Source organism: Pyrus communis, chromosome 12, assembly GCF_963583255.1.
Source record: "Pyrus communis chromosome 12, drPyrComm1.1, whole genome shotgun sequence".
Classification (NCBI taxonomy): Eukaryota; Viridiplantae; Streptophyta; class Magnoliopsida; order Rosales; family Rosaceae; genus Pyrus; species Pyrus communis.
Window position 1 is genome coordinate 2,473,123 of NC_084814.1, and position 70,078 is coordinate 2,543,200.

The 70,078-nt window shown below is 35.8% G+C and overlaps 7 protein-coding genes across 10 annotated transcripts; 3 read left to right on the forward strand and 4 right to left on the reverse strand.

Moving 5' to 3' along the window:
- Positions 1-5,032: 5,032 nt before the first annotated feature.
- On the reverse strand, positions 5,033-8,042 carry LOC137711295 (uncharacterized). The gene is made up of 4 exons (XM_068450522.1): positions 7,959-8,042; positions 7,698-7,912; positions 7,517-7,613; positions 5,033-5,113 (listed from the first exon to the last, which is right to left on the reverse strand). Exons 1-4 carry the CDS (start codon positions 8,040-8,042, stop codon positions 5,033-5,035), a joined length of 477 nt encoding a protein of 158 aa, XP_068306623.1.
- Positions 8,043-9,997: 1,955 nt separating this feature from the next.
- Positions 9,998-15,040, forward strand: LOC137710907 (probable transcription factor KAN2). 2 transcript variants are annotated; one of them, XM_068450066.1, is made up of 6 exons: positions 9,998-10,839; positions 10,972-11,048; positions 12,308-12,353; positions 12,460-12,634; positions 13,649-13,724; positions 14,612-15,040. In XM_068450066.1, exons 1-6 carry the CDS (start codon positions 10,158-10,160, stop codon positions 14,759-14,761), a joined length of 1,206 nt encoding a protein of 401 aa, XP_068306167.1. In that variant the 5' UTR covers positions 9,998-10,157; the 3' UTR covers positions 14,762-15,040. The 2 variants fall into 2 exon arrangements, with proteins under 2 accessions (XP_068306167.1, XP_068306166.1); XM_068450065.1 differs by having other exon boundaries at positions 10,019-10,839; positions 13,652-13,724.
- A 5,390-nt stretch (positions 15,041-20,430) lies between these two features.
- On the reverse strand, positions 20,431-24,959 carry LOC137711177 (uncharacterized). The gene is made up of 6 exons (XM_068450386.1): positions 24,789-24,959; positions 24,400-24,501; positions 23,988-24,097; positions 22,042-22,655; positions 21,163-21,271; positions 20,431-20,695 (listed from the first exon to the last, which is right to left on the reverse strand). The coding sequence occupies exons 2-6, from the start codon at positions 24,475-24,477 to the stop codon at positions 20,653-20,655; spliced, it is 954 nt and encodes a 317-aa protein (XP_068306487.1). The 5' UTR covers positions 24,478-24,501; positions 24,789-24,959; the 3' UTR covers positions 20,431-20,652.
- Positions 24,960-25,592: 633 nt separating this feature from the next.
- On the reverse strand, positions 25,593-31,384 carry LOC137711146 (probable inactive shikimate kinase like 2, chloroplastic). Its single transcript, XM_068450354.1, has 8 exons — positions 31,113-31,384; positions 30,837-31,027; positions 29,960-30,154; positions 29,690-29,751; positions 28,928-28,994; positions 28,695-28,813; positions 26,869-27,045; positions 25,593-26,240 (listed from the first exon to the last, which is right to left on the reverse strand). Exons 1-8 carry the CDS (start codon positions 31,338-31,340, stop codon positions 26,131-26,133), a joined length of 1,149 nt encoding a protein of 382 aa, XP_068306455.1. The 5' UTR covers positions 31,341-31,384; the 3' UTR covers positions 25,593-26,130.
- A 1,494-nt stretch (positions 31,385-32,878) lies between these two features.
- LOC137711194 (uncharacterized) lies at positions 32,879-37,847 on the forward strand. The gene is made up of 7 exons (XM_068450402.1): positions 32,879-33,037; positions 33,236-33,306; positions 33,547-33,668; positions 34,795-34,943; positions 35,819-35,966; positions 36,042-36,201; positions 37,436-37,847. The coding sequence occupies exons 2-7, from the start codon at positions 33,294-33,296 to the stop codon at positions 37,525-37,527; spliced, it is 684 nt and encodes a 227-aa protein (XP_068306503.1). The 5' UTR covers positions 32,879-33,037; positions 33,236-33,293; the 3' UTR covers positions 37,528-37,847.
- A 1,154-nt stretch (positions 37,848-39,001) lies between these two features.
- Positions 39,002-51,009, reverse strand: LOC137710986 (glycerol-3-phosphate acyltransferase, chloroplastic-like). Of its 2 annotated transcripts, none has more exons than XM_068450173.1 (13): positions 50,643-51,009; positions 47,861-47,958; positions 46,524-46,610; positions 46,272-46,369; positions 45,534-45,591; positions 44,914-45,015; positions 44,738-44,799; positions 44,521-44,631; positions 42,012-42,090; positions 41,214-41,333; positions 41,030-41,143; positions 40,166-40,345; positions 39,002-39,398 (listed from the first exon to the last, which is right to left on the reverse strand). In XM_068450173.1, the coding sequence occupies exons 1-12, from the start codon at positions 50,941-50,943 to the stop codon at positions 40,211-40,213; spliced, it is 1,365 nt and encodes a 454-aa protein (XP_068306274.1). In that variant the 5' UTR covers positions 50,944-51,009; the 3' UTR covers positions 39,002-39,398; positions 40,166-40,210. The 2 variants fall into 2 exon arrangements, with proteins under 2 accessions (XP_068306274.1, XP_068306275.1); XM_068450174.1 differs by having other exon boundaries at positions 39,002-39,417.
- Positions 51,010-61,570: 10,561 nt separating this feature from the next.
- Positions 61,571-68,955, forward strand: LOC137710942 (bZIP transcription factor 16-like). 2 transcript variants are annotated; one of them, XM_068450111.1, is made up of 13 exons: positions 61,571-61,798; positions 62,751-62,922; positions 63,023-63,079; positions 63,168-63,242; positions 63,921-64,010; positions 64,114-64,173; positions 64,263-64,432; positions 64,862-64,916; positions 65,208-65,250; positions 65,327-65,607; positions 67,559-67,636; positions 67,729-67,854; positions 68,466-68,955. In XM_068450111.1, the coding sequence occupies exons 2-13, from the start codon at positions 62,848-62,850 to the stop codon at positions 68,577-68,579; spliced, it is 1,224 nt and encodes a 407-aa protein (XP_068306212.1). In that variant the 5' UTR covers positions 61,571-61,798; positions 62,751-62,847; the 3' UTR covers positions 68,580-68,955. The 2 variants fall into 2 exon arrangements, with proteins under 2 accessions (XP_068306212.1, XP_068306213.1); XM_068450112.1 differs by having other exon boundaries at positions 62,777-62,922.
- Positions 68,956-70,078: the final 1,123 nt, after the last annotated feature.

Consider the following 70,078-nt stretch of genomic DNA (forward strand, 5'->3'; position numbering starts at 1 on the left):
TCATCTCTTAGGCTTGACCAAATCCACTTAGTCTTTCAAATTTCAGAAGAGATCGAATCTTACTAAATTTGTTTTTGTCCTTGAAAACATATTAATTTGGTAATTAACTCGTTGCCAAATCCAACCTGTATTAGTGGAAAGAGATGAGATAGAGACATAATCCTGGAGCTAGATGCTTGCAGCTAAAATATTCAATCATATTATGCAGTAAATACCTAATTATTCATGAACAGATTCCTTCCTATACTAAAATGAATACGATATCTGATGCCAATCTGCTGAAAAAAGTTTAATATAAATATATATATTTTTGGTATATTTGTCAACAAATCGCTTGTCGTCTTTAAGAAAAAATGGAAAACATATGCTGATGCTTACTAGTTGAAAAGATATAAAGTTGGGTATAATGTTCTAACATTTAACATGATATGTTAGTAGAATATTAGTCTAGATATCACAAAATTTAACAAAAAGAAAATTCTGATTAGAACACACATTGTAAAGTAATATGATGAGAAGGTGTCATGACATGAAAATATTTCTCACTTGAAACTTGAAAAAGATTTGAGAAAGAAAAAGGGTATTTATAAAGGGTATGTTTGGGCGAGATACTTTTAAGTTTCAAGAAATTTAGGCCAAGTGATGAAGAAATACGCTACAAAACATTAGAACAGGGGAATTAATTATTTACAAAGGTATGTAGGATGAATTCGATAATGACTCCTTTCAAATAGTTATTTGCAATTCCCTTCTACATACTTTTGTAATGATCATGAAGTGCATTTCTACTCTCTCATATCAACATTTGATCTGTGATTCAATCTTTATCAACTTGAAATCAATCCTTTGGAATTTAGAATTCCCTCACTGCACATAGCCTAAAGTTTATGTCCGAACATGAGATTGACAAGGACAAACGGAGCTTGGGATGGAACATAGCAGACAAGCACTTAATTTGAGGCTGAAGGTGAATCATCATCTGATGGTGTAAGATGACTTTCGCATGATTGGTGCAAACAAACTTTATGTCCCAATCGAGTTCTACCTAAAAGCCTTCGGGTAATCTGATATAAGAGTTAAAGAACTCAGACTACGTACTTCAACAGTTTATATAAGGAACTACGTATGATAGGGGTACATTAACAACTTGCGTTGCGCACATGAAACACATAAGGACCAGACGTTCGTAATAGGACACTTCTTGGAAACAAATACTTTCATTTGAACTTATTTCTCGTAAATAATAAAGAATTAATGAGTATGTAATATAACTATTTTGAAGTGTCAATAATAATTTTTAATTATGTATATGCTTTAACATTACTTATAATTAAAACCTAATATATATATATATATATATAATCTTGTTCTTGTTACTTTTTTGAAACTATTTGATTTATGTGCCTTCGTAATATTGTTGTGGTAAAAAAATAGTTCAATAAGAGAAAGCCGTAAAACCACAATCATAGACGTAAATTTTGTGTGATTCACTCGAATTGAGTGTCGGCCTATTGCTTGTTTTCATTTCAAGCTATATATGGGGATTACAATTTTTCGTAGGCTTGGTAGCCCAGAGGAAATGTAAAAGTGTAACCGAGAGAAATACCGTAAAATGTAAGTGAAGGGTCATTTTTGCTCAAAAACCATGGTATAAACAAACAAATGTACCAAAATATCCCTCTCAAAATTCAAACAAACACATGTGCAAGAAATCCCTATCTATATCACTTCTAGGAGAGATACTTTCATGCAACCAAATACGTCACACAGCGAGCTATTACTAGACAAAGAATTTACTTTTTGAACACCTGGTTAATAATGATTAAACAAGTCACACCATTGAGATTGTGTATTGATTGCAAGAGAGGATCTCTCCAATCACAAATAAGGTGTTGTTATTTTGTCTAAACTCTAAACTCATTTGTTGAATTCTATTTCTACTGCTTTTAACATTACAATAATGAGGGTTAATTTCAACCAAATAGAACAACTTTTAAGGCGCTAAAATTGATATTGACTTAGGTTTTCCATTGTGGCGTACTCTTAGAATGGTAAAACGCTCTAATACTATGAAGAAATTTGGATTTCATTATAAAATTAATTGGTAATATGGAGAGTATCCAACTTCTTATAAGCTTATCTAAGGATATTTTCTATCAATATGAAATTTATTCTCAATAATTAAGTAATTAAAGGTGGTTAGCAAACACTCCAAATTTTAACTCAGATTGAGAAATGTTAAGATTCCAAAGAAAACCATATATTGAGTGAGCCAAATTTGTCCATGATTAAGTCAATCATTGAATGAAAAGTCGCAAACATCACAATCAATTCACACTCTGTGCATATATAATTATTTTTATCACGTGATCGCAACTCTCCTCAAGTCAAAATTTTGTGGATCCAGGATGCTCTTTGTCCCTTTTTCTTAACATACAAATTTTTGAAGAGTTTTATTTTATTAGAGCTATGTTCATAGTCTACAGACCAAAAGAGAACTCCTGTGGGAAATTCCTCGTCAAAATCTTTACAGACCTTAAGATTTTGATCATCCTTTTATTTTTTTTTGGTGGTAGCATTTGAAAGCAGATGTTATTTTTATGTGCAATATTCCTTGCATACAAGAAAAAGAGATCAGTTCCATCAAACTCCTTTACAATATTAAAGTTTAATTCATCACTAAATAACTTTTAAACTAATATTTTCTACTTGGATTGAGCAAGAGCGAATTGGGGCTTACCTCTATCCTTAGGGCTGATTTGTAGCTTGGTGTTCCTTTCCTTTAATTTGTTTAAGCTCCAGTTGGACTTGTAGGTGTGTACACCATTTTTTCTTGACTAAATTTTTATCCTTCGAGAGTTTTTATGGCAAAGTATTAACGAGGCTATCCTTGAATATTTGTTCCTGATACAATCATATAAGAAAGCTTATCTAGCAGCAATAGGTAAGGAAATATCCCAGTATCTTAAAGGGAGTGTCTTAAGCTTGTAATATTATTATCAAGACAATTTCTCTCTCGATGGACATGCGCTTCTGAAATTTTGAGAAAGAAGATCCCTCCCTTTATGTAATTTGTCCTCTGAATGAAATTCAATTTCTTGATTAAATATAAGATATTACTATTTTGGGGACAATCTCCTTGGTGTATATTGTGCACTGTGTCGAGTTCTATAGTAGAATCTATGTGGGGTTGATCTCTCAGTAATGAACAAATGGAGAAGAAAAAACAAAACAAGAGAGTTAAAAAATATAAGAAATTAATTAATTAAAAATAAAAAACAATGCATGCAAAGCTTGCCGTAAGTGTGCTCGATCGAGGTTGTCCGACTGAGCTCCTCAATAAAAGGTAATAAAAATATTATTACATTTTTCTGGAGAATATAATAATATTGAGGAAACAAAGCACTATGATGAAATCAGCAGACCTAGCTTACTAAAATAATAATGACTTAATTAAAGATTAAAAACCATTAGGTTTAATGAGAAGGTATTAATGTAAGATTCCTCCTTGACCTCTTTGAAATGGCCAAAAGTCTAGGAAACATGAAACAAAGACTAGTACTAAAACTCTCGGTATTGATAGAAAAGATGCTTCTACAAATACAAATATACCTAAAAAATTCCTCAAAAACATGTTTGTACAAAACCCTATTTTCAATTTCCGAGAAATGGTTGACATTGATCGATCCAAAATCGATAATCTTAATTTATTAAACTAATAATCATTTTACTTAATGAAAATATCATCAACTTCATCGATTACCAGCAGAGAACAAATTGTCAGTCTTCTATGCCGTTCCGTGTTGGTCGCCGCAAAATTATTCGTAATTTTTTATAAGAAATTAGTTAATAATTAATACCAATTAAACAAGTTATAGTGTGATTAATTATTTAAATGTTTAGAACATTACTTCCAATACTGTCTCTCAGGAACCCTAGAAAAAAACAAATTGTTCTTCTATCCAATGCCACTGCATATGCTACCACTCGATTACAAATTTTGGAAGGCTCAAGTTTGGAGTCTCTTTGTTTGACTTGGAAAGTAGAGATAATGATCGAAAGATGGCCATACATTTTTTCTTTTTGGAACAAGCTAAAATTACAGCGAGGGATCGAAATGTTTACAGACATGTAATACTAGTACATATATCTTGTATAATGGAACGAGGAAAGTGTGAACATCGATTATAATTATAATAATTAATACCAATTAACAAGTTCAACTGTTATGTTGGCTTCATGAAAGACATATTTGTGAAAATCTGTCCTAAAATGAATGATGTCTTTAATAATTGACTTAATTCTCCAAGAAAGTCGCGTCTTGCCATTGATAATGTTGATGAGGAACTATGAATCTCCTCCACCTGAATAAGACATACAGCTTCTGCTCGCATAACTGAAGCAAAACCTAAAGGAGTTGCTCTTGCAACTACAGTCTGACCTGCATATTTCTTATAAAATGTTCAAAAAGAGAGCAACAGTTTTTCCTAGGAGCTCTCTGTTTAGTGCATTTCTAAAGATATTAGGCCATTTCCAATGGAGAGGGCTAAAGGTCCAAAAGCCAAAAAATGACTTGATTTGTCAAAATACTCATCTTCAATTACCCAAGGCTGGGCTATAATTTTATAGAGCGCACCAGACCATTATTTGGCCAAGGGGACATCACGTTGGCCAAATGTAGCCTCCCTCTAAGCCCATTTTTTGGGGCTCAGCTCATCAGTTGCAATAATTTTTTTCAAATTCAACGACTATATTTGAAATTAAACATCTAAAGGTGATTCAATTGAATTAACCAATAAAGTTAAATTATAAACTTAAAACTAATAAATTATTGAGAGGACAATGTTTAGCGCATTCGGTTAGAGATGTTATATGACTATGGCCTGATATTGTTCATTTAAAAATAAAATATTTTGCAGGACTATAATTCTGAATGTGCTATGTTTAGTCATTTCGGTTAGAGATGACCTTATTAATTGATACCAAGGCCATGGACCCCGAGTCCCTTCTAGTTCTTATTGGGTTTTATGGGTCATGGCTCGTCAAGGTCCCAAGTTGTTGGTTGGTTTGAGAGTTTTGACAGTCTCTTGGTGAAAGAGGAGGTACTTGCCCACTGAAAAGATAAGAAAGAAAAGAAGTAAAAAAAAGGATTTTAGTGAAAAGGGTAGGGTCCCAAATTTGTCTACGGGGAGGCACAGATGGGTGACTGAACCAGAAACAAAGGTAACACATACCGAATACCGATGTTTATTGGCAGTGGTTAAAGGTATTAAAAGCCTTTGCATCATCTTTCAATATGCCCAAGATAATTGATTCTACTTTTTTCATCAAAAGGGGAAAAAGAAAAGGAAGAAAAAAATTATACCTTTGCTTCTCACAATGGAACTATGTCTTTGCTAACAAGTTTTCAACTTTTTGTGCAACAACCAGTCCTTTTGTCTAAGAATATAGTTCCTCTCAATAGACTAACTAAATTTCTTACAATATGTTTGTGTAATTTTGGCCTTAAAAGAAAACTTTTAACCACATTTTATCAACAAAAAAAAAAAGTTAAAAATCTTTTACCACATAAAATACAATTCGTTTATTTGTATAGATTTTATAACAAAAGATATTTCTACTCTAAATACTAAACTAAGGGGAGGGAAGAGCGTTTAGACTTGAAATGCGGTGGGTTAAAAAGGAAGACCTATCCACCAAAGCAATCTACCACTTGCGACCAAATACGGTTCATTTGATAGAACATTTCCTACTTTCTCATCTAGAAAAGTAAGAATTAGAGTAAAAGAGGAGAACAAGAAAAAGAATGGAAAACAGAAAATATTAAACTAAGAAGAGGCGGGAGAACTGAGTTTCTAAGATCTATTAATTACAAGTGCAGAAGAATATAATTAGATCCTAGTATTATATGAAAAAAATACTATATTTTTAGTTGAGTTACTAGCTGAAAAGTCATACTATTTAATAGTTGAAAGGATAAAAATGTCCGTCCCAACAAATATTTACAATCCTAAAAGAAATAAATTAGGTTTCCGGACATGTAATTGAGATTAACTAATTCCAATAATTAATTACGTAGTGTAAATAAATAAATAAGAATGATATAATCTCATTTACATATATGGTTTGTTGTAAATCGATAACCAAACAAAAACAATAGGCGAATGAATTATACTTACAAGAAATTTTAGCCTTGCAATACCGCTTTGTAGGATTATCCTTGAGTTTGTATTCACCTTCTTCAAGAATAGGACAATGTTCTTGAACTCCACTAATGTTGAGCCTCTAGGAGTATTCAAACTAATACACCAACGACGAATGGTGTAGTGAGTAATTTGATATCGAAGTATACGTGATATAGTCATAATAAATTCTCGAACCTTAATTGCAACGTTTCTTACAAGATTTATGTGTTTTGAATGATGTCAAATCACATGTGAATATCTTAAATCACCATGATGCATCTCATATTTAAGCGGTTCCTACAAAATATAACTTGATAAAGAATTACTCTGCTCAAAGATTCTAGAGTTGGTTTTGACAAAAAATAAAAAAATTTCTAGAGATGGATCTTCAAGTGGCAATGCTGGAAATTGCTGCTCACCATTTGAATTTCTGGCCCCATAGGCCAATGTCGCTAGGAATTGTCACGGACCATCGTCATTGGTGCTAGAAAAATTGTCACCGAAATTTTTTTTTTTTTTTTTTTTGGCAGCCGTCGGAATTTTCTTTTCAAATCGCCAGACATTTGTACTTTAGAAGCACATTGTCCTATTTAATATACATTGGTAGCCCATCCATTCAGCAATTTACCACAAGATCCCTAATTTGTGCAACATTCTTTTAATCAAGATTTCATTCAATTTCTAGTGAAATATATCTTTGGAAGTCAAGTTTCAATTCATATCCCCTAGATTTTGTCTCTAATTGTAATTGGTAGAAAAGATAACCGTTGGCACATTGTGGTAATTAAACTTTGTACGCCAGACATGCCCTGTTGTATGGTGTCACAGGACAAATCGCAAGGTGTGGTATATGTTCTTGTAAAAAAATTGACCATTGTTCTTCAACCCAGCCTAACATTTTCTGTTTGCTACACGTGGTTGGTGACCAGAGTGCAAGGCAGTTTTTAGTACCTGAAAAGACATGATTACCCCTATTACATGCCATTGTTCTTACATTATGTAGATGTAGGTCTCGTTTGGTTTTGCTTTTTTCACAAAAAAAAATTACTTTACTTAAAGTTAAACAATAAAAAGTGTTTGGTAAAAATAAAATATTATACTTATTTTTAAAGCAATGGTCTTCCGACATCAACTTTTAAATACAACATGCATGTTACTTTTAAAAGCTCCTTATTATAAAATTATAAAAAGCAGAGTTGAGTCTTTTAATGAATATTTTTAATTTATGAAATACCTTCATTAATTTTGAAAATAGCTTTATTTATCCTTCTACGTACATTTTACCCTTGGAAAATAAAGTGACCATCACAACTTATCATTATTAATCTTACATTATCACTACCATTACCACCACCATCGTTGCCATTAACACCACTGTCATGTTCGTCACCACCACCACTACCATCACTACCACCATCACTACCACCACTAAAACCAAATTGCCACCACTAGCACCACAACTGCCATTACCACCACCATGTTGTCATTACTGTCGCCATAACTATCACCGACATTGCCACCATCACACTCACCACCACTACCACCCCAACCACCATACCCTTACTATTGTTGCTGCCATCACCATCACCATCACTAGCCCCACTGCCGCCGCTACTGTTATTGCCATTGTCGTCGCTACTACCTACAACTACAACCACTAGCATTACACCATTATCGCCTACCACATCCAACAACGCTGCAACCACCACCCTACCGCTACCACCATGCTACATGTACACTCCAACTACCACACCATACTATTGGAACCATTACCACACCCCCACTATTGTCGCTGCCATCATCGCCATTTCCACCGCTCGTTGCCACCACCCCCACTACTATGTCTATTTTTGTCATTATATACAATTATATCATTTTACATTGAAAATTTATCAAACGTTTTTACATTGCTTTTCATACTCACAACATTTTTAAAAATACATTTTATCAAACACTCAATTGCTTCATTTTACTGTTGATTATTTCTAAAGTACAATAGAAGCACTTTTTTTAAGAAAAAACACATCAACCCCTAACTAGCCCGTAGATTGGTAAATTTGACTTTCCCACTACCCTCTCACATTTGGAAGGACCATCCTTACAACTAACCGCCACAAGCATGGTACCTTCAATTAATTTCTCTCCACATTTTGGGGTCCATGTGAAAATTATTCTCTGGAAAGAACTTATTTAAAAGCATTTTTATATGACACGTCGAAATTTTTAATAAGAATGTTAGTTGTTCATAAGTGCTAAAAACGTTTCTTAATTAAAAGAAGTACATAGCTGATTTTTTTTTTTTTTTTTTTGAAAAACCCTTCGAGTTTTTTTTTAATCAAACAGAACTTTGAACATTTCTGTCAAACATTATCAGAAGTGCTTTTGGTGATTTAAAAGAAATTTTAGTTATTTTAAAAGCACTTTCAATTATACACATCATTTAAAAGAAAAACTGAAAGACATTTAAAAGAAGACTAAAAGACATATTCCTACATTTGTGTCAATCAAAGTCAACATGTGTATACAAAAATAATTCATAAAAAACAAAACAAAACAAATTATTGCACACATGTCAATCTATTATAAGCGAAGTCAGAATCCATTAGATCCTTACATCTAATTGTTAATTTTTTAGACTACTTTGTATCAAATTTTTCGGGCTACTCAGTGGTACTAAAACATACCATAGAAATTAATTGAAAAGTCCAGCTACAATGGTATTTACACTCAGTTTGTATGAGTTTTATGCAAGATTTAACTCTGCAAAGATACATTAAATCCTTATATGAAGATCGAACTCTAGAGTTTTATGACTGGTACCGACCATGAAAGAAAAATTATTAGAAGGTATAAAAGACATTAATTTCTAAAAAAAAAATTAGCTAAATATTATCCAATGTTGGGTTTAATCTTTATAGTTAAACAAAAAGAAGAATGATGTCGTTTGTGGAAATTAATTAAAGTTCATCATCATGATGGTGATGATCATGACTCTTTGGTGATTGAAAAAACAAACAAAGACTCAAGGTGGAGAAAATTAGAGACAATTATTCTAAACCCTAGACCGTGGAAATTAGTGTTCAATCATAAACAAACCAAGGGGTTTGTTGGTCTTAGGGTTTATAAAAAGGAGCACAAACAAACCAAAGGTTTCTGTTCAAAGACTCTGTTTACGTGTGGGGGGTAGAAAAAGTTTTACAAACATGTGTTGTTGAAGTCTTGAAGAGGGGCATACGCACACGTTAAAGTTCATTTACACTCAAATTTTCTTTTTTGGCTTTCTTTTTCCTTTCTCCTCTAAAGAAAAGGCATCACAGTACTTTTATATATAGTTATACAAAATACCACAAATCCGTGTAAAATTTAATTGAACAAATATTAAATAAATATTACTACTTAATTACCCTTTTTTTTTCTTCAAAAATAAAGAAGGAATCAAGTGATTAGAAAGAAAAAATGTGTCATACTTTATTTACTGTTCATCTTTATATTGCTTTCTTACCCTAGCTAGTAGTGGTACCCTACCCCCACGTCCACAAAAGAAACAAACACCTTCCCTTGTTTCTCTCTCTTAATTTCTCTTTCTATAGAGCCCCCCTCAAGTGTCATTTTCTCACATATACTTCACACAAACCATTCACTTCATACCTTGTCATTTCTCTCTCTCTCTCTCTCCCTCTCTCATCTCAATCTGAAAGCTCTCTGCAACTACCCCCACACACAAATTGATCAAACCCCATCTACACAAAATACCCAGAAATCTCTCCAACACCTGAAAATCTCTAACCCTAATCAGATCACCAAGGAAGCTATCTACCTAGCTCACACAATACATATATACAAACACACAGAGTTATTTCTCAGCACAAGGAAGAAGAAAGTGCTCATAAATATACAGGAGGGAATTGTAAAGTAGCTAGATATATCTGTATAGGGTTTAGGAGAAGGAGATTAAGAGAGGGAGGTGGGTTGATGGAGCTGTTCCCTGCACAACCGGACTTATCTCTACAAATTAGCCCTCCAAACAGCAAACCCTCGTCCTCCTCCTCATCAACTAGTTGGAGGAGAAGCAGTCATAAACGTCATCAGGAGGGGGTGGATTTGGGGTTTTGGAGGAGAGCCTTGGACTCCCGAAACTCCACCTCTGACGAGCTTTCGAATACCAATCATCGTCCTCAACACTACAATAATATTACAGCCGGTACTAGCTGTAATGGTGTTAATGGCAATCTTTTCCATCCCTTTCAGTTTCAGCAAAGCCACTACTTTCCCCAAGTTCCCCAAGCAGATGTGCAACAAGAATTACAGCAATCGGATGAGCTGCTTGGGTTTTTGAGACCCATCAGAGGAATTCCACTGTACCAAAACCCTCCTCCTCCTCCCCCTAATAATTTCTTCCCATTTTCTTCTTCACAAAAGCCAGTTAATTTCGACAATAATACCGCAACCTCCACCTCTACAATTACTAGTTCAACCCCACTATTTCAGGCAGCTGCTCATCATCATCATCAAGGTCATCATGGCGGTCTTCTAAGATCCCGGATTTTCTCTCGCTTTCCGGCCAAACGGAGCATAAGAGCCCCTCGGATGCGTTGGACTACTACTCTTCACGCCCGCTTTGTTCACGCCGTTGAGCTTTTGGGTGGCCATGAAAGTCAGTACTGAGCACTCACTCTCTCACTCACTTCTAATTCTTTTCATTTTCTTGCTTCTTTTGTTTTTGTGTTAAATTAATAATGTTCTGCTAATTTATTGATGAAGTTGGTTTTTATTTAATTATGATTAGGGGCTACACCAAAGTCAGTTCTTGAGCTTATGGATGTCAAAGATCTCACATTGGCACATGTTAAATCTCATTTACAGGTAACAACCTATCTTTAATTCTCTTTTTTATGCGTCTTCTTCTTCTTCTTCTTCTTCTACTTCTACTTATATTGGTAATTTTGTGCAATAGAGAGCTTAGGAACACCTTTGACTGCATTTGTGTATATAGCTAGCTAGCCATGCATGTTTGGCTTTTGTTCTAGCTTCCATCTTTAATTAATTTAGTTCTTGAAATTTTGTACTACGTTTAATTAACTTGAAGATTGCAGTTCTCTCTCTCTCTCTCTCTCTCTCCGAGTTTAAGATTTTTACAAACTTCATTAGTTAGTTAATATTATACATTAGGAAGGTGCTAGCTATGTGTTAATTATTATATATGTGTGTGTGACAAACTCCAATGGCGTTGTTTCTGTGCAGTGCCGAAGAGACTGTTTTTCTTTCTATTTGCGATAGATTTTATATAGATAGATTAGATCTGATGGCTCTGCTTCTTCTTCTTCTGTAAGCTCATAATGAACAGCTTTTTGCTTGGAAGAATGAACCATCCATCCCAAGTTAGTGAGATAAATAATCAATGCTCTCTCTCTCTCTCTTCTCTCTGGCCTCTCTCTCTCTCTTCTCTCTGGCCTCTCTCTCCTCTGTAGAGGTAGAAAGAGAGATGAAAAAAAAAAGGAAAGAGAGAGAGTATGCTACTGACAACTGAGATGTGAGATGCATGCATCGATTTCAGATATTGAGTAAGACAAAGCCCAAGGAATTCAAAAATAAGTCGTCGTAGCTTGTATAGTATAGCCAAGCCGATCCTGACAAGCTCAAAACACTCCATCCATCAATCTATCTTTTGTATTTATTTAGAAAATTATTATTAGTATTTTAAAAATTTTATTTTGTACTTCAAATTTTTTATAATTAAAATAAAAATACACTTATAAATAATGTGATTTTTAAAATTGCTAATAATAGTTTCTTTTATTTATATATATAATATATTTATTAAACAAATATATATAAAGAAAAAGAAACAAATAAACAAGTACACAAACATCATCATTTCTCAATGATATCTTCATCAGATCAGATCCATGGGTTCCATTCTAACCACACCTTGTCCTGCATCTCTAACCATAGTTATTTAACCGACATATTCATATGCATTATGCATACATTATTTCTGTATGTATTTGTACTGTTTTTTTCATTTGGTCAAATTACGTCCCAAATTATAAGTGTAATGATGTATTACCTATGCTAAACATAAATGATTATTTTTTTATTAATATTTATTCCAAATATTGCAGATGTACAGGACGGTGAAAACCACCGATAAAGCAGCGGCCTCTTCAGGTTAATAGTTAACGTCTCTACTTTTTCTAGAAAATAATATTGTGGTATATTTGTTTTATTTTAAGGGGTTCTTAATATTAATTAATTTTATCATTCTGTGGCACAGGACAAAGTGATGTATATGAAAATGCTTCATCTGGGGACACCACTGAAGACATAATGTATGAACTTCAGAACCCAAGAAGGTCTTGTGAGCAGCTACCATCAGCTCAGCATGGATCAAGATCGACTACTGTTCAAGATAATAAGGAGTACTACGGCCTCTGGAGCAATTCTTCAAGGTAACACACTAATTAAACGCTAATTAAATTGCATATTAGTATTGATTTTTTGCACAGAGACCAACAAAAGGGACTTGCATGTCGCTCTTCTCTATTTTTATTTACTTTACTATTTGGTTGTTGATGATGAATTCATTTCTAGCCTTTGGTTTGAGTCAGTGAAAGAAAAATTAAGGGATAAGACAAAAACATTGCAGCCAATATTTCAATGTATATATATGTTTGTTGTTGTCTAGGTTGCCTTGTGTAACTGTTTAAACATCAATTAAATATGCGTGCATGGCGCTCATACTTGCATGCAAGAAATCACAAAAAGAGTAAGTAATGATGATGATTTCATTTTTGTCAGTCTCAGTGCACCACAGAGACATCCTAGAAAATTGACAGAAACTCCATATCTAAGATCATGATAGGGTAATTATAACCTCTTTCATCAAGTGGGCTGTGGGTACATGGTGAAAAGAAAGTAAAAAGAAACGCACCCACACTCGAGTGATCTTGACCCAAAGAAACCTCTAGCTAATGTTCCAAATTTCTCCAAGATTTGGGACTCTCATTTGACTATCAAAAATCGATGGAGATATCTCTTTCCTTTGGATTTTGTGGGGCTTGAATATAGAGCTATGTATACGTATGTATATATATAGAGAGAGAGAGACGTACATATACATGCATATATGATCAAAAGGGGCCTAAACTTTAGAAAACTTAGGGCCAAAGTTAAACCCTAGCAGAAATCTTTGTGCCAAAGCTGTAAGCCCTTTGAAAGTTTCTTGTAGTCCGTGAATTGTTAGCTACATTCATTCATTTGAATAGTGAATGGATGTCACGTGGGAGTTCAACTTTATTTCAATCAGCACAAATGTAAAGATTAAAGTGCGAGCGGAGAGAGAGAAAGATGTATATAAATAAGACACAAGTAAAAGATTGCTTTCTTTTTTCTCAGTTTGCTTTTTCATCTGCATGCATGGCTTCCACTGAAAGATAATATTCTCTCAATCTGTTGGTTTGCAGCAGAGAAGCTTGGGTGCATGCAAACCCAAAAGATTCTGCACCTGCAAATATTATACCATCTCTCGATGATCAGGAGGTACCAATTCAATACTTTTTGAATTTATGTACATTATTTCCAAACTATGCACATTAAGATTTACCTTGCAATGTTTTACGCTTTTCATGTATATATCACTTATATATATGTATATAAATGTCATGTCATGGAATCAATGAACAAAATTAAAGGTAATTGTGTTTCCATCTTGTTTCCACCAAGTCGTGCACATTACACATTTAGAGGATAAAAGGGATAATATATACGCTTTTCAAAAGCTGGTTCCCTTAAAAATTGAAGGGTTAATTCTGTCATATTTCACATGTCCTTTGTGATATGCAAAACCTTGTTCATTATTCTCAGTATATATATTTTCCATGTAAATCTTCCACTAGTGAAAAAAGGGAAATATATAAATAAGTAAAAGGTGAAGCCTTTTTCTCCCATTTATTTAATATAAATTTACAGAAAACCCTCTCATTCATCGCAATATTTATAAACTCCTAGCCCTAGATCGAAAACCTAACCCATTTGACGCACAAGCCCCATAGGTTGACCATGCATGAAATTGGAGACTAGCTATTGTCACGAGATGAATTATATATATAGCAAAATACATGGTCAAAGGCTATCACATGAAGTTTCCAACAAATATATATATGATAATTGATGAAAATGTAAAGAGCTATATAGCTATAGAGAGAATAATGTTTTGGGAGTTGCTCAGTTTGTGCAGGCTTTCTACTTTCTACTGTACTCTTTCAAAGTTTCTCTTTCCTTTGATAAATTAGTGTTCAATTATTCCAAGTGGGAGCAGTCAAATGTCCTTTGATTCCCGCCTTCCCAGTTCACACATATCTTTTGTTTGGCTTTTTATTCTTTTTTTGTATATTTATTTATAATTTTGCATAAATATTTTGTTGCAGAGGGAGGACACGAACATGATAGATCCAAAAGGATTAAGTTATGAGAAAATATCAGATATAAGCAGCTCCTCAACAACCATTTCAGCTGGAGGGACAAGCCTAACCCCCACGAAACCCAATTTGGAGTTCACTTTGGGCAGGTCACATTGAAATTGAATAGGGATATAATTAAATTAAATTAAACCTAATTCAATTTCTATGTTTTTAAATTCAATTTCTATGTTGTTAACTTCAATATATATAAATATTAAGCCTCTGGTGTGTGGATGAATGGGGGCTGCCGTGGGAGAGATAAGAATCGGGTACCGCTCTCAGAAATCAGAGGAAAAGAAACAAAAGAAAAGGAAAAGTAAAAGGAGAGTTAAAGAAAGACAAGGAGACAAGAAAGACAGAAAAGAAAGCAACAAAAGGAGAAAGGGTGGAAAAAAAGCATGTCCTTCCTATCAATCTCTGAGATCCTATTCAATTATATTATTCGTACGTAAATATAATCAATGGAAAACTAATTGGTTTTTGTATGTTTATGCACTGATCAGAGAGAAAGAGAGCGCTTTAACCAAAAGTATCAGGTGATCCTTGGTAATTGCAATGGAGCATTTTACATTTAAAAGAGCAACCCCAAACTAATAAGTCTTTCTGTGTTGCAAGGTTCAGGAAAAGAATGTTTAGCGTACGCAACCATACTCTTGCTTTGCTAAGCGGTTATTTTCACGACTTGAACTCGTGACTTTTTGATCACAAATGAGCATTTTATAATAATGTATGAAATATATTTTTGTTTTTTAAATTTTACCAAAGCGTTGGGTTCGAATTGAGCAGCACTATCATTTACCAAAAAAGAACGAAAGAAAAAAAGCAGTACTATCACATGCTTTACACTTTACGGACAAAGGGAAACAAATAATGAGAATACAAAGTTATACAAAAATTTTCTTTTCGGTCAAAAACTTCATACTAAAATTTGTGAAGCAAAGATAAACATCTACTACATGTTGTAGAATTGTGTTCTTTATTAGCTTCAACTGGACCTAAAGGCAAGTCTCAATCAATGGACTTGCAACTTTCTTTACTCATTAACCTCATCATGTGTTCCTGTGAGTATGAGATGATGCCAAATTCTTCAACCTTCTTTGGTTGCTCTAGGCCAAGATTTATTCTCATGAGGGTTCCAGTTATTCCAGATTATCTGCTCCTTGTTTCGTATTTCAACTGAGGAAGATCTGCAACGGGTGCTAAAAGTGTAGTCTTGTTATTGTGGTAGCATTGGTTGATAAGGTCTCACCAGTTCGGGATGTCCCCTATAATATTAATTAGAACTATAATTGTCCACGACGAGTTTTCGTATTTTGAAAATGTAGCATTATAGTCAATACAAGCAAAAACATCTTTTTCAATCTAAGCAATTAAGCTATCACTCAATCACTGATCTCACATTTTGTTGTAGAGTTAGACTGACATGGTAGTTAGGGTATTCCTCTTCAACCCACTTTGTCTCAGATTCAAATCTCTTTCCAAGTGTAAATTAAGTAGTAGTATCGCTTGTGTGTGTATATATATAATCATGCGGAAAACTGACTTTTCCACTTTGCAGTTGAAATCGGGCAACCGGTAAAAGCAAAGTCAATGTAATAAGTAAATACACATGATTAAATGATAAATGCACCCATTTCTCCACCATCGTCTTCGCAACACTAATAATTTCATGCAATTGAAAAAAAATCATTGACCGAATATATGTCCCAAGTTGATCTACAAGTGCTTGATTTATGCGAAAAATTTGAGGAAAAATTTGAGAAAGACAATGTTTTTGTTTGTCAAAAGCTACTAACAAAAACATGCCAAACAAATAAGCAATTAAGTATTTAACTCATTAATCGATCATCTAATTTCCCAACTTGCTCATTGATGACATAAGCAAAGCCCTCCACACGATAATGATGATGGTATGTCTTTGTTGTAGCATTACGTCGTGACCTCCCTCCATTTATGTATGTCTCATCCATTTAAGAACCTCAATGTATATGATGTTTGAAATAAAAAGAAGATGCTTGATCAACCAAAATATCAAACCTTCCATTCCTCATATAGCATAGTTGTTGCTTATGCTTTGACTAAATTCATTGCCTCACACTCTCTTGATATTTCTTTTGTAATGTTTGTGCCAATTGCGACTCCTAAGACCAATCTCTCAAAAAATATGTAAAACACAAAATCAAAAAGTTTGTATTTGTAACAATAACGTGCTTCACTTATAGTATCGTTGTGGCAATCATCTGTAACCATTTCAATACATTCACAATAGATAAGAACTTGGAAATCAAACCAAGCATTCTGCCATAATGTGAGTTTTAACGTGTATCACTAGCACATTTGAGACTATTTTCATGATTTAAGCCTCATTCAATTGGTAGTAAATCATTTTCCAAATGTATCATGACTTATGCTTACGTGATACTCCAACAATATTAACTACATTATTAGTCAAAGAGGAAAAAGTGAAATTTCTGCATATTATCTTTGATACGACAACAAGATCTAGTCAAAGTTGATGTGCAAAATAATGAACAAAAAAAGACACAAGGTTGATCTCAAGCTAAACAATTAACCTGTCAGTAAGCCATTGATCTCTTATATTGTGTTGAGGCATGAGCCCTTAATAATATTCATGGCGAAAAATGTTTTCTCCATTAAATCAGTTGCAACTGGTAAATATTAAAGTCAATACAATAAGCAAATAAACACGATAAATTGATAGATGAACCCTTTCTCTCTCCACCATTGTCTTTGCAAGACTAATAATCCCATGCAATATTTGAGAATTTTTTTTTTTTTTGAAAAATAACTTGAACAAGACGAAGTAGCTTCTATTTGTCAAACACTACAAACGAATCATCTAGACTCAAACATGACAAACAAATAATCAACTTAGTATTTAACTCATCATAGCGATTATCTAATTCCGTAAGTTGCTCATCAATAACATAAACAAAGCGCTCCACTCGAAAATGATGATCGTTGGAGCATTACGCTGTGATCTCCCTTCAATTTGATATATCTCATCCATTTTAGGAACATCGATATGTCCTTTCAGGATTTGGGTTAGTATATGTCAAGTCTATGCAACTTATATAATCTGCAGTACACGTTTCATTTTCTTATTGGGTGAAAAATAATGTACCCCACAATATATGTACAAGTAATGAATAAAAGGCAATGCCTGATGAAGTATATGGGGAAGTCACTCCCAATGCCTTCACTTAAGGCGTACCTTTTGAGAGCAAGGCACAAGAAAATAGATAAGGAAGTTGTGGTTGAATTATTGTCTGTTGAGCAATGATTTTTTTTTTAATTTCTTTTAAAGAATTAATGTTTTTGTGTCAATGATTCTTGTTCTAAAATACGAGGGTCCTACACAAAAAGTACATAGTCTCTAGGGCGGCCATATATCATATCGTTTTTTTCTACAATAAAACGGAAGTTCTTCTAAAAATTCTAAGAAGATGCTCTTATATATGATCATTTTAGTGGATTTTCATAAACTCATACACAAAGTCAATATTTTAGTAAGAAATTTCTATATATATATAGTTCTCTACTATTGAAGGATCCTTCAGGGACAACTTGTGAGACTCACTCAACTATTCTCTACGATCTAAACTATCAAAATTTTAGTTCATTATTCATAGATCATCTTATGATAAATTAGACAAATTCAAAATCATTAAAACATCAAATTTTGGTAAAGAATATAGACTGATACAGTGCTTTAAAGAAACACTTGAATAACCACCTTTTAACTACCTGTCATAAGGTTTCTGATTTGGGTATTTTTTTTTTTGTAGAAAAAACTCTTTAAAGAAATACCTAAAAAGATAAACCGTTTGATCGTTAAATTTCAATATGATGATTGCCCTACAAGTGCGTTCTAGATCCCTCAACTGAAATTCATTTTTTGTGAGCGAGTGTATAGGGTTTAGGATAAGAATTGATGGTAGAAGTAGATTGTCACATGTATGGATATTACAAATCAAATTGAGACAAAAACAAAATAATCAAGAAAAAGGAAAATGAGAAGAAACTATCAAAAGAGAGAGAGAGGACCCCAAAACCCTTGCAAGTTTGCAACACTTGTGTAGGCCGAAATTCCCGCGGGAGCCAATAAGAAGGTATCATTCTTTTTTCTGGTCGGCAGAATATTATTTTATTTTTCTTCCACCTTTTTCTATTTATTTAGACGGACAACAAAAAGCACAAAATTATAAACGACCACAAATGCTTTTGGAAATCCTTCACACGTGCCCCCAAGGACGTGACGTGTCACGGGTTATCCGTGCATGATTACGAGCCAATCAGAGGGCAGAGGGGCGCGGATGTCGAGGCAAAAAATCATTTAGCAATCTATTGTTTTATGATTGACCCTCTCACTCTCCTGTTGCTCCTGCTGAACGGCCTGTCGTTTTGGCAGAATGCTGCAGCTTCGTCCTCTCACATGTTACGGGCAGATCGGGCAGATCGGGCAGGGAGGAGAGAGAGAGAGAGAATGAGAGAGAGCTGATGGCGACCTTACCTTCTTCTAGTCCTGCGCATTCATGGCAGTCCCGTCGTTGTCTGCCCGGCTATCAAGGCGGGGACTCCTCTCTCTCTCTCTCTAAATTCTAATCACTGATCAGAAGGAACAAATCTCTCTTCCCTCAACCCTCAACCAAAACTATTTAATACCAAAATGTGAAAGATTTTGGATAAGTTGGTTGAATTGCTAGGTAAACCAACTCATTGCATAAAAAGAATCACCAAAAACTTTAATCTGATTTATAAGTTTTAGATATTGTTGATACTGTAGCTCAGTTTGTTAAGAATATTATTCGGCTCTTGCATTTGAATATCAAATCCACTTTTCATTTGTCTTCCGTAATCACTTGTATCAAACAAGAAAAGAACATTTTTACCAAAATAAAAAAACAAGAAAAGAACATTGTCTAGGTCGATCGGATAATCTAGTATTGGCTACTACTTAGAAGAAAAAAACTATTATTTTACTAAACCTTTTCTTTTATAAATTTCACTGACTCTCTGTTAGACGAGAAAACTAAACTTAAAATTTGGACGAAAGTTCGAATTTATAAGTTGACATGCATAAATTTGTTTGAATTCATACACATACTTTGGGTACACATTTTTAAACCTTTCTAGTCACCACCATCACTGTTACCATCACGGTTACTGCTACAGCTACCACTCCCACTACCAACCGCAATACCATCACCAAAATCTTAGGAAAATTGATGAAAAAGATTTGAAAATTTTGAGTTTTAATGATAAGGACAAAATAAAAGGTAAAGTGAATAGTACCATGATTAATTTTTTAGTGTAAAAATGAACAGTACCGAGAGCTTTTCATTAAGGTTCCCCAAAATCTTCCCATGAACTTGATCACCATCGCCGCAACAATTCCACCACCATCTTTACCACCACAACATTTTCATGCCCTCATTGCCACTCACACCCGTGTTGTCGCCACCACCGGCCCACCGCCCCGAAGCCGCCACCACCAGCACCACTTGCGTATTTTTAAACAACCCCTTCATTATGAATTAATGACTCTGGGTACACAATAAATTTCATTGTACTTTTAAGTTAGTCAAACAATAATATTCACAAACGTATAAAAAATAAAATTTGATGATTTTGGAATTGATTGACACTCTTTAATTTCCTCATCCGAGGGTAAACATTAGTGCTTTCACTACGACACTACCATGTACATTTTGGAATTGCTTGACACTCTTTATGATTGAAGCAGAGCACCGCAGCGGTTAGGGAACGGAATGGAAGACAAGCCTCAATTTCCAAATGTCCCGTTAATACGGTTTTTTGTCAAAACGATGATACAATTAACGATTGAAGATCCATGTTGTACGTAGAATACACTTCTACGCAAACTATTTTTGTTTATGATTATAGTAGAACATACGTCGAATTTAACTCCAGGTCCTGTAGAAAACAAGAACTAGTTTACTTGTTCTCGATGTTGTGCGAGGATGTTAACCATGGCGCTTCTTTGCAACTGATTGCTCCATGAGATACCTACATTCATCAGAAAACTCAGTTACTTAGCAGGGCTTTCGTAAGACACTCAACAATCAAATGCATACATAGGTGATTTATAAGCAGGAAAGATTGACAGTGGTATTGCAGTTCAAGAGCAACATAACATTCCTGGCAATATGCATATGTCCAGTGAACATAACTCTCTGTTAGATGCAAAAACGGTAGTAAACACTAGTCCAGATAAAATTCAATATTTCCAAGTTCCGTTCTCAGTTCCCACTGAAATTCATGCATGATAGAAATAGAAACGTGATAAAGTCCAAAATATCACGTCAAAGATGCTATAGAAATCACGTAAAGCAATATATTTGGTAACCAAATCATACATAATAAGACGTTGGCAACAAAGTATTACAATGCGGAAAGTGAAGAACCATCCATCATATGAAGATGCAAAACTAATTTGAACTTAAATCATTTTAAGCAGGGAAGTGATAACATACTTGCCAGTATAGAAACCTGCAGAATACCATGCATTTAATACAGCGGTAAGATCTGTCTCTGAGCTAGTACTTTCGGCCACTTCCCCTTCCCTATTCTCATCCCTTTTATCTGTACCATATGTAAAGAAGTAAAATCAGATATGATAACCTTCCACTTGTCAAAAAAGGACATGAATATACAGCCATCGGGACATGAAATAACATACTTCAGTTTAACAAAGGTTCATTGTGTAGTGATTGTGAACTCATAGATCTTTTGTACGAGTCGACAATGGTAAGATTAAAATCAAATTCTAAAGCCACGGCCAATTAGTAAAACTGAACCCGTTTAATGCATAATCAACTGTCCTAGCAAAATCATTCAACAATAAAACTTCGATAACGTACAGAACTCAAATATGGTATATCCATATTGTAGAAGCATATTCACGTTTTGTGTGTCTCTGCGTGTGTTTAAAATGTAACATCAATGTCAACAACATAAAATTGATTCACAGAAGCACACAGAGAGAACAGACAAAACAGACGAAAGAAGAAGAAGAACAAACAGAAAAAACACATGTTGGTTTCTCACATTCTTCAAATGGTTCAAAAATAAAAAATTTCCATTCTTTAATTTAAGAAAGACAAGAAAAACAGCATTGTAACCCATAAAGAACAGATAAATATCTACACTAAGACTAGAAACTAATATTAGGTTTTAATGTTGGGCCTCTGGCCTTCAAAATAGTTGATTATAATCAAGGCAACCAAGTAAATAAAAAATTATTACGTCACTTGTATTAACGAATGAAAATTCTATTAGACTATTTCTTTCATGGCGACTTCTTTAGATGACCCATGTTCCAGAAGATATATCTATTACGAAGCCATGCTTACCTTCACTTATGTCAGAATCACCAGAAATTCTCGTTTTCATTGATGATAATGCTCTTTCTGCAGTCCCCATTGCTGTCTTGACCATTCTATCATCTTCAAGAGAAAATGATCTCCCAAAGCTTGTTTGTAAACAAGCATCAGTACAAGTTTTACCGGCACATGATCCCCCCTGTAAACTAGAAGGAACTGAAGTGCATGGAGTCATCAAGCACTGAGACAGGTATGGACAACATGAACAGACAACAGCTGGATTAGAAAGATGGCATGTAGGGACAGCATTCTGCTGAGAGCCAAAATCAGTATAGCCTTGTACGACGGAACCAGAACCTTCACCAGAATATTGGTAGTTCCAACCACCGAATTGTTGAAGCTGAACTAGAAGCTTCTGTCTTTTCTCCTCAACCTCATAATACTGATTGAGTAACTGGTTATAATCTTCTGTAACTTGTGAACATGAATAGTCATTTTGCACATCCTGTGCAGCTTGTAAATAGGGCTCTGGTACATGCAAATCTACACGATCATTTTCTTTCACTTCTGAATGATTAGTGGTCTCTCCAAGTTCTGCAGTAGTCTTTGATGTATCACTGCTATGGCCATCTGCATCCCCTTGTCTTCTTAAAGCACAAGAGATGGTAGAAAACTTATTTGTATATATTCAAAGAAAATAAATTGAACAGTTACTGCATCACCTGCTTAGTTAACTACTATCAGATACAAATTTATGGTTTTCGTACCATGCTAGAAATTATTATCAGGTAAGTTGAGCCATACATTGCTAATGACCTTCGTCTTATGAATTAACTATAGTTTTTCATGCTTAGTTAGTTCTTTGCATGATATTCTAGGAGTGATAATTAGTTGACTTCTAACATCTTCTGTTAATTTTGACCTCTTTTTTTTATGCACCATATTGATTAAATTACATGTGAGATAACCCCCAAAACAAATGCAAGAATATAAACAGCTCTTTTGAGTTAAGTTTACATGTATACAAAAACCAAAACATCAAAATGAAACACATTATAAAGATTGCCAATAACTTTCCTTGACCGGAAATCAGAAAATATAACATAAATTTGTATGCATAAAAAGAGAAGTGACTGCTATGGCATTCTTGAAAATTTAAACACTGCAAATATTTTTGAAGAAATGGTGAAATTAGGCCTTGGGATGGACTTGAACAAGGAAGATAGAGGTGAACAGAGGTGCTGCAAACTTTAGTCTAGGAGTACTGCAATGTTGGTTACGTAGATTTTACTTTTTTATTCATTATTCCATACTCATAAGTTGTAAGCATGTTTAATTCTAGTTTCTTAAGTTAGGTGTAGTTTGTTGAATAAATGTTGTTTTCTCTTCTACTCATGGTGGGTTAATTGTCCACTTTACTGTAAAGTTGCTGTTATTTCATAGTAGTCGTTTAATAAAATGTATATTTAGGCCCAAAGTTGATCAAATTTGGATTCGTAGGGCAAATAGAAAAGTAGCACAAACCAAATCAGACTACAACCCGTAAACCCCAATATCTCTGAATTCAACAGAACTGCCAGATTCGAAGTTCCAACAGCACTATCATTTGATTATGATACCAACTTCCATGCACAATCTTTCATAGTTATTATCTGAATTCAACAACTCAATCCTCTCGACAGGAAAAAAAGAAAAAAGAAAAGTCAAAATCTAAAAGAAAAGGTTCAAAACTATAATCAGTAAAACTACAATACTTATTCTTATTGTTTTTGATAAACAAACTATAAGGGAAGATAAAGGGAGCAGATGAAAGATACAGGAGAAATACTCAGCTTATCAAATACGAAAAAACAGGTAAGAGTTCATTAGTCTAAGAATAAGTACACCACTTTATAAAGCCATTATTCTTCTTCTTTCAATAACAATCAAAACTATAAAATTCATCAAAGAGAGGCTTTGCCAGGTCATAAACTCACCTCTTAGCCTTGTCATGTTCGTCAACCTTAGTAATGACTGGTTCTCCTGTGCTGATCTCAACCTTTTCTTCCTTGGTTGAACCCTCATTGGTTTTCTTGCTATGAATTTTCTGGAAATTACATAAAAGGTGATATATAATGTCAGGACACAAAAAAAGAAGAAGAGAAGAAAACCAAAAGCTAGACCATGATTCTCCATTTTGAGGTCTTTAACAACATATCAGTATCAAATTGAGCCGTGTTAAATAATAATGAAGAAAGCAAAAGTCAAAAAAATGAAAACAATCTGCAGTTGAAGCTAAAGTGATCTGCTCAAAATACCGAAGCCTTACACATTTAGCCAAATTTAAGTAAATACAGAAATGACATTGCGAGCGCGTGTAAAAGAGAGAGAGAGAGAGAGAGGTGAAACCTTGTAGCTGGACATGGCATCGTCAAAAGCATGGATAAGAGCGGAATCGTCCCACAAGTTACCATCCTGCTTCCCCATTGCTCAAAATTCGAAAGCTAGCAACTAAAACATGAGGTCATGTCAGATTGCAAAGTACAACTCAATCCTAATCCGCAATTGTTATTGATATCGTTTGAGGTTTAGGGTTTAGGGTTTAGGTTTTTAGGGTTCATCGCTTAATTTCAGAACATTATTACAATACCAGCTAGTAGCAGATACCCATTAGACAATCAAATGATTGGGGGAAAACAAAATATTAAGAAAATTAAGAGGTAAAAATCAAAGAAACAAAAAAGTATTGTGGCTCTTAGAAATCAAAGAAGTGAGAAGTGCAGAGGAGGGACATATACCTGGTTCTGAAGCTCCTAGAGAGTGGGCGTCAGTGAAAGAGAAGCGCAGAGGAGGGACGCATGCTGTAAATTACAAGTTCGTCTTCCGTTTTCCAAACATGAAATACAAGCGTAGGCTTATAGCTGCTTCCCGACTTCCTGTTGCTGTGATGTGAGTAGCCAAAGTTTTGGAGCCGAGGATGAAAAAACGCTTATTTTTAAAGGAAAATTAATGATAAAATTTGAAAATTTTGAGTTTTAACGATAAGGATAAGATAAGTGGTAAAGTAAATAGTACTAAGATTGATTTTTTAGTGTTAAAATGTAATTTTTCGTTAAAGTGAACAGTATTATAAGCTTTTCGTTAAAATTTCATATTTTTAACTACGCCTTTAAAATTTAATTTTAATTTCAGTTTATTTTTTAAAATTAAAAAATCGTCACTTAATGTTTTTAAAACTCAAAATTTAATCTATGTTTTTGTCTTTTAGTAAAAATAAACTGTTAAATATGTTGCGTGGGACTAGTAATGAAGCTGAAGTGGGGGCATTGGCTACCGCTGACCTCAATTGGTTTAAAATCTCCCTTTTAAAATTTTATTTGACCCTTATACTATACTAGGTAAGGCACATGGAATAAGGAGACTTTTAATCTAAAGATCTCACACTTCTTGTAGATGAACTTATAATTTATATTTTTAACATGCGTTTACATAGTGAATTTTCTAGATTGAAAGGAATCAGTAATCTTGCACAGAAGTTGGTGAAGGCAAAATGATAGACAGTGTCCCTTGATGTACTTGCTTGTCACATTTGCATTGATTATACCTGTTACAACTCCTTCCATTTAAGCGCCTTTCAGTAGTGAATATTATGAAGAGTCTTATCATAATAGGATACGAGATTAATAGTTGAATGATAACTTGGTTATATAAATTGAAATACATGTGTTACATTCTATTGATAACGACGTTGTGATACGACAAGGACACGTCATACCAGTAGGGTTCTAGTAGAGGCCTTCGGAAAATTCACCGCTGCTTCCACTTATGTTCACCAAATTGTTATCTTGAACAAACTGATGGACTAATATTAAGAACATGCAACAGTTTTGAAAGAGGGAATTTAGCATGTTGCGTGCTTAAAATAGCAGAACCGACATTGGATATCTGCGAACCTTGGCCATCTCCAATGACGATTTTGTCAAAACCATCATTTACTTTGATTACAAAGGTTCGAGTTTGACATCTCAGAAGTGACTTGGATGGAGGTTCCTCTGCTTGCAAGCCGACTATTTGGCATGGTGTTGGACTAGGTTGGAGCCGAATTGCCTTCCAATCTTACAGGCAGTGCAGCAATTATTGTTACAATCCATTGAGAGAAACATCATCTCCAGCTGACGGATCCCATCCAGGAGGCTTGATGTTTGGCCAGTCACCTCGGCATCCCAACCTTATGTAGAGGCTCTTCTTACCTTCAAAAGCAACCACGAACAAGGGGCTTGTAAGTAACAGGCATTATACCTCTACATTCTTTAGCATTGTTTCAAACGCAAAAGTAAGCAATACCAACTCTCAAAGTAGCCAACTTTTCGAGTTTTCACAATCTTTTATATGGTCGTCAACATAAATGATGCAGCACTACTACAGACTACAATGTTACACGCTCTTCAAAACAATAGGTTTTGTTAGAACAGAAATTGGTGGTTCAAGTTGAAGTATGTACTTTCCATGTCTCGGAATTTATTTACCATAAGGGGTCGAGGTGCCAAGCTACTGTTATTCTGTTACATTAGCATCTCCGTTCAAGATGTTGTACAAGAGGGATAGATTTAACTGTGGTTTGTTTTCTCGTTGAGAAAATGAAGCATGACAATGGTTTTTTGGTTTCGTTCAATTAACACTAGTCTTAGCATTTGTTAGCAGCAATTGCGTAAACTGCTTCAAGTTGGAGTGTTTACTTTCCAAGTCTTACGATTTAATCGACTTTTACCATATACCAACCGTCTGAAAAGAAGCAGAACAATAGAAGAGGAAGGATCACTCGCTATGCCATCTACAACAAGATTAAAGTCACAAGTATAAACATTATTACACACTTACTTGGAAGTTTCTTGTCCGATAGAATTAATTGTTTAAGGGCACTCAAGCATCCCTGAGCCACACTTTTAGCATGAACTGCATCCCAACCTTGTAGTTTGACAACAACATCGGCGTTTGAGTAAGCTAGTCTGCCATCTTTAATATGACTCCTAGCCTCTTCCTTTGCTGAATCTTCATCTGCATAGAGAAGAAACATGCAAATTAAGTATAATCACAAAATAATGATTTCAGAAGATATGGACTAACGATGCAGATATGACCAATGATAATACATCACTAGTTTACAATCTAGAACACGCAGACCTACATGGTGGGGGCAGGGCTCATCCTCCAAATGTCATATGTAGAACTCTAAAACAGAATCAATTACTTCTCATATATTACGTTGCTACAGGATGTTAAAAAGAAATTAAACACAATAATGACTATCTTGAATACCCAGCTCTATGAACAGTTGGAAATGTATCAAATAGTCCTAGAGAAATGCAAAGTAAATCAGAAACACTAGCTTGCAGAAACTATATAACTGGATGGATTGGTTATGGACATGGTAGCATAAGAGGATTTGACATAAGAAGAGCTAACATACACTATGGTCTTCTTGTACGAAAAAAAAAAAAAAAAAAAAAAAAAAAAGATGCATATTATACACTCACAACATTCAGAATGCCCATGTGATCCATAGGCACCTAAATTCATTGCAGCATCTTATCATTCCTTGTTAAAGATTGTTTCATGGTACCAACGGCTAGAGCTATCCATGGGAGAGAATGAATGCTTATTTATAGTGAAGTGGCTACATGTATGAATATGTAACCTCATCCTGATACACCCAGGCCAAGGTTTCTCATACATCAGTATCAGATCAGTAGTGGCTGTTTCTACAACTATCTGAATGGACCCAGCCTCTCCCAATCCCCTCCAGTCACCACCGACCCCCACCTCACCCCATATCTTTGTTCCCCAGCCATGACCCCCACACCCCCAACCCTACAAAAACAAACAAACCCCAACCCCACCCCCACCCCAATCACGTCATTGGTTTATACTTTATGAATACATGAGGGACGAAGTAATGAGTTGCCCCAGGACCATTTTTTATCAAAACCCAACCAAAAAATTTAAATTTTAAACATTAGAATGTAATACTTATTCAATTCTATAGTTTAGGCTCACACATCCTGACTAACAATCAATCTGCAATCTTGATTAAAAACCCTATGACATAGATCCAAGCTACTACAATTATCAAGTAAACATAAATAACTTGCAACGAGATAGAAAGATTTCTAAATCTAAATCAAAATGATAAAAATATAAAGATCCAAAGACTTGCAGTGAATTCTGCAACAAAAAGGTGCTTCAATTGTGCTCAACCATGACTTGAACTTCTTTCAAAAATGGCAAACTGCAAAACTTATTACCATAATATAGCAGATCCTGACTTCAAATTCATGCAACGATAACCTCCCAATTTTATGTAGTCTCGCATGTCAATGGGAAGGCTTACATATGAAATAGTTGTTGATCCACATTCTGTTGAACTGTGAATTTTGTTTTATCAGTTACAATCACTTGTGCTTTGGTTTTCAGTTCCAGCAGCACATACTTTTTATTTTATTTTCCGGTTGTAAGAATCTATTGGGAACAATGGTAAATAAACAATATCTATCAACTTTATTAACAATTCTAATCAGCCTACAGAGGTTCCTAATGATACTAGAGAACAACCTATAACCAATTGTATGAAGCATGATAGACACTGATCGTAGATGAGTATCTAGTCCAAAGAAAAGTAATGAAAGAAAGGATCAAAGACAAGTTACCTGTAGCTTCAGTTTGGGACACCCAGACAGTGAAACCCGCATAAAGATGACGCCATTTATCAGCCCTTCCTGCTGCTCCGTGCTGCCCTCCTAATGTTGCAACTACTGCCCGAACATGACTGTAAGACCACCAACAACGCCCATTAAAAGATACTCAATCTTTTCAACACCCTCCTGCCCCCATCATATCCCCAAAAGAAAACACAAAATAAAAAATCATTGACATATAGTACCTACTTAAACTTTGTAATACAGCACTTTCTGCTTCTGCTACAGAGTCAGATCCTTCAGCAAGCAACCCTGGAATTGATAAAATTATGAATATAGGGTAACTAATAGCAACTAGATCGGCTTTTAAGAAGATTTTTTAGGTAAGGAAATCAGCGATTCACAAATAAATGAAAGAAGTACGATCAAATGTGAAAAACACGTATGAAAAACTTAGAGAATATCGCAAACAAACACTAAAAGTGATTCAGTCATAATCCATTATTTTATTTTAACTTACACACAGAGTCAATTTTTAAGTATGGAAAGGAAAACAATCATAAAGCAGAAAAAGGATTAATCATTTACTTTTGGGAATAAGGAAACAAATTTGGTCGGCACTTTTTTTGGGGGTGAGGGGGAGTAAGGTGGTTGAAGGCCCTCAACCATCAGAGCTGCATGGCCCCACCACAAAAATTTTAAATCATAATAGTATAAGTTTTCAAATATTTTGTGCTATGTTAATGCTTGGTCAGCCCACTCCGTCATCATTCAATATAGCGTTGTTTCACATTTCCATCTAAGTTAATTCTATAATCTAAAACTTCATCGATTCACTTAGTGCACACTCCAAAAAGAAAGATGAGTATGTTGATAGTGACATTGATCATAATGAGTTCAAGTTTCAATAATGTGCACATCCTGACATTACAGATCAAGGGAAGAAGGCATAGCAAGTTGAGGCTCAAACTCAATGGACAATTACAAGGTTCGAGTGAAGTACTCACATGATTCAATGGTCTGCTTCGCAAATGATTCCATAAACTCCTTCGTACTGAGTGGTGTATATCTACAACCATATCAACCAAAGATAACGACTGAATGTAGGAAGACTCGGAAAATTAAAACACTGAAAATTTAAAAGCATTTGAGACATAGGCAGAGCTGTCAAACCATGCAACTGAATCTCAGTGCCCTTTATAAATAGCTATCTTTCATTACTAGCAGCTAGTTAATCGTAATGAACAAGCAACTACAAAATGGTAGTAAGGAAATACCCGAGACCAACTGCAAGTTCTTGAGCCACCTTTTGGTTGATTTCAGTTGAATCCCCAACAATGTAAATTGATGCTCCTTTCAAAAGTTGCATGGATCCCGCTGTCAGAGACTCCCAGGACTCCATAATATCAGGCCATTTCAATTCAGGATCGTGCTTTTTCAAGTTTACGACTAGCTGATCATCATCGATATACCTGCCCGTAACAAGAACAACCCATCTAAACATGACCCGAAAGACTAAAGTGTATATAAATTTGGCTTATTTTTAGCTATGACAATTGTACTCTTCACCAAACCTCACTTTATCTCCTACACTCCATACTATCTCACTTTACTACTTGCACTCTTTCTCTGTGTCTCACTTTACCCCTTACACTCTACACTGTCTCACTTAAACCCCAGCACTCGTCCTAAATATATCACTTTACCCTCTTCTGTCAAATGAGATAAAATAACTGTTTGTTTTGTTGATGTGGCATGGACAATTTAGGCTTTTCAATTATGTTGGTGGGTTAAAGCTTTGCAATTAATATGGAGAAATCACAACCTAATTGGAGTTTAACCCACATCTGTTTATCCATGGGTTCCACCAATAGGACATGTTATATGCCAAACAACCAACTTAGTTGAAAAGACTAGATTGCCTATACCATGTCAACAAAATTAACGAGTCTTTTAACTTATTTGATGGAAAAGGTTAAAGTGAGACATACAGAAGAGTGCAGGTGACTAAGTGTGACAGTATAAGAGTCTACAGGGGTAAAGTGAAACAACATATACAGTTTAAGGGGTAAAGCAGCGAGATTTGGTGAAGAGTACATGTGTCATAGCTAAAAACAAGCCTAAAAATTTAACATTGCTTTTAGTTTCACAAACCATATTGTTTCAGAAGGCTTTATTTTATCAAAGAGACGATTAGTTTCCACAAGTGTGATAAGAGACCCAGAATGCTGTACTTTTATTGTCAATGAGGTGCCGTCTGCATCCACAAATATATCTCTCGAGCTTTCGAAATTTCGGCCCCCGAGTTGTAATCTCAGCTCCACCTCAGAAGAAGCATCAACAAACTGCATTAAATTCGAATTAGGCAAAACAAAATCCAACCCACACAGGCAGTGACAGAGAAGAGAAGCACAGGAAGGGAGAGAGCACCTCGTAGTCCTCGACGGCGGCGGGGACGGAGGAGGAGGAGGAGACGAGAGTGGAAGTCTGTAAAGGGCGCCGAGTTTTGGTCGGAGTTGGGAAGGAAAGGTGGGTGGGTGTGAGTGAGATAGGCCTCCTCCATTGTGGTTTGCAGAGGTTCCGGAAGTTGTTGAACGGGTTTTGGGAGAAACTGAAAGCCATGGTGGAATTCATGGCGGAAATTGCAGAGGCCACCATTTGGGTTTTTTGGTTAAAGGAAAACGGAGGGCCTTGCAGCCTTGGATAAGAAGGCCTCGGATGCCGTTGTTCTGTGATTCACCGTGCTACTGCTACTGCTACTGCTGAACGGCCTGTCGTTTCGGCAGAAGTGCTGCATCTTTGTCGTCTCGCATCTTACGGCCAGGATTACTTTAGAGCGCAAAATTAGACCTTAGATCGTAACTTATATGAAATGTTAAGGCTGCGAGAAAATGACGGTGTTATATTATAAAGTGTGTCAAGTAACTTAAATTGACAAAAAATTGGATAAAATAGCTTTGAATATAATAGTAGGGATGAAATTATATTTTTAATGAATTTAGGAACTTATTTTACCGAAAAAATAATGTAGGGACGTAATTTTTACTAAGGTAATAGTTCACAGACTAAATTGGTTACCCTTTTGAGGTTTTGGTCAATGTAGCTGATTATCCTGAATATTTATAATTAACCAATTTTCACCTTAGAGTTTAATTTTAGCTAAATACTTCTCTGAACTTTATAAGTAGCCAATTTCCATGCTAGATTTTACAAAAATTTATCCAAATTTTCATTCATTTTGATAACTAGACATGACAAATGTATGAGGCAAAAAAATTGAAAAATTTAAAATTTAACTCTGGAAAAAAAATGGGCTATTCATAAAATTAATATGGAGTAATCGGTTAAAATTAAAATTTAGAGAAAAAATAACTACTTATAAAAGTTAAGAAATAATCGGTTAAAATTAAGATTCATAAAAAAAAAAAGAAAAAAAAATATTATTAACTCCATACAAGTTCAAATGGCAAAACCGGCAAATTACCTTTTGGGGTTTTCAACGCCTCATTTCTCGTCAGAGCCCACCCTAAAACCCAAACGGAAAATAACCCAAGTTACGAACACGTGAGCCATCAACGTAAAAAAAAAAAAAAAAAAAAAAATCATCCAAGAAAGATGTTTTTAGTCAAGATGATTTTTGAAATTTTCATAACAAATAATTTTGGTCATTGAAATTTTAAATCAATAAAAGTGATTATGACCCAAGTTAACACGTGAGCCATCAACGCATAAAAAAAAAAGAAAAAAAAAAGGTGTTTTTAGCCAAGTTGATCTTTGGGGAAAATAACCCAAGTTACCATAAAAATAAAAATAAAAGGTTGTTTTTAGTCAAGTTGATTTTTGAGATTTTCATAATAAATAATTTTAGTCATTGAAATTTAAAATAAATAAAAATGATTAAGAAATTGTTCATCATTCATTATTTTGATTATTCAAACTCCGTTAAATTTTAGAGACTAAGGTTATATGTTATGCAAATCTCATGGACCAAAATGATGTGTTTTGCAAATCTCATGGACCAAAGTTATATGTTATACTCTCAGCTTAACGGAATTTTTTAATAAAATGATCAACATAATAGATGATGAACAGTTTCAAACCACTTATATTAATTTTAATTTTCATGAATTAAAGTTATGTGTTATACAAATCCGAAGTACCATTTTGAGTACAAAGCCAAAAAGATAACAATATAAAGGAAGGTGGAAAGACGGCCTCTGCTAAGTTGTGGTCGAGTTGGGCACAGTGACAGCCAGCCGAGAAGGAAGAATACTGGGAGAATTAGGGTTTCAGAGAAAGAGCCGCAGACTCTTCTCACCACCTGATCGATCAATCGCGCGTCTTCCATTGCTAAGGTAAGTCCCCCAATTTTCTAGATCGATTTTATCGAAACCCTAATTTTGTTTCTGGGTTTTCTCTTCCTAACCCAAAAAAAAAAATATTGACGGTTTCTGCAAAATCCCAACAACGGTTTCAGCTCACTTTTTGTTTTTAATTTACCAATTTTTTTTTTTTTTGTCTGATGATGGATGTTGGTGTGTCTTGATATGCAGGATTAATTCTTTGTTTCGTCGAAAAATCGGTAATTTGATACAAGAATCGCCAAATTAGATGGAGGACTGGGGTAATACTGCTTGCTTTAATTCCATCTTAAGTATTCCTGTAAAATTTTGTGAGATGTGTTTGCGGGGTTTTTTTTTGTGGGTAATTTTTATTTGTCTTGTTATATTCTCTTAATAATTGTTATGTTTAGTATTTACCACCTAAGCTCTCTTGCCTAAAGCTTTGAATAACAATTCATTTGCTATAATTAGTATAAGTGGAGTTATTTTGGTTACAAAGCTGGCTTTTTTCTCTGCTTCAGAAGAAGAGAAAGTTCCAGCTCTCCTTGCTAAGGACAAACCGATGCATAAATGGGATGACGAAGATGTTGATGAAAATGATATTACGGAGTCATGGGAGGATTTAGATGAACCTGCTCCTCTGGTAAGATCAATAACGCAGTTGTCATCTTATTATTTTGTTGAGTTTCTGAAAGCAATTTTTTTCCTGGCTCATCATTCGGAATCCCTGTCATAGGTTGATGGATGATTGTTCTTGCTTGAGTACTAGCTAATTGGCTGGGGAATGTTTCATGTATATTTATCTTTAAAATGACCACGAACAACATTGTTTTTTCATTTGATGTGAAAATCCAATTTTGTATCTGGCGGCAATATATGCATATAAACGGTGAAAGACACCAAGGAGACGACTTTTTAATATTATATGGGATGTCTTTGATTGGTCACACCATATATTGTCACTTTGTACTGCATTTGTCTATGTAGAATAGTAGTCATATCACAAATAGTTCATTGAGCGCTAGTTCTCTTCCTTGCCCTTAATTAAAAAAGTAAAATAGAGACTAGGTTTGAGAAAAAGGGTTCCACATTGTTGTCAAGTTTGACCTCCTTTTTGCAACAACTTTGATTGATTTCATTGATTGGATTGATTTCGGCTTTACTGTTGAAAGTGAGATTTACTAGTTTAGGCCATATCAAATGGTTTGTTATGACAATATTTTGCTAACTGGTAGTCATTTAGATGAATAGGTTCTGGATCATCATGTTATATGGTCGGGTTTAAATCTCAGTATTCCAATGAGTTATATACAAATGGTAAAAAAAAGTTGTGACTGGTTAAGACAATACAAAGGGGTTTTTGTTTATGTGTGTCGCCTTTGGGGTGGGAGCCCTAAAGCCGAACTGGTAAGTTCAGCCTGCAGTGCTACCCCTATGGTCGCCAAGGAAACCTCTGCAGGATAGTTTGTTCAAGTTGGATGAAGCAAAATACAACCGTTGTAACAGAACCAAACAAATCGGGATCCGTTAGAATTGGTTTTGTTCGGTTTCCATCTGGTTGCCACGGTTGTTGCTGTGTGTGTATTTTCAATTTGTCCACAAACCACAGCAAGTAGTTTTGCAGTCATTAACCTTGGAGGCTTTGTCCACAAACCGCATGCACCATATTGATGGCTGTTTTGTTTTCACACTTGTTCTACTGAAAAAATCTATTATTTATTTTATGATAATGATTAATCTTGATAATCTGTTATTTTTATGGTGGCCAGGAACCTGCAGCAAAGCCTGTTGCTGAGAAGGCACCTAAGAAACCTGCAACAAAACCTGCTGCAAAAGCTACAGAAAAGAAAGGAAAGATCGTTGAAGTAGAAAAGGAAGAGCCACTGGATCCTGTGGCTGAGAAACTTCGCCAACAAAGGTGAGAGTTAACATTTAGGCCTCATTTGGTATTTTGCACTGACTAATTTCCGTCGGATAGTAGTGATCTACGTCTTATAGTACTGACTGTTATAAAGAATTTAGTCAGGCATTTGGTGCTGCCCTCAATTAAGAAGCCGGACCAAATTTTATGTTAATTTAAATAAGGATCACAACATTTTACAAGTCAAAATGAATCATCAATAGAAACATCCAGTTTGAAAGCCAACCTCAACTTCATAGTTTTTAAAATGCTTTGGTGACTTACTCCAAGAGCCCAATTCAATTTAACCAACCAAACAATAAGATAAGTACCTTAGTCAATTAGTTTGTGGGAACTTTCATCTTCGCTATGTAGTTCATTGTGTCAGTTAACTGAAACCCTTGTTCTATTTTTTTTTTTAGGTACTATTATTCCCAAAATTGTACTTATTGGGATCCTTTGGTGGAAGTAGCAGCTATGTAATCTCTTCAGTACTTCGAGTTTTGCATACTGAAATTTGGAAGTAAAATTAAATAACCATGGCTTGATAAAAATTTCTCAAACAGATAGTTTATTCAACTTTGGTTTATAATGTGAATAGTTAGTGTTCTGTTGTAACCGTATTCTGAATGATGCTTCTCAGCCCAATCAGCACAACTTTAGGGTTTTTTTAATTATATTGTTTATTGGCGCAACTGTGGGGACTGGCCTTTATTCGGTTTTTATTTTTTATTTTTGTCTATGCCTATCCTTTGGATGATAGACCCAGTTGATTCAGAGTTAATCATTTTCCTTGAGAACATGGTTCGGTACATTTGACTAACAATTACATGTTGAATGCGTTAGCTTTTGGTCGCTAGTGGTTCTTACTAAAGCTTTTCTCTACTCCACAGGCTGGTGGAAGAAGCAGATTATAAGTCCACTAAAGAGTTGTTTTCCAGTGGAGGCAATGAAAAAAACATTGACAATTTCATTCCGAAATCCGAAAATGACTTCCTGGAATATGCAGAACTTATTTCGCATAAACTTCGTCCATTTGAGGTGTGTTAATTTTTCCTACCCGTTTAACAAACGTCGAGAATTTCAGGTACATAATTTTTTAAAATTTATTTGCAGAAAAGTTTCCATTATATTGGTCTACTCAAGGCAGTAATGAGACTGTCAATGACTTCGTTGAAAGGAGCAGATGCGAAAGAAGTTGCATCTTCCATTACGGCAATTGCAAATGAGAAGATAAAAGCAGAGAAGGAAGCAAATGCTGGCAAAAAGAAAACAGGTGCGTGTCTTTGCTTATTTCATTCTTTGCTAAGAGTAGAATGTCTCATGCTTCATTTTAGTTTTATTTATGATTTTTCATCCACTTGAAAACCAAATTAATGTCCTATATGTGAAGAAAGGAAAAGGAATAAGGAATTATATTGGGTTTGTGTTGAGAAGCATCAGCCGGAAGCTCTTAGTATTGTGGAACTGAGAAACTAACGTGTTTAAAAAAATGCCTTTGCGCGTCTGATTCAGAAAACTTGTTTATGGTATTGGTCAAAGCAACCCCTGTGCTTTCTGTAAGTGAAAGCAATGTGTTAAAAATGCCTTGCAAGTTTGATTCAGAAAACTTGTTTAGGGTATTGGTCAATGCAGCCCCTGTGCTTTCCGTTTCAGGTGTAGGTGTCATCACCAAGTGAAACTAACATGTTAAAAAATGCCTTGCACGTTTGGTTCAGAAGACTTGTTGAGGTTACTGGTCAAAGCAGGCCCTTTGCTTTCCAGTTTAGGTGTAGGTGCCCAAATAGCTATGGTTTATGTAATCAGAGTTGAAGGTATGACAATGCAATCCACTTTGGATCTTTGAGTCTCATACCAATCAATTCCTTTCTTTTCCCATTCTATTCTCAAAAAATATATTCAACTGAAAAAAGAAAATAAGAAATAGAGGAATTTTGTTAGTGCTATTTTCGACGCTTATGTAGAGCAACATAGTTATGGCCTTTATCTTTACCAAGTGGTATTCGTTTTAAGTCTGAAAAGTATCCTGCATCAGAGAGTTAAGGAACCTTGCGAGGGCTTATAAGTTGGATTACTCCCCCTATTGCCAATTGGCTTTGGGGTGGAACCCCAACTTCCTTTATGTTATTCAGAGCAGGTTTGTCCGCTTGTGAAGCCCAACAGACACATGCCACACATCACCCAATCAAAATTGTCCACGGGTTTGGAACAAAAATTTTCCACAGCTGTTAAAAGCAATCTGAAAACCTCATGTTAAAAATTGTCTGTGTTAAAAATTGACCACTTCACCCATTTTGAAGACTTGTAGTCGAGGGTTGCATCTGTGTTAGGCTTAAGTTCCTTAGTAGAGCCTCAATACTTGTTCACTACTCCCTGTTAGAATTATTTTAGTGCGAACCATGATCTCTTCATCGATAAACATTAAAAAACTTAATGTTAGAGAGGTGAACGAACATTTGTTGATGATATGGTTTCTCTCGGTGTTTGTTAATTGCTTTCCTTGTTTTCAGGTGCCAAGAAAAAGCAGCTAATAGTTGATAAGGCGGATGATGATATAGCTGTTGAGGGCTATGATCCACTCGATGATTATGATTTTATGTGAGTGTTTTGATGTAGCGAGTTTTTATCAAAAGGCACTAAAGGAACACGTATTTTCAACATTGAAGTAGGGAGAAAGATTCCGCGGGCGCCCCCTCAACAGAGATTGATTGGTACGAGTGTTATGTATTTTGTCGAATAAGAGTTTCAGATATCGTGTTTTTGTTTTCTTCATCCGATGGTCAATTTTGTCGGTTACGGATGCTACATGCTCTGCATTTTGCTGCGCATACTTGAGCTCGTGGGAGTCATTGGCTTGTCAAATTTATGGCTACAGTTGCAAAATATTTGCCCTTTATTCATCCTGTTCTCCCATTTGTTTCATTCACTTCTCTATATAAAATGCTGGATTTTTGTTTCTCGTGTAAAATTCCAAATTCAATGACCCCTCCTCTAACCTTGTGGTTCAAATGAAACCCTAAACTATGTCCGAGTTCCAAATAGGGCTATCGGTGAAGAAATTTTAGGCCAGCTGGAAGAATGAATCGCTCCCGAAAAGGAATTTATTGATTCTCCCAATTGGTTGGAGTGTAGGTGCTATGATTTACTTCACGGGCGAGGCCTCTGGTTCAAGTCCATGATGGCTCAGCTGCACCAAGGAAAATAATATAAGCATTTGACTCCTTTATGCACGTTCCGCTCGGTTGAGCTCTGCTCTTGCAAATGGGTCGTTATAGTTACTGGTTGGATGCCATTTTGAAACCCTACATCCCCAGCACCCAAATAATGCCCATTTACACTATGAGCTGCTGCTTATTCGACAAGGGAAACATTGCCCTTTCAAGTTCAGATGGTGATCCATCATAATATCTTGCCCACTTGAGACAGTTGTTTGTCGCCGTGATCTACTAAGCTATCATGCATTTATGGTGACTCTGTTATAGAGAAAGACTTGTACGGCACGAGTACCTGTCAATAGATCAGGTTCGATTCGAATCCAACCCATTAACTTGTCCAACGAGTACACTTCCAAGGTGGTGTCAGGTGCCAACAAAATAAAGACGTTTTTTTTTTAAATTTCATTGTTTCATTAGCGCAGAACGTCATGTGGCAATGTGTATTTGTTCCCTAAGAGTTGTTCTCTGTCAGACGGTTGGCCTTGCGTGATTATGCTAAAGCTACACCTGTCTTCGTTGTGGAAAGAGAGGACTAATCCCTCTTATGACAAAGAGGGGAATAATCTCTCATGGTTTGGGGATTATGGTGAAAAATAATGTGCGGGAGATTAATACTACAAGACGGGTGGCTGAAGGTCAATTTTGATGGAGGTTTCCACGATGTTAAAGGAGCATTTGGTGTGCTCATAAGACAATGCAATGGGGGTTCTCTTGCTGCTGCAACAGGCCCTGTCACACGAGTTGCTTCCCGAACTCGCAGCTTTGGCTGCTAGGAGAGGGGCAACCACAGCCTCTTCTTGAGGGTACTTCTTGGTGCAGATTAAGAGTTCCCAGATATCGATCCATGAAAATTTTAAACACTAGACGCAAAATTGCTTCCATGGCAGTCATCTTGGCTAGAAAGGTTTCTCCTTTAAAATGTAAGACTTCTCAGGTGTCGAAGAAGTAGTACAAAGAAATTGATTCAACATCTACTACTAGAAAGAAATTGAGGTTTGATTTACATGGCTAGTCAACAACTGGCTTCATCTGCACAGTATACACCTAAAACTGACCCTTGCGAGACAGCTCCATTTGAAGAAGAATTCAGCTCTTGCCGAAAAACCATATGCACAAAAAGAATCCATCGATTTCAGATGGTGGTGAACTTACACTCTGGTCGGTCATCAGCTTCAATTTGATCTTGTTGGCATAGTGGATTGTTGGTATACCAGTCAACTTTTGGTCAGGAGTTGCAAAATTAAGGTAAAGTCCTAACCTGCGAGATTCAATCAAATCTAGTTCACAAAAGACCATTAAATTCAATTGCCGCCCCAAGAGCGCAAATTTCATCTTCAGACGGTAACAAAAGCACTCTAGTCAACATAGGAATTCATATTACTGAGCTAATGACAGCAGAAACAAAACCCTGAAAGTGATAACTATTTCTGCATACAATTCTATGATTTTCAAGATTCTTTATTTGGGTTTTCACGCACACAATACTCTTGAACCCTGTAAAACATGGCTGCTAGTCAACATATTTTTTTTTTTCATTCAAGTACGAGCCACAATGTTTTACACAAACAGAATGAAAAGCTTTTTACATGCGTTTCAGTAGTCACACAACTGATAACTACCGATAATCAAAATAGATACGATGGTAGATACTACCCTTTCTAGAAAGAAAAACAAAATTCCGATCAATTTTACCAAACTGAACAGAAAAAATTAATAAATGCTACCCCTTGGCAGTTTTGGAGCGTAACAGAACTTTGAGAACTAAAATGGGGTTGGGATGGATTTACATTGGGACAGTCAGATTTTTGGGATGGATATACTTTGGGACAGTCAGATTCTCGTTGGTTCATTGAGGCTCCAGTTACCAATATCATGTCATCGATTATGTTGGACTGGGTTGCTGTGCTGAAGTGAGTTGTGTTAGTTCATTTTAATTCTTATTGATATGTTCTTTCTTGTAAGTTGAATGTGGAGTTATTCCCATGCTTCTGATTTGAACCGAAAATTTAGGATCTAAGAAAGTACCTGATTATGAAAGCAAAGTAGGAAGGCAATCTGCTTAAAGATGGACTAACTCCATGGTTGTGACAAAGAAACATTTGGAGTGGATGCGTTTAGTCCTTGTTCATAATGTATAGCAGCTTTCAGCACATTGTAATGTTCAGTAACAATACCATACAGAGCTTGTGAGTATACCTCCCTAGCCTGCAACATAGAACAGCCAGAATACTTAGAAACAAGATAAAAGAAAAATGATGAAGTTACCAAAAAAAAAAAAAAAAAAAAAAAAAAACATTTAGAGTAGATGTCAATTTTGCACGCTGAACTTTGACTAATGTGGCACTTTGGTCCCTCAACTTCAAAACGTTTGGTCCCCATAGTATGTGTCTCAGTTAAGCCCATTTCGAAAGTTTTGAAGCCAGCAATCAGAGTCAACAAAACTCAAAATTCAGGGAATAAAGGTGAAATTTACTCTTAACAATTAGAAATCAATGGAAATGACTTTCCCAGTCCTTGAACATTAGCTTTCAAGACTTTTTCTCGTATGAATGAACATTATATATATATATATATAGATTTCTATATAGTATACCCCTACACTAAACTACCTTTGCATACAGTTTCACATAATTGTTGACTAAGGAAACGACTGCATTAGTTAAATGCCAATGTTCATCACCACTGAATAGGCGGAACTAGTTCTTCCACATGATTCAGCAGTTTATCAAACGGTATCATGCCATGATTTAAAATGCAATGCTAAGTCTCAGATCCAGAACATAATTACACATGAGCTTTCGTTGCAGAATAATGTAAAGATCCGAAAGAATACAACAGGAACCGTCCAAATCAATCAGGAAGTTGAAAGACATTGTTTAGAGAACCAACCTCTTCAGAATTTTGACAGGAAGCAGTAATATCAGAGAAGGTGATTTCTGGTGCAACCGATAATCCAGTACCATGGAAGGCGATCATTCTCCTTTCTCCAATTTCTTTTTCTACCTGGAAAAGAATTGTGTCACTAATGTGGAAAAGTAGCACTACAGGAACCACCAAAACAGAGCTGACAAACCTGGGGTGGAGGGGGCATGATGTTGTGACACAACAATGCTAAGGGATATATATGCCCTGGTGCAGCAGAATGTTCACCAAGCCTTCTTAGATTGTCCAGTGAAGCAGCATCAAAAGGTGCCTGACCAACTTATATCAGTATGAAGTTTGAATTATGAAGACAACACTTACACTTATGTCTACGTGTTCGCATGTATGTTAGACTTGTTAGTATCAAGTCATTGCACCATCAACTCAAAATCCTTGTCAAGATAGGTGCATGCTTATCTATATTGGTAAATTCTTGGTTATAGTGGAACACTATGTCAACGTGATCTCAAATTGTAGCCAATCTTCGTTTTATGGAAGCCCAACTCCTCAATTAGAATACAACCAAGTTGAGGTCAAATTTAGTAAATGCTTAAAACAGTAATTTATTTCAACAGACACAGAAAACAGAAAATATTTCGAAATCATCCTGAATCTATTTATGATTTCCTCTAGAGCTGTTGAGTCCCTATTCTATCCATGATGAACCAAAGAACTCCTTTGATTTTACACCTACGCAGTCGGGTTTGCTGGACCTAAATTCACAATTACAACTAGAACATATAGATGCAACTTTAAGACCCCTCATGTGGCAACACTAGAGAGACAATTGCAAGATAAAAATCATCATCAGAACATTGAATCTCCTCATACAGATCAAAACATTTAACAAAAAGAAAGCTCAAAAAATAAAAAATATTAAACATCAACAATGAAAATACATGATTTCCTTCTCAATCTTCTCATACATGATGAAGTTGAAAGAGCTTACCGGGTACCATTCTCCTGTTGCAGGATCTGGCCGGTCCCTTCCACCACTAGGTGCAATCCATACAATCTGTGACCCGCCCCTATAAAAACATGTTAAATTAGAAGGCTATATTAAGAAAACATAGGTAAACAAATTCATCACATTAAAAGAGTAAGTTTTTTATGAAAAGAAAATTGTTAAACTTTAATGCCCTTCTTGATCTTGCTTTTCGATGGATTATGATGTTATGCAAACAGCTTGGATGATGATATGTGAGTAAACGGAAACAATAAACTAAACACCGCCTCACATAATCACAAGAAAAATTGTTATCGAGATGGCTAACTTTTACTACGTTCCCGTGTGATCTCTCTCGAGATAATCACTTGCACTATCAAGAAGAATAATTTATTACAAAAAATTTCTGAAATTCCTATGCTAATCCCCAAACCCTAGCTTTCGATCTCTCTATCACTCTCTTTAGTTCACTACCCCTTGTGTGCTCGCTATATTTTAAGAACTCTTATCAAGACTTTACAGAAAAAAGGTTGTGGGTTAGAAACTGTTGAAAAACACGCCCACTAGACCTTGTTCTTTAATGTAACCAACGGCAAAAGACTAAACTAGCAAATATAGAAAAACTTAGAAACACACAAGAATGATACTGGTTCAGCAGAACTTTTGCCTACATCCAGTTGTGATTTCTCTAGGTAGAGAAATAACTGCTCCTTTGATTAATAATAGAGATTACAGAACTTTTGCAAACCCTAGAACTAATCTCAAAACTCTCGGCTGTCTCTGGCTGTTTTCTCTCTAAAAATTAAGCCTTGCCACACCCTATTTGTAGGCATAGGGTCGGCTTACATGTCCCAAGGCTGATTGAATTCCTATTTCTAAGTGGACTAGGAAATTACACTTATCCAAATCCAAATAGACTTCTAGAAATGCAAACCTAAATTGAATGAGGAAAACTGAAATTCTTTCCTAATCCCTCTAGGACAAGAATCTGTATACCTCTAATTTTCCTAAAACAATCCTAAACCAATTAGGACATATTTGACGAGCCAAAATCCTAATGGAAACCTAATCTGAAATCACCTAGGATAGAGAAGAAAAACTGATTTTCTCATTCAGGTAGGAATCTAGCATGCACTGATTTTCTCATTCTAGTAGGAATCTAGCATGTGTCCTAGAAGAAAAAAAAATAATACAAGAACAAACAGAGATAAAGAAGTTCAACTTGACCCTTTTTTTCTTAAAGCGACACAAATTTTATTTCAGAAAACAATAAAATTACATAAAGAGTGGACAGTCCACTAATATTGTGATTAAATGCATATTATTCCTTTACGAGTAATTGAAATTAGAGAGATCATCCCCCACCCTGATTAGCAAACCCACCACCAGCGAAGACCTAAAGGTAAGCATTTGTTACAATGTTGAACCTTCAGGCCTAATTTGGTCTCGAGGACTAGTTTGGATTGGAAAACTCGCTAGGTTCATGAATGTTGAATGAAGAAATAGGTGACGACTTGCATATTGTACAAGTTAAAAGGTACAAGATGGATTAGTAAAGAAGTATACTTATCCTTTCAAATCCCCACATAAAGGTTAGAATTGGGAATGATAAGTTTCCTTCATGACTAATGCGACTTCTACCTTCAATTTCGACAAGCTTTACAAGTTGGCATCCATTTCTTCCTTCAACATACATGGAATCTAGTGAGATTTCCAATCCTAGGCACAAACGAGCCCTTGCTCTCTCAGTCTAGCACCTAAAACGAATTTTTTTTCAGTTTTAATAGTATCCTCGACTCAAAGTATGACAAGTACTCCATTTTGAGTTGACATACTAGTATAAAAAACCAAGTAGGTGTTGATTAAGTACTAGAAGGATGAATGAAATGAGAAAAAGAGGAGCACTTCCTTGAGTTGCTATGCATTTTTTATGCAACAAGTAAAATCAAATTTCCATGTCCATTAGCACAAGAATGATGAATGGAGAAAAAAGGGTGAGTGCTTCCTTGACTTGTTAACTTGATATGCATTTTTGTACGCTAACAAGGAAAATCAGCTTAGCGCCCTTATCACCAGTTTGTTACTAGCTATAACAACAAGAAGATTCACTTCAAACAAATTGGTTAGTTCTGAGATGTGTAGTGCTTAATAGGGTTCAATGAGACAAGAATTGAGCAAGATGTAAGAGCAAATACAACAACACCAACAAAGCCTTATCCCAATAAGAGGGGTCGGCTGTAAGAATCATACAACGCCACTATGCTTAGTTTTGCGCCAAGTCTTCCAAAAGGTAAGAGCAAATAAAACAGAAAAAAGATATGAAAGAGGGAGAGATAATGATTGTCCAAGAACACAAAAACAATGCAAAAAAGAAAAAGGAAAAAAAATCTTTCTGCACAGGACCTGACATGGTAGTAACACCGTCAGACCTTGATAAGCAGAAATAAGAAGAGCCGCCAATAAAATCAAACCAACTTTGACACTGCACAGACAAACAAAATAATTGAGGTACCTCAATAGCACTGCCATTTCCTTCAAGCTCCGTGTGTTTGCTTTCCTTTTCATATCAGCAAGCTCAGGAACATCATTCATGTGCTTTTTGGAGTATACACATATCAGATTCCTGTAAGAATATTAAAAGAAAAAATGATGAGAATTTCATCATTTAACTAATCAAAGCACATAGGTGCATACTAATTGCATAACATTATCCAAGAATTCACAAGTACCTCCCCATGCTGAAGGGCTTACAAAGAGGATCTGTCACAACCCTATCTCCTGCTATGTAGGTCTGCAGTACAAAATTACAAAGTCTAAAATTTGGTTATGCAAACAGTTGTAAGTGCACAAAATAGTGTATGCATCCAATGTACGCTTAGAATGAAGATAGAACATTGCAATTCACCATTTTCTCAGCGAGATGTGGGTTTGTTGATTCAAGCAACAAGGCAATGACAGCTGGATCTGCTTCAGTTTGGTGGTTTGATATCAAAAAGATGTTGTGACCCTGCATGCATAATCCAATTGCATTACATCACGAGTCACCTCCATGTGTAAACTAATCAAGATGATATGGCGTCTGCATAGTGCATACCACAGTACCACCAAAATCATACCACAAAAAAAAATTGAGACAACTACTGGTCAACTATAAATGTGATATACGGCACCAATACAAAGTTATTGCATTGTATTGCATTCTACTGAAAAACAGTTACTATTTTGATAGCCCATGCAAGAGACTGACTGGTAGGAACCCTTCAGACCATCACTCCTTATCAGTTCTCTGACATTGTTTTCTGAAGTACTTAAACATATATATGTCCAAACCTAAACTTGAACTGCCAAACATTCATTTACATCACATGTATATTGGAGGCCACTAAATAACTTTGTAAGTTGTAACAACAAAACAAGGAGGAAGTTTAGTCTAACTTTGCTTCTAGAAAGTAAGTGTTTCACAATTCAGCAATGTATAGTTGTTAACCCCACAAAGAAAATAAGCTGAATACTGAGAATATGCACCTGCTGAAGCTTCTCTTCAATTTCATAGAAAATGGAATGGTTGCCAACATATGAGTTTCTGCACAAATAATCATCAGAATTTAGGATTAGAACTCATATTCACGTGAATATAAGAAAGTAAGAACTAGCGCACAAAGAAAGAAAATGTGAGTTGCCAGCATTTTTTTTGTTTCTTCGTGTGAATATTCTCTGTTAACAAGTTTTTGAAAAATCTTTTTTCTAATAATTGGACACACTTATGGTAGCACTGCATTACTCTAGTCCATAATAATACTGTAGTGTAGATTTATTTCAAAATTCAGTAAAGAATTCAGCAAAAGAACTACAAAACGAATGGTTATAAATTCCATTTTATATTTACTTCATTAAACAAGTCAGAAAAGGGCAAAGAAATGAAGACACATCAAAATTAAATTGATCTTTACATTTTTGTATCGACGATTAAAATCAGAATATTTAAAATTCCCAATACAACTATTCTATAAAAGAAATTCTCGTATAAATCAAAATAAATGATTTTAATCTCATGCTGAATGATCCAATGAAAGCACGTTGGATGGACAAATCACCCATGACCCTGTCAATTTTAAGGCTCCAATGAACTTCATGAAATAATGCATAGTACGTACATTCATTTTTAGCAAAAATAGACAACAAGAATAAATGCATCATCTTTCAGTTTATATACATCAAAGTAGCTGATGAAGATGGTAAAAAGGATAGAAGTCGTCAAGATACCTGAAATCAACTAAAGGACGAATATAGTTTTGACCAAACATGTAGTAATCAAAAGGCTCTCGCATTGCTTTGTGATATGGTGAGAAGATAAATGGATCCTGAAAAATTATTGATCTATCATATAGACAAAAAAATAAATAAAATAAAACAAGTATACAAGAAAACAAACGATAATTTGGTTTCCTATCTGTGTTATACACACATCAGCAACTAAGGCAACTGTATGATAACGCATATAAAACCCAGTATTACCTCTATATCCAAGAATACACGATCCAATACAGCAGTCATATTTGACAACACAATCTCATCTGCCTTGGGATTTCCGCTTTGAAGAATCTGAATAATGATAGCATAGGATTATGAAAAAAAAAGAAAAGGAGTTTCTTATCACTTTAGATTTAATGACTTCTGGGACATCTAATGCATATAAGCCATCCATATACGATCTAATAATTGAACAACAAGTCCTCAAACCTCTATACGGAATATCAAATCCAGATATACAAAAACACTAGAAAATCAAAGCCGATTGGCATGTGCTTGAATAATTAAAGCAGACTGATCTCACTCTCCTGAAGCTACCCATATAATTACAGCCACACATTACTGACAGATTATTGACATTTAACGAACACATTATTCCATGTCCGCTAATTAAGGAAAAAAAGGGCACCTCCCCAAAATTGGCATCTACGTGTGTGTATGTGTGTGTGTGTGTGTGTAGATCCACAGACACACTAGTATGTATGTATATATATATATAAAGTTCACTTTAGTCGAGAAGGATCCATACACAATGAGTTAACCAATGAAGCATAACAAAGATAAGCTTCAAACTTAAGAAAGTTTACAGTGATTATTATGGAAGCTTGTAATAAAATAACCATGAAACAAGTTCTAGATCCATACACAATCGCCACATTGTGGCTATTTGATCGTGTAAGTACAACATGTAAATGGTTCAGATTTCTGATAAAACTAAGGCACATTAATCGCGTGCTAAGGCACATTAATCGCGTGCTAGCTTGTGATTGACTTTTTGTTATTGTTTTAGTTACTCACAATTTGTAAGTACCATGGTCACGTTAAGTAGTTGTAACTAAAGATTTGGTCCTACTCAATTAGTATCAATATTTCTAGTAAAAATGTAGGCCTTGAACCACAAAATATCTATCTCAAAGAATTCTAATTCCTACTCATCAGCAAAGCCAAGCATAGGATATATGTAATTAACAATATATTTAGCAAGTTGAAAGATATTCCTAGTTCATAAGGAACAGGAAGTTTAAAATTGTATGAATTTATGAAATTTTATCGCCAGTTTTGTCGTCTCTAAATAATATGGCTACAGCAGTATATACTAAAATCTCTTCTATTTTGAGAAGAAAATCCTAAAGCTTCTTCGTTTGGCAATTTTGAATGCCAAAACTGTTGAAATAAATTAAATTTACAGATGCACGCATGTACACAAATTGCTTTCACATGAGACTCGAACCAAAATGTTTATGGATATCAAGTAAATTCAAAATTAAATATCAGAAGCAGATCTAACTATGTACAGTAAAATACAAGATTAAGAATTTTACAGCATTTTTGTAATTCTGATATAAGTCTTCCATTCCTGAAGCAACAGTTGAGGGAAGCCTGCCAGCTTCTGTTTCCTTCCTTATTGCAGACAGCAGCTCTACAGATGAACATTTCAAACAAGTTGAGAAAACTAGCATCAATAAACAGGAGAACATTAATAAAGTAAAGAAAAGCTGCTTAAGAAAGGAGATTTTTTTTTTTCATTAAGAAAGCTGCAGTTAATGACAAACTAGCTCTAGATCTAGTGGCAATTCCTTTCCAGTGTTGACAAAGATTTTTAAGTTTATGTTCAATGGAAATGTAAAACAATATAGATGAATTATTTAACTACAAAACAAGGATACAAGTAAGAAAAACAAAAATATAACCTTCAAGGAACCTGAATAAGAAGACACAGAACATTTGAATTACATATCAGAGCATGCAGTCAATGACATCGGAGGTTATGCTTACAAAACGGTTAGTAAAAATAATGAGGGGAGTGGAAGAAAGAAAAAGAGAGAAAATGAGTCAGTTGGGACCATAGTCCCAGTGATACTGCACTGTAAATTTGAGGACATTCTTGGCTATTAGGAGTTAGACTGTATCCTGACGGTCGCACGCCAATCAAATACTATCCAACCACAGGGTTCAGATGTCGAACAAGCCAATCAAATAGCTATGAATTTAAACAAGATTTGAAGCTTGCATATACTACAAACCTCTGCTCCAAATATTTGAAGCAAGAAGCCCAACTTTTGGCGATCATAATAATAAGGGTTATGAGCAATGGTCCCTGAACTTGTCCACAGTTACAATTTAGTCCTCCAACCCTTTTTTAGTTCATGTGGTCCTATCCGTCACCATGTGCCATATTCTGTCTATTTAATCTATGTTTTGACTAATGGTAATCTGTCTTTCCTTTTATTTGTTGTTTCTCTTTTGATTTGCATGGTGGGGTATAAATATAGGAATTTTACGATGGGTGTGAACAAAAATAAGGTAGGGCCACTACACAGGTCTTTCAGCGAAAATCCTTCCTAAACCAAGCAAAAAGTGCTCTTAATGTAGCTTATCAAAAGTGAATAATGCATACCCTGCAAAAATTGTACCTACATGAAACGCAATCCCATGATGAGAAAGCCAACCATTTGATGCATCCATGTTCAGTTTCAAGTCTTTTTTGCACGATTCTTGAATCATTCGAAATTTATATTGTTACTGAACCCATTTCGTTATGGTAGCATGGATTGATGGGTATCTACCTACCATGGACTTGGAACGGATGAAGCTGTTGAGTAAGTAGATCTTATCATGATATCTAGTCTAAAAAAAATCTGGCTTCCACAGGCACATACTCGGAACAATGGATATGACGTGTACAATCTATAAAAAAAAAAAAAATACAGAAAAGGAGAATAACACAAAAACAAGGAGCAATAACCATTGAACAACTTCGACGTGTTGACAACTCACACCTAATGAAACCACTACTTTTTAATAAATTTGTATAAGGAAATAAGGTATGCAAAGTATGACGTACTTTTAGGTTCATAATTAGATTCTATTGACTTGTCATAACTTCACTGTTCTTCATTTGTTCTCTGTTTTTGTTTGTTCTTTGAATACGCTAGGTGGGCTGGTTTTCGAAAATGGACAATTTTGTTAATAATTTTTTACTCATTTCAAGATACAGCGGTTTTCCTTAGAACATAATATCTTTAGAGAAGGCTTAAAAACATAATTCAGAATATACTTTATATGCGTATACATTTGGGGAAAGCATTACTCAGAAGTTATAACCTTAAAGTAACAACTATATCCCATAAAATACCTTCCATCCATGTGATCATTTTGTCCGTGTGATCATTTTGGTCTACAGCACCATACATAACTACAACCACTAATATATACAGATACAAGTCTCATAACCAACCCCTGGCTACAGTATCATGCCCTAGTACATAGTGCTACAATTACAGACTGAGGCCCAATAGTATTCTACAAAAAGATGGGTATCTCATTTGTATACTTCATAAACCCAAATAATGTATCTAAACCTTTTTATATGGCATTCTATATCGGGTGCCAATGCTAGCCAGTAAAAACCATATAATTTTAAGGATTGAAAAACAAACACTGTACATCCTTATGAAAGAATACATGCCCAACAAGAATCGGTTTCCTTAACATAAATAGGAACTTTTTTGTCAACATTTCCTTCAAATTGAAAACAAGTTATCATGACATTCCACTCATTTAACGATAGGGTTGGTTACAAAGAAATAGACGGATATTTGAAAATACTAGGGGGCTGGACGTGGAGTAGGTGTGAGAAAAGGCCAAGTATTGGGCAGTGCTAGGGCTTCTGTATTTGAAACTTTCATCACTTCCAAGTTTAGAGAAGAAAATTCTTTTGACAAATAACTGAAAGACTCCGCTCTTTGGAGCAAATTTAAAAGGAAAATGCAACGTGAACATCAAGATTCAAGCAACTATCAAATAGAAATTTAAATCGGCCACAAAATTAAAATTGAGAAACAATTTCATTTAAAATCAAGAAAGGCAACATTTCAACTCCAAGAAAAAAATGTATGCGCATTCACTTTCTTGCATTTTCTGAGGAGCCAAACAGACAAAACGCGACGAGCTCTCACCATAGAAATTTAAGTCGGCCACGAAAATAAGATTGAGGACCAATTTCAATTCAAGAAAGGCAAAATTTCAATTCAAGAAAAAAAACTACTAGCTTTCTTGCATTTTCTGAGGAACCAAACAAAGAAAATGGCGAAGAGCTCAGACCTTGTTCAGTGGTCGCATTGAGAAAGGTGCGAGAATGGTTAGTCTCCCTCCTCTCTGCACACTGAATGGGCGACAAAGAAGCCGACTCAGTGTCCTTCACCAGCTCCGCCATGGCAGTCACCTTCAAGGTGGAAAACAAGCAAGGACAGGCGGAGCTCCGCCACCTCAGAGAGACCAAGCACAGCCAAGAAGAAGACAACAGTGACGAAGAGTAAGCAGCGGAGGCCGAGGAGGAAAGAGACGACGGCGAAATCCTAGGCGTGAGGAATGCGGTGGATGGCGTCGCAGAGAGAGTAAACATAGTGAGAGAGAGAGAGAGAGAGAGAGAGAGAGGCGGAGGATATGATCGATCGATCTGTGAGTTTTGGTTTTCTGCAGCGTGAGGGAGTGGACGGTGTACGCAAAGGCTACGATCACGTGCTGTCCAACGCCAATAGTGGGAGAATGGTGACGGCGGTTTTCGATTGGGGGAAGAGAGTGACACCAGCGGAAGCTATCTCGACACGTGGCTTTTCTCGCAGGGTGGATTGGGGCAACCCGAAAGTGGCTGTGGTGTCGTTTCACTCGTTTGCTTCTTGTTACCGTTTTGTAAATTGGTTTATTTTAACTACTAACTAATCATATGCCCGCACGTCACTAATTTTCTAGCGTCTTGGTAAAGAAACAATATTCTATTAATATGTAATTTAGATTAATGTGTTTAATTTTTATTGGTTAGGCATTGGACAATTTATAAATGAGAATTTTAACGAAAAGCTCCAGAACTGTTTGCTTTAACAAACAAATCATATTTTTACACTAAAAAGTAAATCCTAGTACTATTAACTTTACCTTTTATTTTGTATTTATCTTTAAAACTTAAAGTTTTCAAGCCATTTTCATTAGTTTTCCTTTTATGAATTTGGTCTACGCATTACTCATATTAGAAATGGCTCTTTTTCTCTAGTCGATCGTATTGAAAAAATAATAATAAACATTTAGTTTCAGGAATGAATATCAGGCAAAAGTAGAATTACGTCGGCGTTCCTGCAACAATGAGATGAATAGACACGTTGTTAGCTAAGGATTATTCGATGTCTGAGTTGAAATTACTGAATCAGTGAGAATCTTAAAGCTTCCTGGTAAATAAACATTTTTATCTCATGATACTCTTTCGAACAATTATTGTACTTATAATGTAATTCGGTTCTTTTATAATTCATATCTCAATCAAGATTTATGACATATGGACAAATGTCAAATCACACGTAGTAATAGTCACCATAATGCAACTTCAATTAGCTTAAAGGGATATCTTCTTATATCACGTTATATCCACTATATGTCCGACACGCGTAACACGAGATCATACTAACATTAATGAGATATACACCGGTCTTACCAAATAGGTACACAATACCCAATATTACCAAATTGACTTGGCACAGCCCCAACAATTAGGCCACTTTCAACATGAAGATTTAAGAAAAGATAATTCTCACTCTAATCGGCCTTTATTTGATTTTTTGTCTTTGGGAAGTCAATATTAATAAAAAAAATTTCTTGTAAAAATTTATTGCTAAACCGATAAATTCATGCGTAAAAATGACTTTGCCCATGCAAACTATGAATTTCTTTCCTCTATGTTTTTTCAGAGTTTATAATATTTAGCAATTCAACCACTTGCAAATATTATTGGTAGGAAAGAGCAATTTTGAAGAACTGCAGTGTATAGTAATCTAATCATTTCGAAATACCAATCGTGAAAAAAAAAAAAAAAGGTATTTTTTATGTTCTATGGCTTGATCTAGCTCTTATGGTTAGCCTACCCGAGTGCACTACCAAGTAATTAGCCAAACATAGTTCGTCCCTTTGAATTTTGGGAAAATAAAATTTGATTTGTGCTAATGGTGCATTGATGGTTTTCAAGCCATACTTTTAGTAAATTTTCCCTCTAAGGATGGCAAAAAAACTCCATGGGTTTGGGTATCTGCGAATACCCGACCCTAGTAGGGGGCTTAAAGCAGCTCCAGCGGGAGCTCCAACCTGAGGGACAGGTTAAGGAACAGGGCTTGAATGCTTGAGTGATGAAGCCCAACGTGTGTTGGCGAGCGAGCCCGAGCAGGCCAGAGGGAGAGGCCCATGGATTCGTGCCGGCCCGAGCGCCAGAAGGCTGTCTGACGTGAGCTGACGTCAGGGTGACGTGAGCCACATTATTAAGGCACCCACCGGCCTTGACACCACCACTTCCGATCTTCTCACCGACGTTGGCGTCCTTCCATCTCCTCTTTCTTTGTCTCTGTTTGCTTTTCCATCCTCCTCTATTTTGTCTCAAACAATCGCCGTTGACGACGACGAAGTGGCGATGGCGGCGGCCGATGCAGCGTTGAAGCACTTCTGGCACATGTTGTTGGAGGGATTGTCGGTGACGCTACATTTGTTGACGCAGTGCGTTAGCGTTTTGGGGACCTTGAACTCCGTCTCTTCCTTCTCCGCTCTCTGTGCCACTTTTTTCATTCAAATTTTGAACAATCGAGAGATGGATCTCTGTCATCTTCTCTCTTTTTTTTCTTTTTTTTTTCTGTTTTTTCAGAGATATAGATGGATGGAAATGAAGAAATTTGGAGGTTGTGGTTTCTAGAGAGAGAGAGGAAGAAAAAAGTTGTGGTTTTTAGAGAGAGAGATGAGAGGTTTGGGTGGGTGATTGAGGAGACAGAAATGGGGGAGGGGGATAATATGAGGGAGTGGTGGATCTGGTGGGAGACGGAGAAACAAACAGGAGAGACCGAAAAGGAGGACGAGGAAAGAGAATGGAGGACAGAGAGGTAAACGGAGATTGGAATTAAAAATGGCGCCGGCAACAGAATATTGGCCATAATCAGTGGAGACTCCGAGTAGGTGGTTATGGATAGGTGCGGAATCAGTGTGTACTCTTACCAACAACATAAAATTATTTTGTATTATTTTATAAATTAAAAAATAGTAATATTTTATTACCAATTGCTAGGGCCATTTAGTTTAGAGATGGAGATGCAAAAGGCGATTACTGTTTATTAAGGGCAGTTATTGTTCACTGAATGGATAACACAGTGGATAGCCCTAGGGGGTCTCCACCACGGTGGAACTGCTCTTATAGAGGACAATAAACAATTATGGGGCTGATTATTTTAAAAACCCGAGTCAGATATGGTAATTGCCATCCCCTGACTTGATGCCTGCTCGATTATAAACGTATATTAAATTATTAATACAATTCTTATCAATTATGTTTGTAAGTTCTCTTTATTGGTCGTGCATTGTCTCATATTTTCTTGTTATTGCAATTGTATGGAATTTTTTTTAAAGTTACTTTGTTATTAGCCTTTTGGGTTTACAAATTTACGCTAGTTGATTATTGATTAATTTGTGTTGCATAATTAAAATTTAGAGATAAATTTTTCATGATAGGCGGGTTGGTGGATGCAAGTTTGGAGGCGGAAATGGGAAATCCTTGTTTACAAAGAATGGTTATGAGTGTGGTTATGGGGGAAAAATCATCAACAATGGTGGGGATGGTGGCTGACACACCCCGACCCGGAATGTCCACCTGGACTTCGAATCGAACTTTGTTGGCTGACACCTGAAAGGTGACGAAGCCATAAAATGTAGTGAGGGTGAAAATGTGAATAAATTTAAACCTAAAAGTGCCTAAATGTAAGAGTGATCTTCCGACCCGGAATGTCCACCTAGACTTTGAATCGAGCTGTGTTGGCTGAGACCTGAAAGGTGACGAAGCCATAAAATGTAGTGAAGGTGAAAATGTGAATAAATTTAAACCTAAAAGTGCCTAAATGTAAGAGTGCTCTTGTGAGCAGGAACGAACCAATTTCACACGTGATGTCAAAGCATAAGTACAGTAAAATTAGAATAAGAATTATACCATCGGAAGTAGTTTCCGATATCAGCGTTTGCCAGAAATCATCGTCAACACGAACGTTGCCACTAGAACCTGAAGGGGCGAAAAATAAAGGTGAGTGGGCCTCAAAAGAAAGCTTTGTAAAACCTTTTTTGAAAATATAATAACCGCTCGTCGTAAAACAAGTATAGTTTCCAAAAATAATATATTGTGCGTAGTATGAAAATACTACCATAGCTAGCAATACCTCAAAAATGCAATACATCACAATATCTCATAAATAAAACATAATGTCTGATAATCCCATAATATTGCATGACACATATATCATATTGAGTGCTCATTGACATATGCTGACACACGAGTTTATGCAGAGGTATTCTAACATGAACATGACTGGGTGTAATAATGATTTACGCTATAGTACTATAATTATGTGAAGAATATAGCTATGTTTGTCACATACAATGGATCTAAAGTAAGCGTACAGTGCGATGTAAACATACACGTGAAGCTTGACCCTGGCCCAGACGAGTACAAACACCAGTGTAGTACATGATGAGCAGATAACATAAATATGATCAATGGTAAATCGATAATTCGCTTCTAGGTATAACGTAGAAATTCTTTATCAAATATATAAATGAAAAATAAATAAATATATAATATTTAAAAGCAAAGACCTACTCACAAATACTTGTGATGTCACATCCTTTCTATCTAAGAAAGTTGGAGTATCTGATAGTAATCACACCTAAGCATAATATTGGAACCCGTTAGTAAAACTCAACTAAAACAATTAAATTTGGGTAAACGGAGTGTGGATTTGGAATCAAAGCGTCGAAATACACTAAAAGAGGTCCCAGGCAAATTTGGTAAAAAGTCAACGATCACCCCTAAAAAGTCACCAAGCCGCACTTGCGGTCAACTACGTTAAAATTTTGGAATTGGATGTCAAAAACAGACTTGGGGCGTCGAAATAGCCTAGAAGGATTTTCAAGAAAATTTTGAAAAAGTCAACACAAGGCAATAATATTCTAGGAATATTACAGAGAATATTCTAGGAACATTCCAGGTCCATTTTAGAAATGGGCCAAAGATTTGGGTCGGCCCATGGATCTGGTTTGGGCTTCTCTTATCCATTTTTTTTTTGTACTGGGTCGGGTTGACATGTTTGGCTTGCGAGCCGCCGGACCCAATGATGAAGAAGACCGGAATCGCAGGGGAGGTGGCCAAAAAACTTCAAATGGCCATAACGAGTTCATTTCTCAACCAAATTCAAAGATTCAAAAGCCAAAATGAAGCTCAAGAGGTAAGAAATGAAAATACAACTAAATGGAACTGAGTCATGGTCGGTACTGGCCAAAAATGGCCTGCAAAGTGTTGGATGGTTTATCGGAATTTGGGGAAATACTTTCCTGTGGTTTTTTTGTGTCCAAACATCACCAAACTGTCTCAAAAACAACCTAATTGTAGTCCTAACCATAATCTATGAAGGTTTGGAGTGTTTTTTGAACTTACCTCGTCAAAGACGGCGAGAACTCGCTGGATCAAAATTTGAAACAATGAGGGTACCACTGTGCAGAGAGCAAGAGGTATGGTCGGATTCGTGGATCTAACTTCGATCGATGGAGTGAAGATGGTGGTGTGGTCAGGTTCGCCATAGTGGCGAGAGGTGTGGGGGTCTCGGGTTTGCTGAGAAGGAGAGAGAGTCTAGAGTTCTAAAGAGAGATAGCTAAGAGGGTTTGAAAGAGAGAAAGAGAGCTCAGAGAGTTTAGAGGGACGAGAAAGAGTGGTCTGCGAGAGTGAAGGAAGAGGGACACGCGGCATGGAAAGAGTAGAGAGTTTAAGATGTGTGGGCCCTACGGGCCAAAAATAAATTATTAAAATATTTAAAAGATCAAATTGAAAATTATTAAAATAATAATATAAAAATATAAAATATAAATTAGTAATTTTTACAAAAGTATTTTTTTCATTCGTAGTTCCGTAAAATCTTCGTCTTAATTCCACTTGCATTTACGCGTTCGTATCATCGAATACTTCGAGAATATGGTAAAATAATAGCTCGTTCGCGTCACGAACTAACAGTCAACGAAAGTCAACAATTTTACCTCATTTTTGTCAATTCACTCATTTAAAATTAATAAAATTGTAAAATTAAGGACGGGTTGTTACAGCGGCACCCCTTGACCTCGCCTCACCCTATTGCCATCCCTATTTTCCTTAATTCCTTCTATTAAAAGATCTTGTTTAAATTAATTTGTTACAAATGTATGAAGTAACTGTAATGGTTTATTTGGCCGTATACGAGTTGTGTTTGTGTTAGCCTGACCCATTGTACACATTATTATAAGGTTAGGAGTCAAGTTTATTTGGTGTATATTGTGGTTTTTGAAACAAGGTATGGTCTTTCATTGTCTTTGTCTGTCACGCCCCGATCTTGAGATACATCCACGATCGACAGGCGACATCACCATGTCATTGTTCAACTGTCATGCCTTGCTTATGAGTCATGACAAAAAACAACTTAATAGTTCAATAACGTAGTAACTTTTTTCTATATTTCTTGGGTGCATCTAACTTTTGTGTTAGACTGCCTACGTACCCTCTTTCTTTGTATCTTTTAAATTCCCAAAACCATAAAGCCTCTTCTTTCTCTCCTATGCACTATCTCTGCTCAACCCAAATTCATTGTTCCTCATTACAACCTTCTGCCACTCTCCCTTACAGCTATCCACACAGACGCAACCCATCAGAGCAAAAGCCATCATTCCAGGTTCGCTGAAATTCTTCAACTAGCGTTTGATTTATTGTCGTGGTCGAAAGTAATTCTCTGAAGTACTTCTCTGAAGGTTATTGCAGTTCTTAATAGGACCTATTTAGACTCATCGGCTTTAAGTATGATCACGGAGGATGTTTGGCAGCTAGCTTCCACCTTTTCTATGGCGAGATTTATTCACGTCTCTCATTTATGTAATGGGGTTGCCCACCATCTTGCTAAGTTTGTTTTGTCTAGTAGCAATAATCTCGTTTGGATTAAGGAGCCTCCTATTCTCATTGAGGAGCTCCTCCTACAACTACAAGACATATGTTAACTCTGCATGAGTTTATTTAATTAATACAATGCTTCTTTTCAAAAAAATAAAACAACAACAACAACATAATAATAATAATAATAATAATGATAAGAATGATAATAATAACAATAAATAGTAATAATAACAGTAACAACAGTAGTAGTGGTAGTAATAATAACAACAACAACAACAAAACAACAACTCTTCTTTCTCCCCTATGCACTGTCTATGCTCAACCCAAATTTGTTGTTCCTCATTACAACCTTCCGCCACTCTCCCTTACACCTATCCACACAGACGCGCCCCATTAGAGCAAAAGCCATAATTCCAAGTTTGCTGAAATTCATCAACTAACGTTTGATTAATTGTGTGATTTTTTTTTGTTAATGGGTTGTAATATTTTCTAAATAATAATAATAATAATAATTTATTATTAATAATAATGGGTTGTAATCATTCTTCAATTAATTTGGATTTTGTTATGGGTGCATCTAAAGTCGTCACATTTAACATTAATGGGTTGTAATATTTTCCAAAAACAATCTAATGGTTCAGTGACATAATAATTTTTTTTCCTATATTTCTTGGGTGCATCTAAAGTCGTCAATTTTAACATTGTAACCCCTTATTAAAAAAAATCAATCTGCTACACCGCAACAAGGAAAAAAAAAAATTCAAGTGTGCCGAGCGCTAAATTGCACCGAACTCAGGGTGTTATTTTTACGGCCTGCTACTATTCACACACTCCTAAACTCTAAACCATCAATATTATTTATTTTATGTGTTTTTTGTTTGTTAATATTTTCTTTTTTCCCTTACTATAACACCAAACTATAATCTTCATGTTCTACAAAATGTATTTTCAGTGAAAATTTTCTTATAATCCATGTGAAAATACTTGAAAACAAGGATAGAAATCTAATTCTATTGATATTTGAATCTAAATAAAGTAACGTAAGAAGGGAAAAAAATGCAATGGGAAAAGAAAAAAGCAGAAAATAAATAGCTAAAATGAAAATGATACAATCAGAAATTTGATACCGATTGTCTATGAAAGGTGTCACTAGCAAGGTAGTGACAACTCTATAAAAGTTAGTAGTGGGGTAGCGAGGGGACCTAAATCAATTGCTGGCTTCATACCAATCACCCTTTTCAATTTTTTTATCTCTCTTATCATAACAACAAACTATCATATTTATGTTCTTCAAAATTTATTTTTCCGTGAAAAATCTATTATAATTCATATTTAAACACTTGAAAATAACGATTTAAAACCTAAATTTAAAGATAATTGAATTTACTAGTTGTTACTAAAATAAAGTAACGTATGAAGACAAAACTCAAAGGAAAAAAACAAAAAAGAAGAAAATAAATAAATAAGTTGGAATAGGAAAATATCGGTACCACACTATTGATCCTAGCCCAGTTGTCCAGGGCAACACACAGGTGATGGCAGACATCAACTACATACTTGTCATTTCCATCTTACGTGAATTCTCAAAATCTCACAATGAAGCGGAGGTGAAAGCAAATAGATATTATAATGACATTTGTGCCGATTATTAACACGTGGCCCTTTTTTAGTGGCCCATTATAAAACGTAACAGAAGCCTATATCAACATGTTGACCCAAAACAAATGAAAACCTAAGTGCACATCCATGATAGGATTGGAGGAAAAACTCACGCTCGACATCACATTCAACACGTGCTGCTGAGTAACAACAAACCGAGACGGAGATCAGCCACCATTTAAGGTTTTGTTTGACAGTAACAACAAACCGAGACGGAGATCAGCCACCATTTAAGGTTTTGTTTGACAGTTTGAACTGTACTGACTATTTTAGTTGGATAGGATAATCTATCATTGAATAATATTGACTAAATTAATCAGATATTTGGTGCAATGTCAAACTAATGACCGTATGATTTATAATGTGTTTGGCGCGATATCGGATAAGAAATATTATGACATCAAATGGTTAACAAAAACCACCCTCTTTGTATTTCACGGTAAGAGTTGCAGAGAATGCCTTTGCTCCGCACCAAAAAGATACTTTTATTTGGGATTTTAAGCAGTCAAATTACTAGGCTAATGTAAATTCCCAAATTACAAATCGCACAACAAAACATTCTGCACCAATTTGCTCCTGCGCGTCGACCTCCTTTAATAAATTGAACTCCAACCCTTTCTTCTTCTTCTTCAGCTCCTCGATTCACTTTCCCAGAAGATTCTTATCCTCGTTCTTTCTCCAACAACTTCTCTAGGAGCCCCTCCGTGTTGGTTTTATACCTAATCGCCCAAATAATACCCAACGAGAAGCAGAGCGACAGGATCCAACATCGGCGGCACGCGAACCCGTGCAGGTCCTGCGACGAGGAACTGAAGAGAAGGGCGACAGCCGTGGAGTGCAAGAGGAAGAAGAAGATGAAGAGCATCGCGAATTCCTTTCAAATCGAGTCGATTTGGATTCTTTGACAGAGACCCAGTTGAGAATTAGCTGTTCTTCTTTCAGCCATTGCTTCAGAAGAAGCTTGTGGCTTGGCGACTGAGCGATTTGGTGAGTGGGTGTGAGGAGAGAGGGAGAAGAAGAAGGAGAAGGAGGAGGAAGAACATGGGGATTGACGATGGCAACTGGAGTGAATTTGCAGAACGATGCGAGAGGGCGAGACCGAGAGAACGACATGGACACAGACCCGACTAATAATACATAAATTTCTGGAAGGATAAATAAGCGGGCATACACCGTATAAAAGATGTGGGCCAGTGTTAATATGGGTATTATTTAGTACATATCTGCACCAAACACCCGGGTTTGTATTACTTATTATATCCGATTCCTTATACGAACTGCCAAACGAGACCTTAAATCACTACCAACGACTACCCCTTGACATGTGATAGAAGAATCTAGTCCAGTATGTCCAAATGTTGAGAAGAGAGAATGGCAACAAACAAATGAAGGGCTCCAGATCTAAAGTAGAGGCAGATGATGACGTCGTGACCTAATGGAAGGGCATTCGTACTTGCTAACCTATATATAAGGGGAATAGGGAAACTTGAAGGGGAGAGCTCATCATATAATCCGGAAATACAAGAGAGCAACTGTCAATCCTGAAACACTCCTACAAAGACACCGAACAATTTTCAATGTTATTACAGTGGACGTAACCCAATTATGAGTGAATCGCTATACATCTTTCGGTCAATTTCATTACTAATTCCTTACTGGATATCAAGCAATCTGGCCCAAATGTCTACAAAAGTTACTGGCATGGTTTTGTAAATAAATTAAAATGTACGGACATCTTTTATCCTACGTAGCATTAAATTCAAATTTTGAATTTTATTTTAAGTTTTAATAAATATGTGTGTTGCTATCTAGTACTACAATTTAGCGATATTCTTTTTTTGTAAGTGAAAGATCTTAGATTTGATTCTTGTTAAAAATGAATTTAAATCATATTATTGTTACTGGCATGGTTTTGTAAATAAATTAAAATGTACGGACATCTTTTATCCTACGTAGCATTAAATTCAAATTTTGAATTTTATTTTAAGTTTTAATAAATATGTGTGTTGCTATCTAGTACTACAATTTAGCGATATTCTTTTTTTATAAGTGAAAGATCTTAGATTTGATTCTTGTTAAAAACGAATTTAAATCATATTATTGCTAGTCCATTGTAAGGCTAAACCTGAATTATGGGTGTGCTTAACTCTGAATAACTCAAAACTAGTTCACATACAAAATGAATAATTGCCTACATATCTATTTTCATTTTAATCTTTTAAACGCAGTAATTTCAGTGTTTGTTTGTTAAAATAAAATACAAAAGAGCTACAATAACTCTCGGCAAGTGTTATGAAACAGAAATTCCCTTAAAAAATTATTGTACACGAAATAAATAAATAAATGAAAAATAAAAATAAGGAACGAGGAAGAACCCGAAAAAAAAAAAAAAAAAAAAAACAATATTTCAGTCTCAAATCGAGGAAGACGCCTTAACAAGTGAACAACACAGAAGAGAAGAGAAGCTCCCTCCCTCCATCATCGCCCCGCCACCGTCAGCCACTCTCTTGCTTTTTCCATTCCAATTTCTCCACCTCCATTTCTTCTTATTATTTCTTCAGCTCCGCTCCATTGCCGCCACCTGCTTGCTTCAGCTATCTCTCCCTCTGCTTCCACCTCACGGTGATGAGTAAGTATCGAAACTGATTTTTCTGAACTTTTTGCTCTGTCTGTTTCGTTGATTAGGATTCAGGTTATGGAATTTCAAATTTAGGGTTGGGATTAATGAGGTTCTAATTAATCAATTTCCCTGCTCCTCAATTGATCTTAGGGTTTGTGTTTTGGTTAAAACTTTGGGATTCATGTTTTGGGTCAATTGGTGTAGGATTTGCTGCAATTTTTTACATTTTGGCCCCAACGTGGAAAGGATTGGTTTTGACAATGAAAAAATGGTAATTGATATGTCAATGATATGAAAGTAGGTGCAGTCCTCTTAGTAAATGTCTGTTATATCTATAATCGTGTTATGCAGCACACAATTTTTTTCTTTTTCGTGTTATTTTCGTATGACAAGCATATCCGGCTTTCATGCTTGGGTTCAGAACTGACTTGGCAAGACAAATTGATAGTAGATCTACCTGTTATATTTATTTGAATTTGGTATGCCCACTACTGACAAAAGGCATTTTGGTACTCCTGCTATCTGTTTTTGGTTTCTCTGTTAGACACTCATGATTCGATGTTAGAAACTGGCTTAGCTTGAAAAGAAAAGTCCATACTTTAACTGCCTGGTGTATTTCTTTGTAGTTGCCTGAATGAATAGAGGTACATGGTAATCCAGATATAATTATCGGCTGATTAATGGGTAATGAGCAAGTCTTTGTTGTATGTTGATGCTTTGGTTTTCAACCAAATATCAGGAAAGGGGTGAAACCCCATCGAATATGATATAGATTGTGTATACTTTGGAGCTTCCCTCTTTCAGCTTCAATGATTAGAGATCTTATTTTGGATGTTCTTAACTGAATGTAAAGAAAAGTCTGAATGTTCATCATGAGATTGATAAATAGATTGAAATTTCTTGCTTTATTTCATGTGATGACCTTATCTGACATTTGGGCACTGTACATCTGTGGCCTAAGCCATTAATGGCCGCTGTTGCCAACAGTGTCCTCTAGGTGATTTTCTTGTAGTGATTGTACAATGGTTTGAAGAACTTAAGACTGTTGATATATAGTAATGGGTAGCAGAGAGATGGACAAACCTGCTAAAGAGAAAGAGAAGGAGACGAAGACAACACCTGCTACTTCACAGGTACATTTGTGCATCCTTTTTTTGTCTCTGTTATGATAAGTTGAGGGCCTCTCATATTGGTAGTTAGAAAAGAGCATTAATGTTTTTTGGAACTTTTCAGGAGCAGCCTGCGACTACTAGTACTGGCACTGTTAATCCTGACTGGTCGGGATTTCAGGTTACAAAGTGAAAAGCCTCGGTTTTGGCATTTTTGTTTAGTTTAAGATATGTTTGGAATTTATTGTGGGTAGTTGTTTGTTCAACAGGCATATTCTCCAATACCTCCACATGGATTCATGGCCTCAAGTCCTCAAGCTCACCCGTATATGTGGGGGGTTCAGGTATATTGGTGCCTGTGAGACTTCTTTATTATTTTTGTTTAATCTTGATTCTTGATTCATGACCAACGAAATAAATCCTAATTATTCAACATTTGGAAGGTACTTTGTAAAACATTTGACTTTTATGCTATTTTTGACTCGGTGCTTTTGGACATCTAAGAGTTGTGAGCTGTAGGCTGTATAGTGGGAACTTAACTAAACATGTATTCTTTCTTTACAAATCATTTGGAAAGTGTTAATAAACTGAGAGACAGCATTGGTTCATCTAAAAGATCTTGCCTTTAAGCTTTTTTGCAAGTTTCTGGGATACTGAGCATGTTAGCAAGAATGGGATACAGACGTAGGAGTATTTTTCTCTGTAATGATTGTCTTTTTAACCATGGATTCCTGTAGAATTAAACTTAGAAAGGATTTTTCTTTAGTTTGATGAAGTAAATTACTTTTCTCTTTCTAAAGCAAAAACAACAAACAAAAAAAAATGAAGTGACTTGCTTTTTTTGTCTCCTATTTCCAAACAGTCTACTATTTTGATTTTTGTTTTCTCTGAGGTTACAAAAGGCAGTGGGTATGTTATTGAAAATACTGATGAAAATGCGACTAGATTTATTCTTTTGATGCTTCAAACTTGCAAACGGGCTGGTACCTGGTTTATTTCTATTAACAATGTCTAATTTTCAGCATATTATGCCACCATATGGTACCCCTCCACATCCATATGTTGCAATGTATCCCCATGGCGGGTTATATGCTCACCCGTCTATGCCTCCTGTAAGTTTTTGTCTGTTTTGCTTCAGCTGAAGTACCACATTTCTCTCTAGCCTCATTTTCTGGATGGCACTAACTTTTTATGCCTTGCTTTAATTTTAAACAGGGATCCTATCCTTTTAGCCCGTTTGCTATGCCTACTCCAAATGGCATTGTAGAGGCTTCTGTAAGTTTCTATCGCTATACCATTTGTTGTTTAAGATAAGGTATTTTCCATTTGAGCAGATTAGATATAATTTATAAAATTTGATTTAGGGTAACACACCTGGAAGCATGGAAGCAGATGGTAAGCCATCTGAGGTAAAGGAAAAATTACCAATAAAACGATCAAAGGGAAGCTTGGGCAGTTTGAATATGATTACAGGGAAGAATAACGAGCTTGGCAAAACATCAGGAGCCTCTGCTAATGGAGTTTATTCCAAAAGGTAACTGATCATGTTTAGTGCCTTTTATCCTTTTGTATCAGGGATTCCAGCTGCCCCCTTACTGAAATATTTGGATTTAAAACACTGTGGATCGAAAGGGAAAAAGATAGGGAGATCAAAGCCATCTATATGATAAGCTTTGTGTATCTTTTCTGTTCCAATCATTGATCTTTCAGCCAATAAAAGTCATATGAAAGTGATTGTGAAGCTCATTAACTTGTTGATCATAATTTTGTGCTAGGAAATCATGTTTGCATAGATGCTCACGTAGCTCATAATGTGTAGTACTGATTGGATCCTTATTATGAAATCAAATCTAGGTTAGAGCAGTGCAGGACTCATATGCTGTTTCTCTTGGATCTCTCATTGTTGGATCATGTTTTCACATGTTAATTTTGGTAATGCTTGAAATATACTTTGGAAATGCAGTGCTGAGAGTGCTAGTGATGGTACAAGTGAAGGAAGTGATGCAAATTCTCAGAGTGTAAGTTCCATGCTGTTGAAGTTGATTATTTGGTTTATTTTATTTGGGCCAGATAAACTGACGCCCAGGTTGTTTATATCGAGCCTATTGTAAGTAGGAGGCTTGGTGTCAATGTTGCATTGCTTGTAACGGAAGTTTGGTCTGTTTGAGGAATCTTTATAATTCTTCTTGAATGGTTTAAACCCCTATTGAATGGCTCTTGGATTTTTTTCTTCCTTGTCATTTTTTTTTGTAAAATTTAATTTTTGCGAGCTGCTTCTGTTTTCCATCCTATTTTCATTGCTTGTGTAGGACTCCCAATTGAAGTCAGGGGGCAGGCAAGATTCTTTGGAAGGTTTGATTATATTATTTTCTGAGGCTGTTAATCTTTACTAAGAGATTTTACTAAGGATTGTATGGCCTTATTGCAGGTGACGTATCTCAGAATGGCAGTTCAGCACATGGTTCTCAGAATGGAGCACCGCATACCATGTTGAATCAAGCAATGGCCATCATGCCAATAACAGCTGCTGGTGCTCCTGGTGCTGTTCCTGGTCCTGCAACAAACTTAAATATTGGGATGGACTATTGGGGTGCTCCACCTTCTGCTGCCATGCCTGCAATGCATGGGAAGATTCCAACTACCCCAGTATCAGCAGGAATAGTTACTGCTGGGTCTCGGGATAGTGTTCAATCACAGATTCGGTTACAAGTAATCTTTGTTCCCATGTTTCAATTTCAATTTTCTTTTCTTCTTATCATGTTTTTTCTCCTGCTCTTAGTTAGTCTATTTTGCATTAAGATATAGTTTATAGATCTTATTAAAATGAGGAAGAAGATTAACTTTGAGAATGCAAGGTGATGGTTACATTTTTAAGTTGCACAACTTGCATTCCATGTGAAAATTGGTATTTGTGCATGCTTTCTTAGCATTTAGGTTAATAGAATTTTGAAACAGTTATATTCTGTGGTTGTAATACAGTAGATGGAGGAACAACATGAAAACATGGTGTAGGTAAGTCAATTGAGTTTATAATTCATGGGTAAAACGATTTTTTTGTTGCTTTTGAAGAAAGCAATAACCATCTAGGATATGTGCATGAATTGTTTCTCCTCACTTATTCTGATTTCCATGCTTATTTGAAATTGCATACTGGCTTTCTTGTCATCTGCATTGCTGTGACCTCTATTATTACAAGTTAATATGAACCATGTTAAGGTTAGCAGTCCACTAGTTGTGATTGCGAGTCCACATGTTTATTTTGTCAACTACTTGCTTTAATCTGATTGCTTTTACCTGGATTATGATTCAGTATTATACTATACTTGTTTTGTGGCTATACCTACAGATAAAACACACGTACTCCATATATAGTTGATATTCTTAGGGAAATCCTTACTTCATACATCTTTGAGATAAATAGAGATGGATGCTTGACGACTGTCTGAACAAAGGCATGCCCATATGTGGTTTTGTCAAGAGGCACTGTACTTGTTAATTGCATGTTGCAAGGTTGCTGTCCTTCATAAGTTTCTCCACAGATACATGATGTAGAATCACCCTTGTTTTGGGTTGTTGCCAAAAGTTGGAGGGGTGAATGCTAGGGTCTAATTTTAAGGTTTATGGTATCGAACAGTATGGTAAGTACTAAATTAAAGGATTGAAAGCTCATTAATGGGCTGCAAATACTTGTTCCTATTCTGGGCTGGGAAGTAGTAATTGAAGAACACTGTTTTAGTTATTTTCTATATTAGATTATGATGTTCGGTTGTGTCAGAGTTTGTTGAATATGACTTTTAAGTTGGATTGGGAATTGGTGAGTACAGCGGAGGGATGGGTGTGGGAAATTTTTTGTTCAAGAATAAGGTGCTGCTTGATTAAATGGCTTTTTCTGATTTCCTCTGGAAAGGGAGTCATTGTGGCACAAGGTAACAAATAGGAAATATAGGTCCAGAGAACAGTTGGGATGCTGCAAACACCAAAGGGATCTGATTGAATCCTTGGAAAAAAAATATTTCTGAAACAAGAATCTGCCAAATAGAGTAACTATTTAAAACCCAAAGAAGAAATAATATTGGTTCCTAACTGGACTACTTTTAAAATCCAACCACATGCTAGTATGAAGTATTACAAAAAAAAAAAAAGCGAAAAACTTCTGATACATAAACTACAAAAATGCCTAAGCATAAAAGTCTAACAAAACTGGTCTGTCCTAATATTATCAATCCCATTATAGTACATTACCGAGAAATCCTTAGGTAGCCATACATTGCCCTTGAAAGTTTGATGTGTGGAACCAACATCATTCGCACCATATCAACCTTTTTGTTCTTCTTCTTCCTCATATTTATTTTGCAGCTTGGTCATTTTTGTTGACCTACAGAATTCCTATCCCATAGAGCATCTAGACTCCAATTCGTTGCGCAGGAGGATTACATACTTGAGTTGAAAGTGTCATGTACGATGTATCATTAATATTATGATTGATTACTAGCATGGTCGACGTTTCCAATGGTTTCCTGTGAACTTGTACGTGTTTTTGAGTGAATGATTTCCTTTTGGTGGCTAAATTTTGTGGTATATGTGTTTAATATCAATGTCCTTAGTGGAGTGTCTCAAAGTATTGCTTTAAGCACCCTCACCTCTAGTTTTTCCGACTCAGGATGAGAGAGAGATGAAAAGACAGCGAAGAAAGCAGTCAAATAGGGAATCCGCTCGGCGATCTAGGTTGCGCAAGCAGGTGATTTTTTGCATCTGTTAATTTTCTCCTGCAACTTGGCACTGTATGTACCATATGAACTCATCTGATGTATATGCATGATTTTAAATTAGGCGGAATGTGATGAGCTGGCCCAGCGTGCTGAAGGCTTAAAAGAAGAAAATAACACTCTAAGATCAGAAGTTAACCGGATCAGGAGCGAGTATGAGCAGCTTCTCTCAGAGAATGCTTCTCTAAAGGTAATGTTTACACTTGGTTTGTTTAGTACCTATTTTTATAAAGAAAAAAGAGATTCAATATCCGGCTAATTGATCCCATCCTGCCTTGAAGGATCTGTTAAAATTTGATTATAAATTTTCTTGGAATTACTTGTTTTGCATCAAAACAATCCCAAATTACTTACTAGAAACTGTTCTAGCAAACCTTGATTTAGGATTGCTTTGATCCAAAACATATTAAGCTAACATTGGTGATCTTGATAGATCCTTCACGTTTTGCATTTACCCTATTTGAATGGCTGTATAGCAAGTGACAATTCAATCCGATACAGATTTTCCAGTTTTCACATAAACTCCTAGGTAATTAAAAATTTCATTTAAAATGTCTTGCCACATTCTAACTCCTTATAATGCAACGTACATAGTATATTAGATAAGCCTAACTGCATGGTTCATTGGTTTGGGATAAGTGGTGTACTATCACTCTGATCCAGACCCTAGTTTTTCGTTTCCCATAACAATTTGTGGATCCAGACTTCAGACATCTTTGTCTTCGTGGGAACTTTAATGGAAATGTAATTTTGATTAGGGATGTACCATGTTAAACTGGATATGCTACTTTCTTTCTACAGGAGAGGCTTGGAGAAATTCCTGGTCGCGAAGATATACGGTCTGCCAGAAGTGAACCACATTTGAGCAATGACACTAAACAGAATGCACAAACAGAACAGCACGGCGGCCACTAGGATGAGTAACTCAGCTTTATGATGCCTTCTTGCAGGAGCACAATCTAACCAATTAGCAACAGTGAGTTTATTTTGCATAGCATGTAGTTTGACCTTTGTTGAAGTTTTAACCTTTCATATTTTAGGATATGTTCATATTTGCATATCATATTTATCTCTGCTTGGGCTTACCTTTAAGAGTTGACGCCCGAAGATGGTATGTCGAGTGGGAAATTAACGTCATATCCTTGTTTGTTTCGTAAGGGTAGTCGCATTCACACTTATAGTTAATATGTATTAAATATGGACAATGGATCCGTAACTTGGCAGGGTGATTGAGTATAGGATGGTACTCTTAACAGAAATCTTGATTTGTAAACTGGTTTACTTATGTCTACTATTTATATGTTGGTTGCATTAGGCACGTTGAAGTCCATAGTTACCCAAGTTATGTGACGTTACTATTTTGCTCAAATTATAGCCCCAATGTTTCGTGCAAATGATACAACACCATGTGAAGATAAATTTACACGTCATCGACGGGGGCGTTGTGCCTGTGCCGGTGGCGGTGATCCAAGTTTAAGTCGATCCAACATGAGTTTCAAGGTTGGTTCTAGGTTTAGGCAGGGTCATTTATTTAGGAGACATTTTGATAACCACTTTGTTTTCAGTTTTTAGCTTCTGGTTTTGGTTTTTAGTTTTCACTTTTCAGTTTGAATTTGAGCAGACAAGATTTCAGTTTTCAGTTTTCAAAAGCGATAGCAAAAATTGAAAACGAAATGGTTATTAAACAGCTTTTTAATTATGCATTTATACATTTTTAATTAATTGAGAGCTGATAGGGCATCGAACTTGGGTATCAGCCCTTGTCTTCTCTAATCTTCTCCTCAACGTGTTCTCTCTATGATTGCACTAATGAAGTAAAGCACTCTAGGCGAATAAAGCAGATCGAGTTACGCAGTGGAGGAAGATGGAAGTACAACGCGATTAAAAGAAGAGATAAAAGGCTTAGGTTGGGTAAATTCCGACGAATCAAACCAAGATAAAAAAAAATCAAAGAAAATGTGCTTAGAAAAAGAAACGCAAATTTGGCAAAGTTTGATTCTAGATTTGAACATCGATGAAAGCTAAGAGTTCTAAGTGAAAAAGAAATCATGCATGCCACCACCAACTTACTATTATCATCGCAATCAGCATGTTAAACTTTTGCTACCCTCACCACCATTGCCATCACTATTGTCACCTCTATTATTTCCACTAGTGCTATGACCACCCCTCTTTGCCACCATCTCTCGCGCTACCTTCCAACTACCATTGCCGTTACCACTCTTAACCACCATTGTCCCCGTTGCTGTCACCTCCACACCTCGCTACCATCACCTACCCACCACCATTGCCCCGTCCCTACCCTGTTATTGCCACCACCCATATCCCACCATCATCACCACTGCCATTGTCACTACTACCATTGCCACCCCCCAACCACTATTATTACTAGCACCACCCTTGCCACAATCCCA

What these genes read in the sequence shown, in the direction of transcription:
- LOC137711295 (XM_068450522.1), bottom strand. Translation starts at nt 8,042, where the DNA reads ATGACAAAAATAGACATAGTAGTGGGGGTGGTGGCAACGAGCGGTGGA. An exon ending in GCGACAATAGTGGGGGTGTG is followed by an intron (nt 7,913 to 7,958) that starts GTAATGGTTCCA and finishes GTGTACATGTAG; the next exon opens with CATGGTGGTAGCGGTAGGGT. An exon ending in GTGAGTGTGATGGTGGCAAT is followed by an intron (nt 7,614 to 7,697) that starts GTCGGTGATAGT and finishes ATTTGGTTTTAG; the next exon opens with TGGTGGTAGTGATGGTGGTA.
- LOC137710907 (XM_068450066.1), top strand. Translation starts at nt 10,158, where the DNA reads ATGGAGCTGTTCCCTGCACAACCGGACTTATCTCTACAAATTAGCCCT. An exon ending in TAAAGCAGCGGCCTCTTCAG is followed by an intron (nt 12,354 to 12,459) that starts GTTAATAGTTAA and finishes TCTGTGGCACAG; the next exon opens with GACAAAGTGATGTATATGAA. An exon ending in CTCTGGAGCAATTCTTCAAG is followed by an intron (nt 12,635 to 13,648) that starts GTAACACACTAA and finishes GTTGGTTTGCAG; the next exon opens with CAGAGAAGCTTGGGTGCATG.
- LOC137711177 (XM_068450386.1), bottom strand. Translation starts at nt 24,477, where the DNA reads ATGGGGAAGCAGGATGGTAACTTGTGGGACGATTCCGCTCTTATCCAT. An exon ending in ATGCCATGTCCAGCTACAAG is followed by an intron (nt 24,098 to 24,399) that starts GTTTCACCTCTC and finishes TGTAATTTCCAG; the next exon opens with AAAATTCATAGCAAGAAAAC. An exon ending in TGATTCTGACATAAGTGAAG is followed by an intron (nt 21,272 to 22,041) that starts GTAAGCATGGCT and finishes CATATGGTACAG; the next exon opens with ATAAAAGGGATGAGAATAGG.
- LOC137711146 (XM_068450354.1), bottom strand. Translation starts at nt 31,340, where the DNA reads ATGGTGGCCTCTGCAATTTCCGCCATGAATTCCACCATGGCTTTCAGT. An exon ending in AAGCCTTCTGAAACAATATG is followed by an intron (nt 30,155 to 30,836) that starts GTTTGTGAAACT and finishes TGTTACGGGCAG; the next exon opens with GTATATCGATGATGATCAGC. An exon ending in GAAGCAGACCATTGAATCAT is followed by an intron (nt 28,995 to 29,689) that starts GTGAGTACTTCA and finishes TATCAATTCCAG; the next exon opens with GGTTGCTTGCTGAAGGATCT.
- LOC137711194 (XM_068450402.1), top strand. An exon ending in TAGATGAACCTGCTCCTCTG is followed by an intron (nt 33,669 to 34,794) that starts GTAAGATCAATA and finishes TATGGTGGCCAG; the next exon opens with GAACCTGCAGCAAAGCCTGT. An exon ending in TGCTGGCAAAAAGAAAACAG is followed by an intron (nt 36,202 to 37,435) that starts GTGCGTGTCTTT and finishes CCTTGTTTTCAG; the next exon opens with GTGCCAAGAAAAAGCAGCTA.
- LOC137710986 (XM_068450173.1), bottom strand. Translation starts at nt 50,943, where the DNA reads ATGTTTACTCTCTCTGCGACGCCATCCACCGCATTCCTCACGCCTAGG. An exon ending in CACATCTCGCTGAGAAAATG is followed by an intron (nt 44,800 to 44,913) that starts GTGAATTGCAAT and finishes TTTGTACTGCAG; the next exon opens with ACCTACATAGCAGGAGATAG. An exon ending in TCATGCCCCCTCCACCCCAG is followed by an intron (nt 41,144 to 41,213) that starts GTTTGTCAGCTC and finishes ATTCTTTTCCAG; the next exon opens with GTAGAAAAAGAAATTGGAGA.
- LOC137710942 (XM_068450111.1), top strand. Translation starts at nt 62,848, where the DNA reads ATGGGTAGCAGAGAGATGGACAAACCTGCTAAAGAGAAAGAGAAGGAG. An exon ending in CGTATATGTGGGGGGTTCAG is followed by an intron (nt 63,243 to 63,920) that starts GTATATTGGTGC and finishes TCTAATTTTCAG; the next exon opens with CATATTATGCCACCATATGG. An exon ending in AATCACAGATTCGGTTACAA is followed by an intron (nt 65,608 to 67,558) that starts GTAATCTTTGTT and finishes TTTCCGACTCAG; the next exon opens with GATGAGAGAGAGATGAAAAG.